The following is a 72089-nucleotide window of genomic DNA, read 5'->3' on the forward strand; positions in this document are numbered from 1 at the left end:
TGAGTGAGTGGTCCTGTTTTGGCACTCACAACCAGAACATGAGAACTAAAGGGGATGATTGATATTGGGAGTGGGCAAACTGTGGTCCTCCAATTGTTGCTGGCCTCCTAGTGTCATCAGCCCCAGCCAGCATGGCCTAAAGGTGAGGGATGATGGGAGCTGGAGTCCAGCAACATCTCGCGTTCCACAGGTTCTCGCCTCACCTGAACTAAAGGAAGAAATGGAAAGGTTCTGGTTCAGATCTAGTTGTGCACATTTAGTCATGAACCACACAACTCACGACTAACACAATGGGGGTGTGCATTCACCCACCCCTCTCCATCAAAAAGCCAGTCAGTGTAGTGGGCCTCGAATGAACATGATGGCACTGCCATGTGTCTGCATATCAAGATGTTCCCAACAGCTGCCTGCGCAGAAAAGCCCAGTTTTGCACATGGATCTTCCTGGCTGGATTGGGACCAGAGCTTCTGATGCAAAGATGATTTCAAAGACTGTTTCGTGTTGTCGTCCCCTCCCCCTTCTTCCAGGCTTGCTCTCCAAAGCCAGGCTCCTCGGCTGAGGGACCGCGAATGGGTTTATTTCTCCTTTCCAATCGCCTGGAGTCCCTTCCAACCATATCCCTTATTATCTCGCAAAGCTGGGCTGGATCAAGGAAGCAAAGCCAGCTTGTGTAAAGCAATTCCAATGAATTAAGAAATCATCAGAGAAGCAATCCCTCCAGCCCGCTTCCTTAGAAGAGAAGGAGGGGGGAAATATGAAACCTGGATTTTTTAAAATATAATTTTTTAAAAAAAAAAATGCAATGTGCACCAGAAATCATTTACTACCCAAAACATACAATATGATTCCAGGAGGTGAAATGAGTGGCGGAATGGAGGGATTTCAAAAGCCCAACTCCCCTCTCCCCACCCCTTCTAACACGAAGAGGAAATCAGGTGGTAGTAACACATGTGTATTGTATTTCTCTCTCTTTTTGCAATTTCTGTTTGCAATTAATTTAATTGAATTCACTCGAGTTTAAACTGGTCCTGTTGAATGGGCAGTTCTCTCCCTCTTCTCTCTCGCTCCCCCCCCCCCTTTCCAACTTACAGGAGTTCCCTCCCTCTCTCCCTCCTTCCTCCTCCTCCCCCCCCCCCCACCCTTTCCACCCTATTAAAACAACCTCCAAGCCTTCACTGGTTTAAAAAAAAAAAGGAGAAAGCGAGAGAGACCCCTTAACTTGGAGCAGGCAGAATCTCAGCAGCCAAGGGGAGGCAGGAAAAAGAAGACGGGAGAGAGAGAGAGAAAGAGGCAAGAGACGTCTGGAAAATATTATCCACCCGCTACTTCCAACTGCTGAGGCTGCTTGCTGCTGCTGCTACGCCGCCGCCGAGCCTGAGATAGAAGTTCCATTCAGCCCGGACCAAAGAGAGAGTGTGTGAGACTTTTTTTTCCCCTTCCCTCTTTTGCCTGTTGATGCTGCGCCGCCTTCAACTTTTCTTAGCAACTTCTGCGGCGGGCGCCTGGACTCTCCACCGCCAGGAACAAGTCCACCGTCTCCATCTCTCTGGAAGCCAGCTTTGAGAAAAAATTAAGGAAGGGGCAAGGAAATTTGGAGAAAAAGGCCAGAAACTTGAATTTTTTTAGGGAACTGGGATCCAGGTGGGGGAGAAAAGATCCCCCTTCTGCTCCCTGTGTTCTTCCCCATGGTTTGCAGGCCGTTGGGATCCAGCCCCTCCAAACACCCTCCCGAGAGCGTGAGTTGATCTATTACCTCAATCTGGGGGGAGAGGGCTTCCAGGTCTCCGCACCGCGCCGACGGCCTCTTTGTAGATCTTGGATGAGCAGAGAAGAACTGCAAGGTGAGTGAGGGGTTTTTTTTTTTTTTTATGTATATAAAAATGGCAATTTTATTTCTGTTTAGGTTTCTTGCAAGAAATCGGGGGGGGGGTAGGGGTGATGTATTTATTTTTAAATAAGAGGCGGACATTGCTTCCGAGGAGGGGGACAGAGAAATGTTAGTGTTTGTGGAGCGCCATCGAGGCAACTCTTTGCGCGCGTGTGCCTTTTAAACCGATGGGAACGCAGGTCTCTGCCCCGAGGAACAGCCTAATTTAATTGCCGTTGATCACCTGAAGCTTCTTTCAGATAATGCTGTGCATCTCTTTACTGCATCCTGTTTTGAGGAAGCTAAATTTAACACCTAGGCTACCTTGGGCGGGTCTTCAGGGCTCAGGACACGATCCTGCCAAGGTCAACCGCGTTTTAAGGCTGCAATCCTGCGCGTACTTACTTGGGAGTAAAGCCCGTGTGGGCCTAAGCATGGTTAGGGTTTTTTGGGGGGCGCGCGCTTCTCTTCTACTGGGGGAAAATGGTACTGGGAGGTGTTCACCTTTGGCCGGATCTTGCCCGTTTTCTTTATCCTGGTCTATAAATCGTTTACCAACCCCGACTCCTCCGAGTTCTGCAAATGCATTAAAGATCGAGGATCGAGCGCCAGGGTTTTGTGGCAGAAGAGAACTTACTCGCGAGTAAACCCCATTGGAAGGGGCTTGTGCAGGAGTAAATGCATCTAGGTCCTCCTAGGGTTTGGTCTCTTCTCTCATTTCCGTGATAATTGTGGGAACATCCATAAAATCGATGGAGGGAAATCAGTAAGCCTACTCGCAAGTAACTGGTGGGGGGCGTGTCTTGTACGCCTAAGTAAAGGAATAGTATTTTCCTCTCGGCTTGCAAGAAATATATATAATCACACGTATGAACACACCTATGTAAGCTATAAAAGGTTCTTGGGAGATTTGGAGACATTGATCTGGTTCCAAAATATCAAAGGAGCGAGTCTATTCCGGAAGGCGGGTCTGCTTTCCCCTTCTCTCTCTTTTTGGACTGCACACACTGTAGCTATTTAGACACTTGTAAAAACATGAAACGTGACTTTGCCACGCCCTCCCCTCCCTTCCCGGTTTCAAACGGGTGGAAGAGAGTGGAGAAGGAACATGGGAAGGAGCAGAAGGCGAGAGGGGGAGGGGTGTGGGTGTCAGATTCCCAGTGATTTATTTATTATTTTTTAAGGAAGGGGGGCGGGATGTCTCAACAACCTACAAACCGAGCCAGAATCGGCCAATAAATTTGACTGGCGCGAGAAAGGAGCTGCTCCGCCACGCTTCCACCTATGGAACGCGCTGCCACAAGATGGGAGGGTGGGCTGGGGTGCGCTCGTGGCATCTTTCGTTTTTCTTTTTCTGAAAGACGCATTGATGGGAGCTACAGATCTGTCAAGGCAAGGGCTGTGAAACGAAGGAGCCGTGTTCATATGCAATCTGAATAGCCAGATGCTGCGGAGGTAGTGAGGAACATCTGGCTATTGACACCCCCCCAGCCAGCGACCATGGCCAGAGCTGCTGGGAGTTGGGAGTCCAGCAACATCTGGAGAGCCGGTCTCCCCCTCCCCTCTCTGGAAGAAACATCTGTCTGCTCGGTGTTTGGAGAGGGGTGTGTCTGGTTTGGTGAACCCTTTTTGGAAGACGCTTCGAAATGCTTCGGGGGGAGGGAAGGGAAGCAGAGATAGGTACCCCCCCTATATTAACACGTGGGCACCCTGACTCCTCCACCCCACCCTCAAGATCTGAGAGCGCCTCTTTACTCAGGCCTTAAGCCTCGCTGGCTTAAAAGTCCCTTACTCCCAGGTTGTCTATGCGTAGGATCGCTGCCGCAGCTGGGCTCCGTTTTACAGGAGAGGAGCAATGCAACTCCTCGCCTCCAGGCCTTACAGGGCTCAATGCTTTGCTACCTAAGTGCGGTGTGTGGCCGTGGATCGGGGCGAGGGTTTTGCTTTGGTTTTTTCCGGGTGGGCAGGGTTGAGATCCTCTGCCTTGGAGGATGGAGCGCGCCGGCAGGCGAGGGAAATGGAAGGACGTGGCATCGGCTCCGGAGCCGCGCGCGTGCAGGCAGGGGCCGATCCGCTCTCCCCCCATCCGTGGGGCAGGACAAAGGGAGCCAGGCTTGAGAGGAGGCTGCGCTGGCCCCGCTTGGCAACCGCCTGCCGGGCTCCAAGATGCCTATCTCTCTCTCCCTCCATGCCCTGGAAGGAAGCCACCTCATTGTTTCGTTCCCACTGCTTTTTCCCCTTTTTATTGCTCCGGATTCAGCAGCCTTTCTTCCCTCGTGGGAAGGCGCAGCGAGTTTAAAAGCAGGGTCCTTTTGCAAAAGACCCAATGCAAAAGTGTCTGGTTGCAAAAGGCTTCGACAGGGCGCAGCTGGAGCGGTTCAATTATGGGGAGGCGGGGAGAAGAGACCGTGGTTGTGGGCCAGAGTCCAGAGAGGCGACCCACACGTGTGCAGCATTCGCCCCCCAGCGCATGAAAACAAGCCCCGGCCTGCCTGCAGCCCCGCGCCCCCTTGCAAGGCCGGGGAGAGGCGTCTGGGGCCCCGGCCGCTTCCTAATCCCCGCCTTCCCTTCTTGCAGAGCGCGCAAAAAAAAAGAAGAGCGAGGTCGCTCAGCAAAAAAGCCAGGCAGACTTTTATTGCAGGCTGGGAACCCACGTGGCAGCAGGCAAGACCCGAGATGCAGGGAATGCCGACGATGAGGTCACTGTGTGGGAGGGTCCGCCTCCTCCTTTATGACGCGGCGCCGCACCCTCTCCTGATTGGCTCCGGCGATCTGGAAGGGGTTCCCCCGGCCGATCCGTGAGACAAGCACGAGGGAAGTGGGGACTTTTTCTACAGCTGGCGCCTCGGAGAGGGAAGAGAAAAAGGAGACGTTTCAAGGGGGTTCTTGGCATAAGAAGCTCCTTTCGACTTCCCAGCCCTGCCTAGAGAGGCGGGGGATGGAACCTGGGGTCTTCTGTTCTCCCACGGAGCTCAAACTCCTTCCCCCCGTTATTATTATTTCAGAATAAAAATTTGAGCCACAGCAGATGTGGAAATGGATTGGAAAACAAAAAAGAAATATGGGGGGGGGGACGGGGACTTCTAGAAGTACTTAATTTACAAAATAGAACATCCACAAAGTATAAAAGTATTAAATCAGCATCTGCGTAAGGATACGTTCCCAAATTATAACTATAAATGAGTCTCTTACATATGTACGTTAAGTATTATAGGATGATTAGGGCTGCCATACGTCTGGGATTTCATAGGCGGAATTGAAACTGTTTTTTTGTGTGTGTTTTTTGATGGGGGAATTTACAAAAGAGCGCAGGTTTTTGTGTGTTGTGTTTCCTTCCTAAAGAAGGAAGGGGCGTCCTGGTTTTTACTTTTTGAAACATAGCAACCATAAGGATGTTCTTGTTCTTATTTTGAAATGATAAATAGCCATATTCTGCAATTTTAAAACTTATTTTGATATTATACTGCACTGAAATGTTTAACTGTTTCTTTGATTCACCTTGAATCTTCCCGTCACGCTTGTCCTCCTCTCCTGCCACACCCTCTGAGATCTGATGGGTTATTATACTATATAACTGCTCCAGAAACATGGGGCTTGAAGGTTAAGCATTTTTTTTTATCCCATTAATTTTGGGCGTTGGGAGGGAGATTTAAAGCAGGTGATTGTGTGCTTCAGATGGTGACTTCATACTAGGGAGCGAGTCCCACGGAGCTCTGCAAACATGCTTAGGCTTGCCTTTCTCTAGCCCCTGCCTTACAAACTGCATTTATTTCCTTAGACTTCAATATGAGTCCATGTGCTCACTTTTCCTAGTACAGTGGTATCTTGGTTTACAACCATAATCCGTTCCAGAGGTCCGGTTGTAAACCAAAACAGGTTGTAACCCAAGGCGCACTTTTGCCAATGGGGCCTCAAAAAAAAAGGGGGGGTTGTAATTTTCAAAAAATGGGTTGTAATAAAAAAAAGGGACACACACTTCTGGGTTTGACATGGTTGTAATCCAAAACGGTTGCGAACCAAGGTACCACTATACAATACACAAGGTTGTGTACAATAAAATCAAAGGAAACATTGCGATGAAAATGAGTCACCCAGGTACAAAACCTATTTCCATAGATGCAGGCTGGAGCTAATAACGTTTTACCTGGGTTGGAAGGCAGTTATGTTCGTCTATGGGAGTATAAGAATTGTATTAACCATTTTAGTAAACGTGTAAAATGTACAAAAGGAAAATAACCGGGGGCGGGGAAGAGTGACCTCACTCCCAAATAAAAGGATTATTTTAGATTTTAACCATTTAAAACAGGTGTGGGGAATCGGTGGCCCTTCATATGCTGTTGTATTCTAGCTCTCAGTATCCAGATGATTGAGGGGCCTGACGCAGTGGCGTAGCGTGGGGGGTGCAGGGGGGGCCGGCCGCACCGGGCGCAACATCTGGGGTTAGGGCAAATCCACGGGTTAGGGGGCGCAAATCCACGGGTTAGGGGGCGCAAATTACTTGTCTTGCCCCGGGTGCTGACAACCCACGCTACGCCACTGGCCTGACGTAAGTCTCAAGGAGCCAGGGGGTGGAGCCAAACGCCTTCTGGAAATTGAAGAGGCCTGGCCCTGCCCCCCTCAAAAAATACATTGGGGTTGGGGCCAAAACTGCCTTGGCCCCCAGGGGTCTGCCCCCAATGATGGGTGTTCAACATCTGGAAGGTCACAGGTGCCCCATCCTAGATTTGTGGGCTTTGTTTGTATAAACAGAACTCAGGGTTTGAGGTGATGGGAAGGGACCCTCTGTGACGTTAACATATGAGAGTGCTGGAGGTGAAATAGTTAAACAGGTTGCCCAGTCAGGACCCAGAGGGGTGGAGTCAGTGGGAGTATAAAACCAGTTCTGGGAGGGGCAAAGGGAGAAGTTCTTTGGGAGTTGGGTGGTTGGTTGGAGTGGGAGTGAATTGGGATAGAGTTTGTGGGTAGGTTGAATTAGTGTAGCGAAATAGGCTGAGTCAGGAACAGTTAGGGGCTAGGAAGACAAGTAAATATCTGAGAGGTGGTTTAGCGAGTGAGAGCAGGGAGCGGAAGTTATAGGACTGGATAGGCACCCCATGAATGTAACTGACCGATACGGTTTATGAAACCACACGCTTGTTAAACTGCAATAAATAACAAAAGTTTGTTTCAATTTAACCCTGACTGGACTCAGTACAGTGGTGCCTCGCAAGACGAAATTAATTCGTTCCGCGAGTTTTGTCGTCTTGCGATTTATTTTGTCTTGTGAAGCACGGTGTCGGGAAAGTTTTGGAAAAGCTTCAAAAACCTCAAAAAGCTTTAAAAACCTCAAAAAAAGGCTACCACACCGCGTTCTATGAGTTGCTCCTCAAAGTCAAGTCGCAACTGTATTAACGGTGTTAAGAGAAAGGAAAATCGTCTTGCGAAGCAGCTCAAAAAACCCTTTTGTCTAGCGAGTTTTTTGTCTTGCGAGGCATTCGTCTTGCGAGGTACCACTGTATTGTCCCAGGTAGGGCCTGGGTAGTGGCAGCGAGAAATAAAGTGGTGGCACAAGGATCAATAGACGGTGAAACGTCCGGGGACCCTGTGTGATCGCCACACCCTCCTTCCATGCACACAATACAGTGGTACCTCTGTTTGCGAACGGGATCCGTTCCGGAGGCCTGTTCGCAACATGAGCAGAATGCAACCCACGTCTGCACAGGTCGTGATTCGCCGCTTCTGCGCGTGACGTCATTTTGCACGTCTGCGCATGCACAAGCAGCAAAACCTGGAAGTAACCCTTTCCGGTACTTTGGGTCACCGTGGGACGCAACCTAAAAACGCTCAACCTGAAGCAAACATAACATGAGGTATGACTGTAATTGCACTCCTTCCTCTTGCCCCAGATTGACCAACAAAGCAAAGGCATTGCGGTTGGTAGCACAGAACAATGGAAACAAATAATTGGCTGTATCAAAACTCCTTGGTGGTTACATCCAGCACGTGTGCTCGGATCCTTTGAAGAAACCAGGGACCTGAGCACACATACTGGAAGTAAGCTTCATTCAAATCAATGGGACAATGCTGAGCAAAGATGCTTAGGATCAGGGTATTAGAGAGAAATAACTTTCTCAAGGCCATAACAAATCCATAAGTAGATTAGTCTCCAGCCTTGAAGGCCGACTGGACCTCATTGGCTCGCCACCGAATGCTCTTTGAAATAGTGTGTAACTGACAAGCCACATATATTATCCCCAGTGGTTTCTAGTTTCCACACATCTTTAAGTAATAGCTATCAGCAGGAGCAGAAAATAAAACCTACCACCACCCAGCAGTCTGCACAGGGCACAGGACAATCAGACAGCTTTGAAACTTGAGACTTGGCCTTTTCAGTTCTCTTCCAACCCACTGAAATGAGATGCATCAATTTGCAAGCCAGCGGAGGCTGCAGTCCCAACACAGGCATGCAAAGGAGTGAGCCTCCTTGAATTCAGTGGGACTTGCTTCTGAGGAAATCTGCATAGGCACAAGGTATCCCTGGAAAGCCTGTTCCACTGAAATAGATGAGGCTCGCTCTGCTGCAAAATCCAGTTAAGTGATTAGAGAACTGAAACTTGAGGCTAGTTTAGCTTCTGATGGTTCAAAATATAATTGCTGCTGATTCATCCAAGGATAACAGTGCTCCTTTTGCTTTGCGCTGTATCAAGACCTGTGTGCTGGGATGGTAAATAAACCCATACATAAGAAGAACAAGGGACGCGGGTGGCGCTGTGGGTTAAACCACAGAGCCTAGGACTTGCCGATCAGAAGGTCAGTGGTTCGAATCCCTGTGACGGGGTGAGCTCCTGTTGCTCGGTCCCTGCTCCTGCCAACGTAGCCGTTCGAAAGCATGTCAAAGTGCAAGTAGATAAATAGGTACCACTCTGGCGGGAAGGTAAACGGCGTTTCCGTGAGCTGCTCTGGTTCGGCAGAAGCGGCTTAGTCATGCTGGCCACATTACCCAGAAGCTGTACGCCGGCTCCCTCTGCCAATAAAGCGAGATGAACGCTGCAACCCCAGAGTCTGTCACGACTGGACCTAATGGTCAGGGATCCCTTTACCTAAGAAGAACATATCAGCAAGCTTGAGGAAACCCCAAGGTTTGCAGAAGTATCACAAATCTATAGAAAGGGGAAACTCCCAAAACAGCTCAATGATGAGGACTAAGAGTATATGCACGCTATACCTTCTACAGCATATTTGAAACAAGTTCTTTCCCTCCAAGAATTCTGGGCACTGTCATTTGCCCCTCACAGTTACACTCCTCACAAACCTGAACAAACTACAGTGCCCAGAATTCTTTGAGGGAAAGAATGTGCCTTGAAGGTGCTTTGAAGGTACAGTGGTACCTCGGGTTAAGAACTTAATTCGTTCACTGTTCTTAACCTGAGGTGCCACTTTAGCTAATGGGGCCTCCCGCTGCTGCTGCGCTGCCACCACAAGATTTCTGTTCTCATCCTGAAGCAAAGTTCTTAACCCAAGGTATTATTTCTGGGTTAGCGGAGTCTCTAGCCTGAAGCGTCTGTAACCTGAAGCATCTGTACCCCGAGGTACCACTGTGAAATATACTCTGAGTCGAGAGTGGATTTCATGCTCTTTATTCAGCTCATAGTGGTGAGGAGGAATGGAAGTTCCCCCAGAATGTCTGCTTTATATACATTATTTACACAATGGGCCCCACGTGATTGGCTAATTCTGGGATTCTCCTGTAGGCCAATCAGGTCACAGATTCACTTCCACCTGGAGCTGGATTGGGTGGCTTCTGTGGACCAATCAGACTACTGCATTTTGGATCCTATTCAACTCAGTACATAACACACTGTATACTGTCTGTACACAAATGTGCTCAGTGGGTACAGAATGCTGGCTAACTTGAGAAGCATTGAACAGAAAACTTGTAGGGGGGAGGAATGTAAATGGAGTAGCTAGAATCCTGAGCAGGCGCATAATGCAATGTGTTGTAGGTCTCTCCTGTAGACCACTGTTCAGGGGGCAGAGTTGTATTGATATTTGTTAACGTTCCAGCCATTCACACAGTTTGCGATTCTGCAACGTGTACATTTAGCCACCTCTACATAACTAGTTGCCAGAGGTGGGTTTTTCTTTTGCTAATTATATAGTGAGTTGGGTTTACCTTTAGCCGGTCCAGTATTGCAGAGACTATTTCCTAGCATGTCTTTTCATAGAGGGACTCGTGTACCTGCACACATCACTCCGTGACAGGAATGTGCAAAATAGCTACTGCATGATCTAGCATGGAGAATGGTTTGAAAGATTGCCAGATAAAACCTCGCTTTGGTCACAGGACAGGCTATCTAGGTGGCCTTAAGGCAAATCCTCACCTCTTGCCTGGTTTTATTAAGGATTAGTCAATGGCTACTAGTGGCGCTGTGGGTTAAACCACAGAACCTAGGACTTGCCGATCAGAAGGTCGGCGGTTCGAATCCCCGCCACGGGGTGAGCTCCCGTTGCTTGGTCCCTGCTCCTGCCAACCTAGCAGTTCAAAAGCATGTCAAAGTGCAAGTAGATAAATAGGTACCACTCCAGCGGGAAGGTAAACGGCGTTTCTGTGCACTGCTCTGGTTCACCAGAAACGGCTTAGTCATGCTGGCCACATGACCCGGAAGCTGTACGCCGGCTCCCTCGGCCAATAAAGCGAGATGAGTGCCGCAACCCCAGAGTCGGTCACGACTGGACCTAATGGTCAGGGGTCCCTTTACCTTTACCTTTACTAGTCTGATGGCTATGCATTAGTTTTAAGTGCAGGAGGCAGTAAACCGCTGAATGTGAATTGCCGGAAATCACAAGTTGGGTGAGTGGACACTTTTGTGTCCTGCTTGTGTGTGTGTGTGTGCATACTTGGCTATTGTAAGAGCAGGATGCTGGACAAGACGGGGTTTGGGTCTGATCCACCAGGGCTCATTCTTTGCTCTTTTTGGCCACCACTCACCCCAGCAATATGGCAACAATAGTACTTGCCCTCCCTTAATGAGCCTGCTAGCAATTGCAGGGATAATAAATAGGATGCGCTTTGAACACAAGCACATGCAATCCTATGCACACTTACATGGGAGTAAACAGCATTGGATAAAGTGCAGTTTATGTGCATGCATAGGATTGTACAATATGAATGCAAAGTATTATTCTCACTTACCAAACACCCAACACTTTCACTTCCAGCACAATATTGTTCAATGGAGGATATTCACATGCTTAGTTATGTGAGTCACTGGGTACTTCCAGTCTCACAAAAGCCTTCCTTTTTCTCAGTATAGTATCCATCCCTCCCCCTCATTTATTACTGAGAAGTCAACATTCCTTCCCAAAATGTTGGCATCCCCATTCTTTCCTCATTGGCATCCTTCAAATGATATTTGCACTTCCTTCCTTCCTTCCTTCCTTCCTTCCTTCCTTCCTTCCTTCCTTCCTTCCTTCCTTCCTTCTCCAGAAATCAAAATACAATGCAGCCAGAAACAGGATGACATTACAGTGGATGCTCGGGTTGTGAATGTGATCCGTGCGGGGTGCACGCTGGCAATCCACAGCGGCGCGTCTGCACACACGCTGGTTGCAATTCGGTGTTTCTGTGCATGCGCAACCGCCGAAACCCAGAAGTAACCCGTTCCCATACTTCCGGGTTTCGGCGGGTTTGTAACCTGAAAAAACGCAACCTGAAGCGTCTGTAACCCGAGGTATGACTGTATTGTCCCACCAGGTGCAGAGGTGTGCAGCCAGTCCTGGTTGGCGACCCTGCTTTCTAGTGCCAACTCACCTTGGCATTTATTCATTTCTCCTGCTTACATCTCTTTTCCTCCCATGAGCTCGAAACGTGCTTCTGCTACACCTCCCACTTTATCCTTGCAACAAGGTAGATCAGGCGGAGAGACTGTGACTGGCTCAATGTCACCCAGTGGGCTTCATGCCTGAGTGGGGATTGATGACAAAGACACACACACACCCCAGCCACACTGATGTGGTCCAAAGGAAAGGAAAGCAATACGTTTGGCACCAGCTGGGCTGCTGGATTTGCCAGAAGGAAGCGTACAAGACTCCATCCAACCACCTTAGGGACTCCACTCTGTATTTGTGTGGGCTTTGCTCCTTGACCTTTTCATTCCCCCCCAAAGATGTCCCTTGTGTGGTAGTATTCCCACCCCGCCCAACTAGCAAGGTGGGAAGGGGGGCTTGTCCGTTTCACAATTAAAACACCCGCTTTATAAAGTGGTGTGGGAACCAACACTGCAGAAAAAGCACCCCTCCTCTTCTCTTCTGCCACAAGCATACAGTGGTACCTCGGGTTAAGAACTTAATTCGTTCCAGAGGTCTGTTCTTAACCTGAAACTGTTCTTAACCTGAGGTACCACTTTAGCTAATGGGGCCTCCTGCTGCTGCCGCGCTCCTGCTGTAATATTTCTGTTCTCATCCTGAAGCAAAGTTCTTAACCTGAAGCACTATTTCTGGGTTAGAGGAGTCTGTAACCTGAAGCATCTTGTAACCCGAGGTACCACTGTGTTGCTCTCTATTTTCCTTAAGTCACCTGGAGTCATTACCACTGGGATGCCAACCTAGGAGCCAACTCTTAGGGGCCAAGGTCCCTTTGGCACCCTCAATAAAATATTGGAGGGGGGGGGGCACGCACACCTAAGGTTGATCAGAATTGCCATTCAAATGGTGTGTTTGTGCCATGTCTACTGACTTGATTATGGGGCCAGAACTTACCTGGGCCCCTCCAATATTTTATTCAAGTTGGCATCCTTGGGTGCCAGTTTTATACTCCCTATCACTAATCCAAATTGGTTAGAACCCTTATTTTGACTATCTGCACTCTTTGGAAGTGGGGAGAGACCTTCATTTTAAAGAAGCATAGGTAAAGGGACTCCTGACCGTTAGGTCCAGTCGTGGCTGACTCTGGGGTTGCGGCACTCATCTCGCTTTATTGGCCGAGGGAGCCAGTGTACAGCTCCTGGGTCATGTGGCCAGCATGACTAAGCCGCTTCTGGTGAACCAGAGCAGTGCACGGAAACGCTGTTTACCTTCCCACCGGATGGTACCTATTTATCTACTTGCACTTTGACGTGCTTTCTGCTAGGTTGGCAGTAGCTGGGACCGAGCAACGGGAGCTCACCCCATTGCGGGGATTTGAACCGCCAACCTTCTGATCGGCAATCCCTAGGCTCTGTGGTTTAGACCACAGCGCCACCCGCATCCCTTCACGAAGCATGCCTTCAGCTAAAAGGTGTAAGACTTGAGAGCAATGGCGTAGGCAAACTGACAGTTCAGAATAGGGCCCCACGCCTTTTAATTCAATGCTACTCGGAGACCCCATATTGGGGTCTCTGAGAATGTACAGCTGGTTTCATGTTTATAATGGCCTGATTTTTTTATTATTATTTCTTTTTTCATTATTGAAAGCTGGGCTCTCTCCTGTTCTTTAATTTGCACTTAAAACAGAGACCTGACGTCGGCTCTGTCTGATCCCTGCAGCGAAGATCAATGACATGTAAAAAATCTGGAAATGATAAATGAGCGGGAGACTAAGGCAACTGGGCTTCAGAGCAGTAAAGCCGTACAGATGTAACATAACTGTTCAGTTTCCCCTTCCATTGGCTCTTAAAACTGGAAGGGGAAAGAATGCTGACAGCTATTTTATGTTCATAATGAATGAACGCTGGGAATCATTTGTACTTCAAAGATGGATTTGCTTCTGCTGCTGCCAAAATTAAGTCTCAGCCAGCTTCCCAGAAATGGGGGGTGCCAATCGGCTAATGTAGCAATCGGCTAATGTTATAATTTACAGGTGCCTGCGTACGGTTCGAATGTAAATACAGTAAGTGTGAATGTAGAGATGACCACCCTCTGAAACTCCTCCTACAGCTTTTCGGAAGCTGAAGGATGCAGCAGATCTCTGGTTCATCTGACTGGTTCCTGGTACAACAGAGAATCATGTCTTGAATCTGAGGAGGCTGTTCCTGGAAAAGAGGCGGTCTAAGAGGAGAATGGGTCAAGGCATGTGAGGGAGAATTTTAGGCAGAGGTGAAGAATCATATAATTGGGTAGAAGAATAAAGATAATCGGTAAAGGACCCCTGGATGGTTAAATCCAGTCAAAGGAGACTACGGGGTTGCGGCGTTCATCTCGCTTTCAGGCTGAGGGAGCCGGTGTTTGTCCGCAGACAGCTTTCAGAGTCATGTGGCCAGCATGACTAAACCACTTCTGGCGCAATGGAACACCGTGGCGGAAACCAGAGTGCACAGAAACGCCGTTTACCTTCCTACTGCAGCGGTACCTATTTATCTACTTGCACTGGTGTGCTTTCGGACTGCTAGGTTGGCAGCAGTTGGGACATAGCAACAGGAGCTCAGCCCGTCACGTGGATTCGAATTGCCGACCTTCCAATCAGCAAGCCCAAGAGACTCAGTGGTTTAAGTCATGTGACATATTTAGGCTGCTCCTGGTCTTGAAACTTTACTCATTTACATAGAATCATTTAGTCCTTCGTGTATTCATTTAGTCAAAGCCCGGGCAATGCAGGGAATCCAGTACTATAGGAGAGGCATTTGTGGACTGTGGTCCATTCCAGTTCATTGTCTAAGTGGGTTGAGAGTAACAGGTGTCAACCTGATATTCCTTTTCTAGCAAGTGCCAATCTCCCGCATCTGCTCCAGGGCTTTGCCACTTGTTCCCCAACCCCTGGCCAGCTTGCAGTCATTTTGAGATCACTTCTGAAAGCTCCTCAATATGAAATTAGAACCGAAAAAAGCAAAAAACCCAAGCCTTTAGTAATTATTATTTTTATTATTTCCCCCTTGAACTGGAACGGAGCAGAACCTGAGCCATTGTTTGACAGTCATTATTTGAACCTGAACCAGAACAAGAGTCCTTAGGTTTCCAGTTTGTTTGGGGGGTTACAGCCTGTATTGGCTAGACGAGTGAGCGAGGAATTCTCCAGTTGTGGCTGTCTTTGACCTCAAGTGGGATTTCCTGGCTATTTGGAATTGTTCCAGCCACCAAGTCTTTCCTTTTGCAGGCTTATCAAATTTGTAACGAGTAGATTGGTGACTGGAATGGTGCCAAGCAGCAGCCGCAGCAGCAACAGCATAGGCTGCCACAATCGGGTCCCGATTTTTAACTATCAGATCCTGGGCATCAGATAGCAAAGGCCCCGGTTTCAAAGTCCTGTATCAAATGTCCGTGGTTCGCTATGACTGCAGTCCTGCCCAAGGCTACATTGCTGGAAACCCGTTGGCTTCAGCTGTGTTCAGGATTCTGGGCAAAGCAACTCGAGATTTCAGTCTTAATAGTGGGACAGATCCGGAAAGTGCTTGGGGATATCAATTTAGCTTGTGTGCTGATGGAGTGCATTGCGGCAAGCGACAGAGCTTTTGCATGTGGAAGGTCCCCAGCCCCTCCAGGTATAGGGGAGAGAGTGGTCACCTCAGCCCATGAAGGTAGCTAGTAGTAGTAGAAGAAGAGGAGTTTGGATTTGATATCCTGCTTTATCACTACCCTAAGGAGTCTCAAAGCAGCTAACAATCTCCTTTCCCTTCCTCCCCCACAACAAACACTCTGTGAGGTGAGTGGGGCTGAGAGACTTCAGAGAAGTGTGACTAGCCCAAGGTCACCCAGCAGCTGCATGTGGAGGAGCGGGGAATCGAACCCGGTTCACCAGATTACGAAACTACTGCTCTTAACCACTACACCACAAGACCCGGGTTCAAACCTCAGCATCTCCAAAGTAATGGTCTGAAATCTTGGAGAGCCACAGCCAGTCAATGTAGATAATTACAGAGGGGGAAAAGGCTGGGGGTTTGTCTCCAGTGAAGGCCTACCACACAACCCCAGCACCTGCTGCCTGAGGTAGGCACCTCACCTTGCCTACTCCCCACAAGCCAGTTCCTATGTCCTTGTGAACACCTTACATTTGGTTGGAATGAAATTAAATGCAGAAAAATGAATCGTATAATTTTTTTAGAGTTGGAAGGGGATTGAACCTGCAGCCTTGGTATTATCAGCGCCACACTCTTACCAGCTGAGCTATCCAGGCATCATGCTTTCAACATGTATTTTGTACAGTGGTACCTTGGGTTAAGTACTTAATTCGTACCTGAGGTCCATTCTTAACCTGAAACTGTTCTTAACCTGAAGCACCACTTTAGCTAATGGGGCCTCCTGCTGCTGCCGCACTGCTGCTGCACGATTTCTGTTCTTATCCTGAAGCAAAGTTCTTAACCTGAAGTACTATTTCTGGGTTAGCAGAGTCTGTAACCTGAAGCATATGTAACCCGAGGTACCACTGTATAAATGAATTCTATGTGCCAGGTTGGCGGGGGGGGGGGGGGTGGAGGGAGGGAGAACGAGAGAGAAAGAATGAGTGAGATACAGAGATTACTGTAAGTCCTACAGGATGCTTAACTGTAAAGCAACCGCAAGCAGCAGGGATCTCTTAATTGTCACATTGCTGCAAAGTCTACAGTCTTTGGCTAAACTCACATATCAAGCTACCGAAGTCAAAGAATTTCCCACAGATTTTTGCTGTGCTTTTAAGTATGTGGCAAATCTCCCACTGAGTTCAAGGCAGTCCAAATTACATCTGTCAGGTTGTTTTGATTCATTTGTAACTATGGGCTTAATCAGCTACACCCAGGGCCTTTTTTCACATGACCATTTGGCTCAAGCTAATAACCCTTTTAACTTACACAGATTTTGGATGCCCCCTGCTTCTCCACCAGTAGTGCTTATCCATATGTATCACAGCGAGGAGAAGCCCCAGTGGCAGCTTCCAGGGAGATCTCGCGAGAGTGCTGTGATATCTTGCTTATCTCTCCAGAAGCCATTGCCACACAACCCTGGTAAGGAAGGCCAGAGGGGGCAGTGGTGGGGGGATGGCACCTTTCCATTTTGCCTCGGGCGGCAAAACAGGATGGGCCACCCCTGGCATACATGTCACCAAGTTGAGCATAGCTGCTATGCTAGATTTCCGGCAGAGAGTCACTGTTGTTAACCGGGAGGGGAAGGCTGTGGGGATGTTGGCATGGTGCAAATGCACTGGCAGAACGAATCTGGTGCTCCTGCCAATGTGTTTGCACCATGCCTAGCTCTCCCAATGTTGGCCTTGCCCAGGGTGCCACTGAAATTTGAAAGGCCAAAGTCTCTCCCTGTTCCAGGGGCCCACCCTCTGGGAAGCTAGTGCAGCAGCTCTGCCCAACTTCACCAGCCATTTCTGAGCAAACCCCATTGTGCAGGGACCTGTGGACAGATGTTGTTAGACTGCAGTTCCCAACATCCCTGCCCTTTGGCTGTGGTGGTTGTCACTGATGGAGGTTGGAGGGCCACAAGTTTCCCAGCTATATTCTACCAAGTTCAACTGGGTTTATTTTCAGGTAGGACTTCAGGCTTCACCTTCCTCTCCCTGTGGCTTCTCTGTTGATCTGAAACCTCCTTATGATGCTTTCTGGTAGCTCTTATTTTTGTCTGCTGCTATACAGAATCTGCTAAGGATTGTCATGTGTTTGGTTAGGAGCCTTTGGAGGCTATTGTTCTGTGATGTTGTATTTTGTCTGATTATGCTGCAAACTGCTCTAGGATCTTACAGGATGACTTGGATGATGATGATGATGCACAGGACTGGTTGGCTTGGGTTCTGAAAGCTATGATTCCTGCATTGCAGGGTGTTTGGCTAAATTACCCATTGGGTCCCTTCCAACTACACAGTTCTATGATCCTAACATAGTCACAGTCTTCTTAGTCAAGTAGTTGCTTCAATACGCCCAAATTCTTAATGGGCTGAGTTGGGTTGGGGGTGGTTGGTGATTCTGTTTTTTGTAGATGGTTGCAGCATCAAGCAGTGTGTCAATGAACCACCACAGATACAGAACATCACAAGACAGATTGTCCATCACCCCTTTATCCAATGCATAATAGCAGGGGTGGGGGCGGTCTGCCCCGGGTGTCAACTCTGAGGGAGTGACATTTGACGCACCGTCTGCCCGCGACTCCCACCTACCCCTATTCTGGAAGCCTTCCCCCCTCGTTTTGACAGCCTCACGCTCCCTGGCTGCTGGCGGAGGCATGCAGGTAGAGAATGGGAAGGAGGCAGGGGACCAAAGAAGTGGAGGGAAGGAGAGAAGCAATATTATTATTATTATTATTATTATTATTTATACCCCGCCCATCTGGCTGGGCTGCCCCAGCCACTCTGGGCGGCTTCCAACAGAATATTAAAATACAGTAATACATCAAACATTAAGAGCTTCCCTAAACAGGGCTGCCTTCAGATGTCTTCTAAAACTTCAGCAGTTGTTGTTCTCTTTGACATCTAGTGGGAGGGCGTTCCACAGGGTGGGTGCCACTACCGAGAAGACCCTCCTGCCTGGTTCCCTGTAACCTGGCTTCTCACAATGAGGGAACCGCCAGAAGGCCCTCTGCCCTGGACTTCAGCGTCCAGGCTGAACGATGGGGATGGAGACGCTCCTTCAGGTATACAGGACCGAGGCCGTTTAGGGCTTTAAAGGTCAGCACCAACACTTTGAATTGTGCTCGGAAACGTACTGGGAGCCAATGTAGGTCTTTCAAGACCAGTGTTATATGGTCTCGGGGGCCACTCCCAGTCACCAGTCTAGCTGCCGCATTCTGGATTAGTTGTAGTTTCTGGGTCACCTTCAAAGGTAGCCCCACATAGAGTGCATTGCAGTAGTCCAAGCGGGAGATAACTAGAGCATGCACCACTCTGGCAAGACAGTCTGCGGGCAGGTAGGGTCTCAGCCTGCGTACCAGATGGAGCAGGTAAACCGCTGCCCTGGACACAGAATTGACCTGCGCCTCCGTGGACAGCTATGAGTCCAAAATGACTCCCGGGCTGCGCACCTGGTCCTTCAGGGGCACAGTTACCCCATTCAGGACCAGGGAATCCCTCACACCCGCCCGCCTCCTGTCCCCCAAAAACAGTACTTCGGTCTTGTCAGGATTCAACCTCCTGACAAGAAGCAAAAGGTCCCTCAACTCAGGACCCAAACCCTGGAACCACAAAAAGCTCAACAACTTTGGCCAACCCTCCCCTAAAGAAAGCTCAACAACTCCTTGCAATGATAATGGGTAGATCACAGCCAGTCTTTTTATACTGTGAGTAGATGGCAGTCTCTTGGGAGTCCAACCAGATTTCAACTAGAGTCCAAAGAAATTTTCCACACCGGGTACCACCTGACCTTGCTATGCCACTGCATAATGGTTTTCAATGGAGCCAGTTCACACGTCCAGCTGCTCCGTCATCTGGCACTGAGAAACCAAGTGATGGACACAGACGTGTAAGAAACAGCCTTGAAACTTCAAACTGCTGGCGACACATTTTAGGGTGTGACTCTGTAGATCCTGCCAGACCAAGGGTTTAGATCTTTTAAGAATGCGTCTCCATTACAGAATCTGGAATAAGCTTTCTCTCTCTGAAGCTGTACATGAAAGCAAGCTTACTGCCTTTTTTTAAACCTCCCCCACTCTTAACTTTAAAATCTCTAAAAAGGGTTCCTTTCTCTTTGACTCCTGTCCTTGTGATCTGCTGGAAGTGATTGAATACGTCCTTTTCTAAGTTATAAAAGGGTGTAGCCCCCATCCTCCCCTCCCCCATGCCGTAAAGCCCTGTAAGACAGAAATGTAAACAGTTGATGAGTGTTGTATGGCTATAGTTAAGTAGAAAATCTTTTTTCCCAGCCTTTCAAAGGGATGGTCCTCAAGCATATAGTGATGTCAGAGGGTGTAGTTCCAAATCAGATGTGGCCAACAGATGGTGTGCTGAATATTATCAGCATGCACACAGAAAATGGTGAATGTAAGGAAAATGTGAATAATGGGGAAAGGGGCAGAAGTTTGGGGATGGGTCTGGCTACACTGCCAGAGTCTTCGGTTTAGGAATACATTTCAGTAGAAAAAGTCTAACCATGTGACACATCAATATGTTTTCTTAGCTAAGGCAGCAACCCTAAACTCTGCATTAGAGAGGTAAAGATAAAAAGGTAAAGGACCTTTGGACAGTTAAGTCCAGTCTAAGGCGACTATGGGGTTGTGGCACTCATGGCTGAGGGAGCCGGCGTTTGTCCACAGACAGCTTTCCAGATCATGCAGCCAGCATGACTAAACCGCTTCTGGTGCAATGGGACACCGTGACAGAAACCAGAGCGCACGGAAACGCCGTTTACCTTCCCGCCGCAGCGGTACCTATTTATCTACTTGCACTGGTGTGCTTTCGAACTGTTAGGTAGGCAGAAGCTGGGATAGAGCAACAGACAGAGCTCAGCCCGTCACATGGATTCGAACTGCCGACCTTCTGATCGGCAAGCCCAAGAGGCTCAGTGGTTTAGACCACAGCACCACCCACATCCCTCTGAAGAGAGGAAGTCCCACTGAACTTGGTGGAACTCTTGTTCTGACAAAACACGTAAGATTATGCTGCAGAGACTGTATAGAAGGGCACATTACATGTGCACTTCAGAATTCATTGAAATTCTCCATTAGGGCTCCTCCATTATCCACCAGTCCTGGCCATCTTGCTTGCCTTCTTACCTGTAACCAGTCCAGTGGGTGGCACTGACTGTCAGCCTCCTCCTTAGTCTCAAGTTTTGGAAGATTTGGGACAGACAAAATAATAATAATAATAATAATAATGATAATAATAATTAATAATAATAATAATAATAATAATAATAATAATAATAATAATAATAATAATAATTTTATTTATATCCCACCCTCCCCAGCTGCTCAGAGCAGCTAACAACAGTAAAAATAACACAGTTTACATAAAATCACAACAATTAATCGAAATACATTCTAAAAACAATTCATTCTAGAATCAATTCAGCGTCAAATTAATGACAAAGCTCTATGAGGATTACAGAAGGAGGGGGTCAGGCTGTGCCTTGGCCAAAGGCCTGGTGGAACAGCTCCGTCTTGCAGGCCCTGCGGAATGATGTCAAGTCCCGCAGGGCCCCAGTCTCTTGTAACAGAGCGTTCCACCAGATCGGGGCCACTGCCAAAACAGCCCTGGCTCTGGTTGAGGCCAGCCTAACCTCCCTGTGACCCGGGATCTCCAAGATGTTGTTATTTGAAGACCGTAAGGTCCTCCGTGGGACATACCAGGAGAGGCGGTCCTGTAGGTACGAGGGTCCTAGGCAGTCATAGTTAAACTGTGGAACTCATTCCCACATGAGACAGTGACTGCTTTCAAAACAGATTAGACAAATTCCTCGAGGAGAGGCCTATTCATGGCCACTAGCCATGATGGCTATGTGCCCACATCCCATTTGATTGTTTCCCACAAGCAACTATTCAGCCACTGTGGAAACAGAATGAAGGACTAGATAGGCCATTGGCCTGATCCAGCAAGCTCATATTATGTTTTTAGTGTTGTTGCCCTTGTAGTATGCAGCTCTGAGAAGCAATGGGGCAATCAAGAATTAGTTGGCTCTGATTCCACCTACTGATGGTCTCCTTGCTGTTTGCTCCCTCAGTCTAGTGAGCACCAACCACCATTGATCAAACACATGGCCAGCCAAGCTGTGCACGAAGCTGAAGTCATTTCTTTACTTGCAGTAGACCCATTGAAAGTAATGGTCCTAGCTTAGTCATGTTCATTAATTTCAGCAGGTGGGACTCTTGAGTAAAACTTAAGTTGAATACCATCCATGGAGTTGAAGACCTGAACAGTCGTACCTTGGTTTTCAAACAGCTTAGTTCTCGAACATTTTGGCTCCCAAACGCCACAAACCCAGAAGTGACTATTCTGGTTTGCGAACTATTTTTGGAAGCTGAACATCCGACGGGGCTTCAGATTGGCAGCCCATCAGAAGCCGCACTTTGGTTTCTGAATGTTTTGGAAGTCGAACGGACTTCCAGAACGGATTACGTTCAGCTTCCAAGGTACGACTGTATTTATTTGTATACTGCCCTATATCTGCATGTCTCAGGGTGATTCACAACATAAAGTCATAATATAAAAACGCAAAATACATAATAAAAAAGCGCCAATAAACCCCCCTTCCAAAACACATTTTTAAAGGGCTTTGGCTGTCAATCAGCCAAAGGCCTGGTTAAAGAGAAACGTTTTTGCCTGGCACATAAAGGTGTATAATAAAGGCGCCAGCCGAACCTCCCTGGGGAGAGCATTCTACAGTATCCCCTTTGAAACTGCAGGGGATTCTGGGCTGCTCCTTTCAGATTGCATGCAGCTTGCAATATTGCTGTTCCAAGCAATGACTTCAGTTGCTTGCACATCTTGGCTGGCATGATGGTACCACTGCATGCATCACATCATAATTGGAAGTTATTGTAGCCAGAGAAGTTGCTGGAAAATCTTAATCTGAATGAAGGAATGATGGTGACTTGGCTAGGCTCCTAGTTCTTCCCCTTATTTGATGTTTGCTGAAAGCTAAGAAAAATTATACACAACACTGGGTGCCACTGAACTGGTACGCATGGTACCTTTTCCCTCCCTGTATTGTTTGAAGTCTGGTGTTTGATTGCTATATATGAGATCTGAGGATACATGCCAAACAAAAATGTTTGAAATTTAGGAGGGGGTCTATCCCACCTAGGGATGGGGGAGAAAGTTGATTTTGTTAACATTTAAAGGCAACTACCCTGATGTTGGGAAAGATGGAGGGCACAAGGAGAAGGGGATGACAGAGGATGAGATGGTTGGATGGTGTTCTTGAAGCTACCAGCATGAGTTAGATCAATCTGCGGGAGGCAGTGGAGGACAGGAGTGCCTGGCGTGCTCTGGTCTATGGGGTCATGAAGAGTCGGACACGACTAAACGACTAAACAACAACAACAAAAGGCAACCTGCCTAATTAACACTCTGAAGGAATACGAACTGAAACATAGCAACCCTTTGGAATTCACACTTCTCTGAATTTTTCAACTTAGCTGTCCAGTCTTCACGTAATGCATACAAAATTCATATTCTATGGCAAAGATTGCATAAGAGGCATACAGTGGCACCTCGGGTTACATACGCTTCAGGTTACATACGCTTCAGGTGACACACTCCGCTAACCCAGAAATAGTGCTTCAGGTTAAGAATTTTGCTTCAGGATGAGAACAGAAATCGTGCTCCTGCAGCGCAGCGGCAGCAGGAGGCCCCATTAGCTAAAGTGGTGCTTCAGGTTAAGAACAGTTTCAGGTTAAGAACGGACCTCTGGAATGAATTAAGTACTTAACCCGAGGTACCACTGTATATTACTTTAAATTGCATACAGAAATGCATTGCATTGGGCAAATTGCACACAAACATTTGTATAGTAGGAGAAATTTGCATGAGGTTTTTTTAAATACAAGATTCTCAAATTGTTGTGGAAATGTGGAAAACTGAATTTATGATTGGAAAAATGAGAAGATGAGAGAACCTGAAATTGACAGATTACCCACCCCTAACTACCACCTTCCTTTTCCTCCTCCCCACTGTTTTTATCTTTGGATCTTGACTGTTTTCACACACAAATACTGCATCCTGTAGAACTCTGTTACATTTTATCTGCACAATCAGAATGAATTTCAGGAACCAAAAGTCATTCTGAAAAATATGGTCTTTTAGCAGTCTGCCCCCAAAATGACAACTAGGCATTCCATTTTGGTGACTGTAACCCTGGTTCAAGGAGCCATTTGGTACCAAGCTTATATATCTGAGTTTCTAACTCTGGGGTCTGAGGAGTATGTCGCTTGCTGCTGACCCCTCTGCTGTGACGCACTCACAGTTCCAGGCCCATATAAGCCTATAGCCAGTTTTCTGGGAGACAGTTCAATTGAACTCTCTTGAATAGACTTGTCTAGGCTGAGTGGACTTGAAGGGTTGTGCTAAGTCTTGCCCTATTGCAATGCAACCCAGGTTTAAAGCAGAACTTTCTGAGATACTGTCTCCCCCCATGCAATGCAAATCTATGCATCTTTACTCAGAGGTAAGTCCTGTTGAAATTACTTCCACCTTTGCACGATGCTATGCATACTGACCTGGGAGTAAGCCCCACTGAGCACAGTGCAATGAATTTCTGAGTAAAGATGCACAGTGCTAAGCGGCAAGTCTCTCAGTTCCTGGAAAGGTTTCAATATATACACTTTGCTTATTACTGTGGTGCCTTCGCATCTTGTTCACTTGTTAAGTCTTGCATTCTTGTTAGATCATGCATAACTTGCGGAGTTTAGCATTACGGAGATTCCAGAGACAGACAAGCTAAGGATGCCAGAAGTTGCCAGATTCTATTTCAAGTTCTGAAAGGGCTCAGCCTATATATAGTCTGACACCTCCTTTCTCTCTCTCTCTCTCTCTCTCTCTCTCTCTCTCTCTCTCTCTCTCTTTCTCTCTCTTTAAAAAAAGACCTTCTAATATTAGTATAAGCAACACGGAAGAACAGCACAGCTGATGAAGTCACTTTGTGCTTCAAGATTTCTCTAGCAAGTTAAGACTTGAAGCGGGAGGATATTGTACAACTTTTCCGAGACACTTGTAACAGTCAACTGACAAGTGTACGGATTTTTGGAACTCTTGCTCATGGTTTTGTCACCTTGGAAAAATGATTGCTCTAGGGTTTTGTTTTTAAAGGGGGCTTATAAACTGTGTGTGTGTGTGTTTAGGCTGGAAAAAATATGGGGTCACTCTTGGTAGTTTATATTTAAAATTCATGAAAGCATAACAATAAGAATTCCATGCCTAAGAAAGGCTGGGTTTCATCTCAAATATTGTTTTGCTGGTGTGTAACTTAATACAGGTATGGTGCATTTCAAATGTATGAAGCATTTTACATACATTTTCTCAGTTCTCCCTCTTATAGTCGTGTAAAGCAGGCAAATTTTATCCCCATGTTGTGGAGGGAACGTTGAGACCAAGAAGACAGATGATCATACAAAACACCTTGTGAATTGATTGCTGTGATGAACTTTGAACTAGGGAATTACACACATTAATTAGCTGCTACACTGTATATTCCTTGTATATGCAATTTATAGGTACTTTGAAGGCTATGAAAAGGACCACTCTTTATTACACATGCATTGGGACTTAGCAGTTCTAGGTAAGGAATCTAACAAGAAGCCTTAATGGGAGCATAGTGTCTAGATCACAAGAAGTATCGAATACCTCTCTGTGCTACTTTTGTCGGACTACACTTTGAGTACTACATCCAGTTCTATCAGTTTAAGACTGATATCAGTAAACTGGAATGTGTCCTGAGGAGAGTGGCAATGATGCAGAAAAGGGAGTGGAAATCTAGTCTTCCGGAGAGAGGTTGAAGGAGTTGCAAGATATGATTATAAAACTATATGAAAGCCTTTTTAAAAAAACTGTCATATAAAATGATCAGATATGTTTTCCTTCAACTCAGAGGGTGGTACCCAAGTCAAAGGGATTTATTAGACTAAACATTAGGAAGAGCTTCCTGATGGTACAATCTGTTCAACAGTGGACCTGATTGTACCATCAAATAGTGCTGGTCTAACTCTCTATGAACTACAAGAGGTAGTTAGAAGCAGCTGGTTATGTTACATATTGGTACTGCAGGACCAGGGAGAGCTCCCAGAGACTACAGGAGTTACATCCCAAATGGGAAAGATAATTTAAAGGGACAGCACCTTGGAATTGAGCCATGCAGTGTGGCACCACTGAATGGGTTTAGACTGCGGCCACTGCCAATTTCTATTCCTTGGACAAAATGTTTGATTTGCCAGTCTCTGGTTCAATCTCCTAACTTGATTCCTGAGGGGCTCAAGGATCTCCTAGGTAGACAATCCCGGTTCGAATCCATAAATGAGAGGTGTAGTCATATGGGGAGAGGGATAAGATACACCATAGTTTGTAGGAATTGGCAATTTCCTGCTTAAGTGAGCATTATCCACTAGTTTGTTTTTCTTGTTTTGCATTTTAGTCTGTGCAACATAAAATACAGCCGTAAAAAGGACCCTTAATGCACATCTGTCTCAGGAGATAAGCAGAATTGCATCCAGAAATATAGTTTGCTTGCGTCTTCTCTGCAGCTGCTTTCAATTGTCCTCTGGTTGTACCCTACATGAACCAGGTCACGCTGACCTAAGAAAACAATGCGATGTGAGGCACCGTGGTGCTGATCCAGATAAACCCAGGTCATTTAGAGCCCTTGCATTTGTAGGGGAGCAGAATATCAAATGGGGGGAATCAAGGGTGAATGACAGTGACTTGCATTTTTTTTCTGCTTTTGCTCTTATTTGCAAGGCATTTTAAGTAGACATGCAGGGACCTGAGACCTGCTATGTTCCCCTGGCACACACAGTTGCAAATACCCAGTTGCCACTGTCCAACATATGAAAGACCATCATATCCCACCATGGAGCCCATAACAAAGCAATGGTTTATCTGTTGATTATTGCCTGGGCTTGTAGCACAAGATCCAATCAACAGGTATCAGACAGGACTAAGTAGCAAGTACAAAAGTTTATTGACAAAACCTAACATTTTCCAAGATGTTCTATAGAAACGCTTTGGGAATTTTGAACTACATTTCTCCTGGTGAAGAAGTAGCTTTTTATAAGCTCAAAACATGATTCATTTGGCTCTGTTGTTAATGCAGCATCCAAGATAGATAAATACGCGCCAGCATTTTATGTAGTTTGAGTAGAACTATAACCAGATTGCACATGATTGTTTGCAATGATTCTACCATTATTGCTCCCTGTTTTTTCAATATTACATATGTCTCCCCTCAATCAGAATCTGGAAGCTATTAACTTGCAGCTTATAGCTGTGTCTTTGGTGTCATAAACCTGTTTCCCTCTATCTAGCTGTGGGGAACTTGTGGCCCTTCAGTTGTTGTTGGTGAGGCTACCTGACCTCCCTGTGGTTGAGTCGATGCCGCATACCAGGATGGAGAAGGGAAGGGGGAGAGGTTGTGGTGAGTTCAGTGCAAATGCACAGGTGGAGCCTACCTAGTGCTCCTGTCGGCCTGTTTGCACCGCACCAGCCTCACTGCCCCCGTGTCCCAGAATACAACAGCAACTCAGGCAGAGGAAGATCAGGTAAACGGCGTAGCCTTGCCATGCAGTCCACTGCTACTCCATCTCCCATCATTCCTGAATATTGAATACATCAGCTAGGGAGTTGGAGTGCAACAAGTGTCACAGGTTTTCTTAAAGTTGAAGGGACCCCTGACCATTAGGTCCAGTCGTGGCAGACTCTGGGGTTTTGGCGCTCATCTCACTTTATTGGCTGAGGGAGCCAGCGTACAGCTTCCGGGTCATGTGGCCAGCATGACTAAGCCGCTTCTGGAGCAGCACATGGAAATGCAGTTTACCTTCCTGCCAGAGTGGTACCTATTTATCTACTTGCACTTTGACGTGCCTTTGAACTGCTAGGTTGGCAGGAGCAGGGACCGAGCAATGGGAGCTCACCCCGTCACAGGGTTTCGAACCACCAACCTTCTGATCGGCAAGCCCTAGGCTCTGTGGTTTAACCCACAGCGCCACCTGAGTCCCAACAGGTTTCCTTACCCCTGCCTTAAACTAACCCCATCATCTCTTTTATCCAGAAGTATGCTTAAGTAACCATGACCTGTCTTGATCCATTGCAGATGCATTGCGAGAGGTTTCTATGTATCTTGAGAATACTTGGAACCACACTCTTTGGGGTGTCCCTCCTGCTTGGGATCTCCGCTGCTTACATTGTTGGCTACCAGTTTATCCAAACGGACAACTATTACTTCTCCTTTGGACTCTACGGCGCCATTCTGGCATCGCACCTCATCATCCAAAGCCTGTTTGCCTTCCTCGAACACAGGAAAATGAAACGGTCTCTTGAGACGCCCATCAAGCTGAACAAAACTGTCGCCCTTTGCATTGCTGCCTACCAGGAGGACCCCAACTACTTAAGGAAGTGTTTACTTTCCGTGAAAAGGCTCACCTACCCTGGAATTAAGGTGATTATGGTCATCGATGGGAATTCTGAAGATGACGTTTACATGATGGACATTTTTAGCGAAATCATGGGCAGGGATAAGTCTGCTACTTACGTCTGGAGGAATAACTTCCACCAGAGAGGCCCCGAGGAGACGGAAGAGTCGCATAAGGAGAGCATGCAGCACGTCACTCAGCTCGTCCTGTCCAACAAAAGTGTTTGCATCATGCAAAAATGGGGCGGGAAAAGAGAAGTGATGTACACAGCGTTCAAAGCACTGGGGAGAAGCGTGGATTATGTGCAGGTAGGTATGAAAAAGCCCTTCTTCACTGCCAAGTAAAACAAGCCTCCAAAGAAAGCAGGTCTTGTACATCTTGTGCTGGACGTTGCAGTGCGTAGCCTATCCTAGTCCCTCGGTGAACAGAGCGCCCCTTTCACTCTCCATTTGGAAAACAGCAGGGCTGTTGAAAAGCTTTAGCTTCTGAAATAGTTAAGGCTGGTCAGATAGTACACAGTGACACATCATGCTGGTGCAGGGCCAGTTTTAAGGGGATGGGCAGAACCTGACACTGAGCTGTGCAGTTACTTAACTTAGAAGCGTTCACAAACCATAACAAATTCAGACACCAGTACACCGGGTGTGTGTGTGTGGCACTTACGTGCCAAGGCCCCGTGACCCGCAGTTCCCTAATGGACAATAAACACATGGACATGAGTGTTTTGGTTTATGGGTTCAAATAGGCCACAATTTTATTGGTTACAGATGTGAGCGGTTTGGCTTAGGCATTGGGTGAAGCCAGGCTAGATCTCTACTCCAACCTGCCTGCAGGAAGTCCATCTAAGAGTAAACCACCAATAGGGGGAGCCCTATGACGTACATCAAATAGGGGCACCCCAAGGGGTTCCCACTGGGGTTGTGACATGGCCCTAGCCCACGTCTGACAGAATCAGACAGAATCCACACCCCCGGATCCCTTTAACAGGATACCCTTACTGAGAGGGGCAGGCAAAGGCTACAACCTCCCCTCCATCCAAACAAAGGCTTACCCAATGCCTAACCTCACAAAGAGATTACCTTACCATATTCTTTGCATACTGGACCTTAACTCATGGTCCAGTATGCAATGAATATGGTAAGGGGAGCACCCCAAAACCTGCAAATGATATCTATGATTATCTGGACCCCGAAGCATCACCAGTTTGAAATTGGGACAAACATTGTGGCAGCCATTTCTTCTCTGAATGATATTCTTTTCCCAACCATATTTTTTAAAAGCAGGGATAGATTCTTTGCCTCTGTTTACACATGCTTCTGTTTACCTTATCTGTTTATTGGCAGTTGTTTCTAAATCCATAGATTAATCACTTGCTGAATTACATATCCTGCAACAGCAGCTGGTGGGGTGGTAGCACTTACCTGCCCTATCAACCTGTATTACTGGGAAGGAGAAGGGAGAGGTGGTAGTTTGGCCAGCGCAGTGCAAATGCGCTGGCAGAGCCAACCTGTGCTGCTGCCAAGTGCGCTTGCATTCTGCCAACTCACTCACGGCCATCTCACCCTTCCCAGTACACTGCAGTGATGCAGGTGACAGGAGGTCAGGTAAGCACTGCTGTCCTACCTTGTTGACCACTGCTGATAACCTGTATGATGGCTATGAATCAGGGTTATAAGACTGCAAAGACAGCAGTTACAGCCTCTCAGTGGGCTGTTGGTCTGAAGAAGAGAATTGCAGAGTGTGGGTTGCTATTTACTTGTCTCATGTAACTGGGATCTCCCACTATCTATTAGCTTACATCATTAGGGGAAATGCTCTGTTTCTGGGAACTTACTTGAATTCAAGCCAATTCCTTCAAAAGGCGAAAGCGATGGAACTACACTAGGGAGTTCCCAACGAGGAACTCTGAACTGCAGCTGATCCTAGCTGAGCTCCCAGTCAGAAACAAAAAGTCCAACTTACAAAGGGACACTCTGGGTTTCAATTTTAAGTGCCCAGCTGTTCCTTTGTAGCTGCATCCAGAGGTACCCCATACCTATGATGGGGTATAGGGCACAGTTTGTCAGAAGAAGCTCAGCAAGCAAACTTGGGACTCACACCAGGCCCAATTACACCCACAGGACAGAGGTTTCACTACTGCTGAGCTACAGGAAGTAGTGCGACTCATGCAACACGTTGGCGGTTAATATACACAGAACAATAAATTATACATTCTTTATCAACCTTCTGAGAAAAATAGAAAACATTAAACAAAGCCACAGAGACTTGCGAACTACCCAACCTAAAATGAACCTATAATGTCTGGTTTCAATAGGTTTTTCAAATGCTTAACTCAGTCTTTTAGATAAGTTCGTGCAGATACCAACAAAAGGTAAGTTCGGTGTTATTCACAATACCGAGAGATGCTAGTGGAGTTGTAGATAGAGGTTAATGAAGTTGTGGATGACAGGGTGCAGGTGTTTTGCACCTGTTTTGCCCTGGCAGTCCAAGTAATCACGAGGCCGCTGTTCACCCCCAATGGGGCCCTTTTACTGGGGCTTGCAGGTAGCACATTCCCAAGATAGTTTATCGGGCTTCTTCAGTGGTCTAATCTCAAAGTCTCGATGCGTATATTGATATTCAATCTTATAGAGAATACTCTTTCTTGGCTTAAGCTTAAGAGACTGATTTGCTGAGCTACAGGAAGTAGCAAGTTAACATGGAGAAATGGAAGGGACGAGAGGCTGGAACTGAGTGGGAAAGGTTATGCTTTCTGTGCAGAAAAGTCCTAGTTTCAACCCCAGCATCTCCAGGGAGGAGATTCCTGTGTGAAACACAGGTGGTGATGGGGGGGGGGGAATCTTGCCCTCAGGATTGTGGGTGTGACATCACACACACATGCCTCCCCACAGCCAGCGAGGCACCCCTTTCCATAGGGAGGAGCTCAGCGAGACACTGCCTCCACATCTGAGCCCCACTCCCGGAAAAGGATGCTTCACTCGATGGTTGCAGAGGGCGGAGCTCCCCCCCCCAATTATATATAATTGTGGGTGCCAGGGAACCCTTGTCCCACTGGAATTGGCTGCTATGGAGGTGTTTCAGTGGCAGCAAGTTTAGATGATAGTAGATGAGATAGTCCCATAACCTGACTGTACAAGAGTGTCCTATGTTGTTATGAAGGGGTTGACCAACCCCCTATCTCTGGCAATCTTTTTCTGCCTCAGTTGCTTTTAAGCAAAAAATATATAATGGGTACCCAATCCAATGGGATTGAAGTTGCCTCGCTGTGTTACTTAACTAGTCCAGTTTCCTAACTGGTGTAAAAAAAACCCTGCCTTTGTTTATATCTACAAATTGTTGAAAGCATCATTCGCGTTGCTGCTGCTTGCAAATAAGGTCTCTCTTAGAAAGGTCATAGAATCTTAGAGCTCAAAGGGACCCAAGGGTTATCTAGTCCAACCCCCTGCCCTGCAGGACTCTCAGCTAAAGCATCCATGACAGATGGCCATCCAACCTCTGCTTAAAAGCCTCCAAGGAAGAATACGATAATCTTTATTGTCATTGTCCCATACAGAACAATGAAATTGAACAAATCTACAAAAGACATGCAAAACAAACCTGCTATCACAACCTGGTTAGCCCCCTAAAAACTCTGATACCCCATTTTTAAATACAATATACTCCCATAGATACTCCTTAAAAAGGTAAAGGTACCCCTGCCCGTACGGGCCAGTCTTGCCAGACTCTAGGGTTGTGCGCTCATCTCACTCTATAGGCCGGGAGCCAGCGCTGTCCGCAGACACTTCCGGGTCACGTGGCCAGTGTGACAAGCTGCATCTGGTGAGCCAGCGCAGCACACGGAATGCCGTTTAACTTCCCGCTGGTAAGCGGTCCCTACTTATCTACTTGCACCTGGGGGTGCTTTCGAACTGCTAGGTTGGCAGGCGCTGGGACCGAACGACGGGAGCGCACCCCACTGTGGGGATTCGAACCGCCAACCATACGATCGGCAAGTCCTAGGCGCTGAGGTTTTACCCACAGCGCCACCCGTGTCCCCCTAGACACTCCTTACACTGCGTTTAAAACCCAAATCGTATTTGGATAGAAACTGTTTCTCAGGCGGCTAGTCCTAGTCTTTATAACCCTGTACCTTCTTCCAGAAGGCAGAAGCTGAAAGAGATCATTATCCTGCGCACTATCCTGCGCTATCTCTGCAGCTTTCTTATAGCACCTGGAAGCATAGATTTGATCCAAGGTGGGAAGAGTACACCCAATTATTCTCTCCGCAGTCTTTATAACCCTGGACAGCATTGTTTTTCCCCCTGATTGTGCAGCTCCCAAACCACACACACAAATCATAAGTTAATACACTCTCAAGAGTACAATGGTAAAATGCCATCAACAGGTCCTTTGAGAGATTGTTTTTCCGGAGGATTCTCAGAGTCCACGGCTTCTCGTGGGAATCTGTTCCACTGTCTTTAACAGCTCTTACTGTCAGAAACCTTCTTTGAATGTTTAGCCGGAATCTCCTTTCTTGTAACGTGTAACTTGAAGTTCTGTCTTCCATGTCTTCCATGAAGCTCTGCCTCCCACAGCCCTTGAGATATTTGAAGATGGCTATCATATCTCCTCTCAGTCTCCTCTTTTCCAGGCTAAACATACCCAGCTCCTTCAAGTGTTTCTCTATACCCTACACCCCTCTATTCCAGGAGAGGAAGACTAGCATCTGTACCATAGCCTGGGTCCTGGGTGCCCCTACCAGTGGTGACTGGTGCCCAGTGGGGCTGGTGAGGCAGAAGGCAAGGGGACTACAATATGGGAAACCAGAGCCAATGACCGGCAGCCCCCACCTCATGGCTGGTTGTAAATAAGGAGGCAGACAGGTGGAGTAGGTTAAGGTTTTTGGGCACTGGCCCATTGGGGTTATGGAGCAGCCTCCAGTGGCCCTACCACAGTCATTAGGGTGTGGGAGTCACCTGCCACACAGAATTCACCCCAGTCCCTTGAACACCCAACACAGTGTCAATCTGTGGCAGTATCTTTGTGCCGCAAATGCCTCACACCAGGGCCTGCCTATCTGCATTCCTCCAGAGTGAAGAGCCTTGAACTTTGGTAGCAGAGATCAGCTTTTGAATCCTCACTCAGCCCTGAACCTCACTGGGGGCCAACATTTACACCATATATGTAAAACTTCGATAAAAAGGTAAAGGACCCCTGACAGTTAAGTCCAGTCGCAGACAACTCTGGGGTTGTGGTGCTCATCTCGCTTTACAGCCCCTGAGAACCGGCGTTTGCCCGCAGACAGTTTTTCCGGTCCATGTAGCCAGCATGATCAAGCCGCTTCTGGCGCAACAGAACACCAAAACCAGAGCAGCGCACGGAAACACTGTTTACCTTCCCGCCGGAGCGGTACCTGTTTATCTACTTGCACTTTGATGTGCTTTCGAACTGCTAGGTTGGCAGGAGCAGGGACCGAGCAACGGGAGCTCACCCCATTGCAGGGATTTGAACCGCTGACCTTCTGATCGGCAAGCCCAAGGGGCTCAGTGGTTTAGACCACAGCGCCACTAGTAAACGCTCATGGCTTCCCTCAAAGAATACTAGGAGCTGTAGTTTGTTGCGGGTGCTGAGAGATGTTGGGAGACGCTCATTCCCCTCGCAGAACTACAGATCTCAGAATGGTTTAACAATCAGGGGAAACTGTGGCTCGGTTGTGAGGGGAGTAGAGGCCTCTTAAACAGCAACACCCACAACAAGGAGCTCCCATAATTATTTGGGGGAAGCCATGATGGTTTAAAGTGGTATCGTGGTACTTTAAACATATGTTGTGAATGTGGCCTGTTGGGACATTCTTCTCCCTCCCTCCCTCTTTCTGTCTCTTGGCCCCAGTCTACCTCTCTGAAAGGATAAAATGGGGGCAACCCACGCCCATGTATTCCTCCCCAAAGCTCAACGGCAATTATAAATACAAGTAGCCTGCATGAGTTAGTTCTTTCTTTGTAAGCTTTTTGCCCCTTCCATTTTACCAGGCCTAGTAAGGAAAGGGGGGGGTATGTCTATGTCAGATGCAGCCCAGCTGGCAAATAATCCTTGCCTGCAGCTTGTACTTTGCAAAGGGGGTGGGTGGGTGCTGCCTAATTCATTTTTAAGTGAACGGTGTCACTGAGGCTTTAAAGGCCAAGCTTTTGCCTTGAGTGAGGTAATGCAGCTGTAAAGGATGAAGCCAACACTCTTTGGCTGAGGGATCTCTCCTGTTTGTATTTCTAAGCTCCCCTCCTCCTCCCCACCCAGCCACCGCCGCCTTCCCCCTGCTTCTTAACAAGTTTTTATAGGGCTTTAAAATCTCTCCATTTTCGCAGACTCTGCCAATCCTTTGAGATGCTCTTTCTGAGCAGCAAGAGCATCTGTTTGCATATGAGTGCCTCAGAGTTTCTCACAGAATGAATCATAGCCTCGGATCCCAGCAATACATCTGGCAAAGGGGGGGGAGGGTTTTTAAGAAGTGTTGTTGGGTTTTTTTAAGCAACAATCGAAGAGGGCTTTTTAACATTTTGATTCACTGTAAATAATTTCATTTCTAGCCTCAGGTGGCAGATATGGTTCTTCCACTCTCCATAGCATCCTCACAGCAACCCTGTGAGTAGCTTGGGCTGAGAGTATGTCACTTGCCCAAGGTAGGGATGGGGGAATATTGAATTCAGTTCTCATTTAAAGGTGAATTTACCTAAATTACACTTTGCGAAACGGTACACAAACCGAAACACAGCTGTCCTCTGTAATTCACACCACTCTGAATTTTGCAACACAGTTCTCCCACCAAGTAATTTGTACAAAAATGCATATTCTAGAGTAAAGTGTGGATATAAATGTCTATATGAGTGAAAATAGCATGGAAACATACATTCTACTGAGGAAAACAGCTTTGTGAAAACATGCATAGGAGGAGAAGGGCGTACAAAAGCTCTGCTTATCTGGAGAAATTTGCACTAAAATGCTTACAGTTTTTCATGAGGGTTTTTAAAAAAATGTAAACGGATTCTGAAAGGCAGAGAACCAAACTTAAGACTGGAAAAAATGGGGCGCAGTAGACACGCCTGGAGAAACCAAAATGGCCAGATTTTTCTTGTTCCTAGCTCCATGGCAAAATAGGGATTTGAACCCTGGTCTCCCAGGTCCTATGACACCACATTAGCTCTTTCAAATAAGAGAGATTTATCATAAATATCAGGGAATATGGCTACCCAATGCTTCACAGAGCTTGCTTGTTAATGTACCTGCCACATGACACACCTGACGTACAAGGCAAAGCAGAATTGCCACATTGTGGTGCACTAACAACCCTAACAGATGCTGGTTCTTCCCCTAACAGCATTCTGAAGGCTGTTTTTGTTGCCAAATGGACAAAAAGGCACCTCTAATGGTCTCTAAGTCCATATGCAAATGACTATAATTCCCCCCCCCCCCCCGCTTCTAAATGAAGAGAGTACACATTTGTAGATCTCGTGAATGGGAAAGGTGTATTTACATTCATATTTCAGTATTCATGCCTTTCATGCCAGCTATGAATAGAACTGCTTTCCACCCAGTAATCTATTGGTCTAACTGGGAAACTAATGAATGGGAGTCAGAAATATTAATAAACACTCTCTTTATAGCAGGCTCCCCTATAACCTGTTAGCACCACCCTTGGCTCTGTCCCTTGACCTATCAGATTCACCTAGGGTCACTGTCAGGTCTATGACCTGCTCCTGGTGAAGTTGGTGATAAAAGGCCTGGGTTTGAATTCCTGCTTGACCTGCGAAGTTTCACTATGTGATCTGGTCATGACTGGTCAGCTCAACAGGGTTGTTTTGAGGATAACTGGGGAGGCCCAAGTGAATGTTACCCAGAGCTCATTAGAGGAAGGCTTAGAATAGAAACATTTGCAACAATTAGTGGGTGGAAGGAACTTTGAATTTCAATTCTCTCCGTTGCTCGTTTTTCCAATATTAAATTTGCTTCTCCAGATTTCTGCAGCGATTTGCATTTTTCAAAGCAATCCTCATGAAAATTCATTCAGTGTCACATGGAAGGAGGGAACAAGCTTGTTTTCTCCTTCTCCAGAGGGTAGGACTCGAACCACTGGTTTCAAGTTACAATAAAGGAGATTTCTGACTAAAACTTTCTGACCGTAAGAGCTGTTATAACAATGGAACAGTCTCCTCTGGGAGGTTGTGGACTCTCCTTCCTTTTTAAGCAGAGGTTGAGTGTCCATCTGCCATGGATGCTCTATCTGAGATTTCTGCGTTGCTACAATTCTATGAGTCTGTGTCCCTTGAGGTTGGGGAGACCAGCAGCAAAACTGGGCATCGGAATGGGGATGATGCTCCTTGTGGAGTGCCACCTGAGGCAGCCACCTCACACAGCCTCATGGTTGAGCCGGTTGTGCTCTGTCTTCTGCCCTTAAGTGAGCATCTGCTGCCATGATCATTTTACTCAACAACTCTTTTCAAAGGAGAAGAAAGCCATACCTGCAGAACATTTCAAACATACTAGAAATGAGATCAGAATATCCTTTGAAACAATAGGTAAAGGTAAAGGGACCCCTGACCAGGTCCAGTCGTGACCGACTCTGGGGTTGTGGCACTCATCTCGCTTTATTGGCCGAGGGAGCCGGCATACAGCTCGTCCGGGTCATGTGGCCAACATGACCAAGCCGCTTCTGGCGAACCAGAGTAGTGCACGGAAACGCTGTTTACCTTCCCGCCGGAGCAGTACCTATTTATCTACTTGCACTTTGACGTGCTTTTGAACTGCTAGGTTGGCAGGAGCAGGGACCGAACAACGGGAGTTCACCCCGTCGTGGGGATTCGAACCGCCAACCTTCTGAACGGCAAGTCCTAGGCTCTGTGGTTTAACCCACAGCGCCACCTGCGTCCCTTTTGAAACAATACAAGAGCATAATAACAACAAGCAGAGCAACATTAAATGCTACAAAATGCGAGCAAGCGATTATGAGAAACAGTTCTATAGGTGTATTGTGAATGAGAGAGCTCCATGAAACACAGGTTCAAAGAGATCTGGTTGGCAGAATCAGCTTCTGGAATCATATATACATGAATGGCTAAACCTTCTGTGAGTGAAAAAAAAAGGGGGGCTATCGTATTTCTTCCCAGATCCTCTGCCAATTTTTATAAGCATCTGTAGGTTCACTCATCATTCATTCCCCCTTAGGACAGCGGGAAACTTTTGAACTGGGGGCACCAAATGCATCCGGTTTCCTTCTGTCAAATGGGATCAGGAAAAGTGCAGAACACCCGCAAAGTCCCCCCCCCCCAACACACACACACACACACACACACACACACACACACACACACACACACTTCTCCATGCCCCATCTCATGAACACGGTCCTTGTTCAAAGAAGTTGATCCAATGTGCGAATAAAATAAATACCTCTGATTCTGAGAACAGACATTTCTTTATAGCCACAGTACTCACACAACTGCTGTTACATTTAAAGGGTATGCCTGCTAGCTTGACACAAATAGGGTTTAAAAGGAGAAACATTGCAGATTCCGGTGGGAAGTGTTTTAGAGCGAGCGGAGTCAGATGTGAGGAAACAAAGAGAATCTTTAAGCCTTACAATGTGAAAAAGTGCATAGTTGAAATTTGCAGTTAAAAATTGAAATCTGCCAAAGGCATCATCCCCTTATGTGAACGGGGTAACCTTTTTTCAAGTTTTGTAAGTGTTGCTAAGCTTTGAAGAAGAAGAAGAGTTTGGATTTGATATCCCGCTTTATCACTACCCGAAGGAGTCTCAAGGCCGCTAACATTCTCCTTTCCCTTCCTCCCCCACAACAAACACTCTGTGAGGTGAGTGGGGCTGAGAGACTTCAAAGAAGTGTGACTGGCCCAAGGTCACCCAGCAGCTGCATGTGGAGGAGCGGAGACGCGAACCCCGTTCCCCAGATTACGAGACTACTGCTCTTAACCACTACACCACACTGGCTTTGCCAACGTGGGTCCCACAACCTGTGATTCGCTTGATAGGATTTGTTTCGAAACGCAACATTTGTGAAACACAAAGTTTTCGGCAGTGCTGACTCTGGTTCCTTTATTAATTCCACATTTACTTATTTTTCTCGTGGACAGGTTTGCGACTCGGATACAATGCTTGATCCAGCTTCATCAGTGGAAATGGTCAAGGTTTTAGAAGAAGATCCAATGGTTGGAGGCGTTGGGGGAGATGTGCAGGTGAATATAGCAATTTTCAAACTCTGCATCAAAGACTGTAAATTTAGGGCCACCTCTATGTGCTCCCTTGCAACTTTGCAAGTGAAGATTGATAGTCATGCAGGAAGTAACATGCATATTTTATGTGCATTGTGAACATTTCTCCTATAGTGGATGCATAGATCCAGAAGTCACTGGATATCTAGGCTGGATTTGGGAATATTGATCCATGAACTTTCCACCGAAGACATTCCTGTGTTATGCCACAGTTCATGCATTTACAATATGTTTGCTATTTCATTCCGAGTAGGAAATGGTAATTCAGGCAACCACGATTTGCACGAGGGTTGTGTTCTGGGTCATTGTGCATGACATAAGCCCACTTACACCCCCTTTTCTGCCTCCATTCCCAGCCACTTCCATACACTGTCACATGTCCTTATTGGCCATTGTCTGCACATGAGCCATGTACCCTCCAACATTTCTCCAATGAAAATAGGGACGTCCTATTCCATAATAATGGGACACGAGTGGCGCTGTGGGTAAAACCTCAGTGCCTAGGACTTGCCAATCGTATGGTCGCGGTTCGAATCCCCACAGCGGCGTGAGCTCCCATCGTTTGGTCCCAGCTCCTGCCCACCTAGCAGTTCGAAAGCACGTCAAAGTGCAAGTAGATAAATAGGGACCGCTTACAAGCGGGAAGGTAAACGGCGTTTCCGTGTGCTGCGCTGGCTCACCAGATGCAGCTTCGTCACGCTGGCCACGTGACCCGGAAGTGTCATTGGACGGCGCCGGCTCACGGCCTCTAGAGTGAGATGAGCACACAACCCCAGAGTCGGACACGACTGGCCCGTACGGGCAGGGGTACCTTTACTGTTATTCCATAATAATATTTATTATTACTGGTTTAGCATTTATACCCCACCCATCTGAATGGGTTGCCCCAGTCACTCCGGGTGGCTTCCAACATATCTAAAAACATGATAAAACATTAAACATTAAAAAGCACACATCCCTATCTTTCCCCGCCTTCAAACGGTTTGGGGGTTGGATAACTGAGCTTTTCTGCTAATCGGAAAAGCCTATGTGGGGCCTGTATAGATAAAATGGACCCCAATGTAAAGGATCTGGGGCACAAAAGACCGACTGAGACAAGATAATAGAGTGTGCCGATTACAGTGCTGCCAGGCCTAATTCTTACACAATATAGTCCACATGAAGCTTTGACTCTTGGAATCAGTCATTGCATTTCAGGAGACTTATTTGCTCGTAGGGCAAGGTTCAGATTCTAATTATATAGGGGTAAAATGACATGATTAGGAAAGAGCATAAGACAGAGAAGGGTGATCGGGATGGAGTGAACTGCTGATCTGGCTGTGCTTAGTGTCAGTGAGCAGGGACATAATAATAATAATTTATTATTTATACCCTGCCAATCTGGCTGGGTCTCACCAGCCACCCTGGGCGGCTTCCAACAAAGTATTAAAATACAGTGGTCTGTTAAACATTAAAAGTTTCCCTAAACAGTGTCTCTAAAAGTCTGGTAGTTGTTCTTCTCTTTGACATCTGGTGGGAGGGCGTTCCACAGGGCGGGTGCCACCACCGAGAAGGCCCTCTGCCTGGTTCCCTGTAACTTGGCTTCTCGCAGTGAGGGAACCGCCAGAAGGCCCTCAGCACTGGACCTCAGTGTCCGGGCAGAACGATGGGGGTGAAGAAGTAGGAAGGGGGGTGCAGGGGGTGCGGTGTAATCCCTGAGGGGGTGACAAAATGGCACACCGCGGGGGGGGGCGGCACTTACTACGAGGCCTGGCCTGCAGTACGCCCGAGCCACGCGTCTCTCCTGGGTGTGACACGGTGGCTCGGGGCCGCTTGGCCCGCCCCTTGTGCAGATCACAGTGAAGTTGTGCAGTCAAAGTGGATTTTCAGGTAGCCAAAAAGAAAATAGACAAGACCTTGGAAAAAGCCGGAGTCTAGAAATATACAGAAACCAGAGTACTTTGGTCTGGGGAACTTAGTTGGCTTTGCAGACTCTGAACTTGGAAATGATATGTATGCCTGTGTTCTTTCTGCCATTTGGGGTCTCTTGCAAATGTTCCATTCTGTGTCCAGTGAAGTATTTGTTCAAAAATGGGGTCTAGATGAGAGGGGAGGATGCTGGAAGTAGGAGAAACCCCAAGATAAGGCACTGAGCAATTCCAGGTCTTCTCCTCTCACACAAGGCGGAGCCACACTATTCACTTGAAGCACACCCAACACACATTGAAAGAGCACCGGTTCCCCTAAGGAATCTTGGGAGCTGTAGTCTGTTAAGGATGCTGGGAATTTGTAGCTCTGTGAGGGGGAAAGTGCAGCTCCCAGGATTCTTTGGGGGCAGTTATGTGCTTTAAATGTGTGTCAGGTGTACTTTAAATGCATGGTGCCGATCTGCACGCAGTTTGAAAACCACTGCCACAAAATATCGATAAAATTGGTATTGTGTGAGAGAGAGCCAACACAAAGTGCAGGATTCTTGCATTACAGGATTCTATGATTCTATGAAAACATGGGTGGGAGGGAGTAGCAGAATATTAAAAATAATGTAAGAATAAAAGAAAATTATTATAAATCAATTTGGAGATGGTATTTAACACCAGTCAGATTAAACCAAATAAACAAGGAATACCCGGTGTTATGTTGGAGGGGATGCCAGGAAACAGGGAAGTATGTTCACGTGGTGGGGGTATAAATATATATATAAAAAACAAAATGGCAAAGGGTGTTTAAGGAGATAACAGAAATAACTGGGTTAAAGCTGACCAAAAGTCCAGAGGTAGCATTATTATCAATTTACGATGGGGTGGAAGGTTCACAGGCTATGAAGGACTTGCTCACAAATTTATTGACAGCTGCATGAGTTATTATGGCTAGGAAGTGGAAGGGGGTAAGCAGAATATAAAATGGAAGAATGGTATAAAGAGGTGTGGGATATAGCCATTAATGATAAATTAACATGTGCCATTAAGGTAAGACAGGGAATATGCAGGAAAAATTACTTTGAGAAGATATGGAGGGTGTTTGTAGAATTTGTACTGTTAAAACGGAAAGGGGTCAAACCATCGCAAGAGGTGTTGAAACTTTGGGAGGTTGGATAGTTACAATGGAATGAATGGTCTCACTGGTGGGGAGCACATTTTTATTCTTATTTCTTTATGATTATTACTACAGTGGTACCTCGGAGTACATACGCTTCAGGTTACATACACTTCAGGTTACAGACTCCGCTAACCCAGAAATAGAGCTTCAGGTTAAGAACTTTGCTTCAGTATGAGAACAGAAATCGTGCTCCAGCGGTGCGGTGGCAGCGGGAGGCCCTATTAGCTAAAGTGGTGCTTCAGGTTAAGAACAGTTTCAGGTTAAGTACAGACCTCCGGAACGAATTAAGTACTTAACCCGAGGTACCACTGTATGTCAAAAAAAAGAAATTAAAAATGTGAATGGCAGTATTTTATGACATATACTTTATGTGTTGTGGTTTTTAAAAAACACAGTTGCATATTCTTTTTCTTGTTCTAAAACTTCCTTTTCAATGCTGCTGCTTGCAGATTTTGAACAAGTACGACTCGTGGATCTCCTTTCTCAGCAGCGTTCGATACTGGATGGCTTTTAACATCGAGAGGGCCTGCCAGTCCTACTTTGGCTGTGTGCAGTGCATCAGCGGGCCCTTGGGGATGTACAGGAACGCCTTACTCCACGAATTCGTGGAAGACTGGTACAATCAAGAATTCATGGGATCTCAGTGCAGTTTCGGAGACGACCGTCATCTCACCAACCGAGTCCTGAGCCTTGGCTATGCAACGAAATACACGGCTCGGTCCAAGTGCCTTACCGAAACGCCCATCGAATATCTCAGGTGGTTGAACCAACAGACCCGCTGGAGCAAGTCCTACTTCCGAGAGTGGCTATACAATGCAATGTGGTTCCACAAGCATCACTTGTGGATGACCTACGAGGCTGTCATCACTGGCTTCTTCCCGTTCTTCCTCATTGCCACTGTCATCCAGCTTTTCTACCGGGGGAAGCTGTGGAACATCCTCCTTTTCTTGTTGACAGTCCAGCTGGTGGGCCTTATCAAGTCTTCCTTTGCCAGCTGCCTTAGAGGGAACATTGTCATGGTGTTCATGTCCCTCTACTCAGTGTTGTACATGTCCAGTTTACTGCCGGCAAAGATGTTTGCCATCGCCACCATAAACAAAGCAGGCTGGGGCACGTCGGGCCGGAAAACCATCGTGGTCAACTTCATAGGACTCATCCCGGTCTCCATTTGGTTTACAATCCTCTTGGGCGGTGTCATTTTCACGATATACAAGGAATCCAAAAAGCCATTCACTGAATCGAAACAGACCGTGCTAATCATTGGTACGATACTTTACGCCTGCTATTGGGTGATGCTCTTGACTTTATACTTGGTCCTCATCACCAAATGCGGAAGGAGGAAGAAGGAACAACAGTACGACATGGTGCTTGATGTATGATTCAACCACTGTGCCTCCCTTAACCCCATTGTTTTTATTTTCTTCTTTTGCTGCCCATGGAATCTTTCTTGTCACACGACGAACCTTCTAGCATTTGTGGTACTTGAGATCATCAAGGGAAAAGGATCACTGCTGCTGGGACTTGAACATGAACGAATTCATGACCATGCCAAAGCAATAATAATAATAATAATAATTAAATGTGATTGTGCCTTTTTGTCGGGAAAGGGTGGGGGTGGGGGGAGAAGAAAATCACACGGATTCAACCCATTCCTGTGGGTCGTCTCCCAACTATGCACTTTCTTCTGTTGTGCGTACGCCCAAAAGTGTTAACGTCCTATATACCTCATTGGCCACGCTCCTGTGGGCGGACATGGAAGAAAGGGAGATTTGGAGACACAAGCAAAGGATCTGGTAACCCATTTTAGGATCTGCAACCTAATTTATGAACCTTCTTGTTGTTCTGTGACTTTTTTTTCTAGGAAGGGGTGCGAGTGAGCATGTGGTGTGTGTGTGTGTGTGTGTTAGGCTGCAAACTGTAATTCCAAAGTCAAGTTTTTATAAGGGTTTTGATGACCAAGGCTTTGTATTTTTTATATAATTGTAATTATTTGTCTCTGTTTACTTTTTACACCAGTCTTTTTTTAAAAAAAAAACAAATAAATAAAAACCTCGTATTTTATATTTCTGCCAAAAAGTACACTATTTTCACCCCTCCCCGCCACTCTTACAGTCTGTCTCGCTTTCCCCCCTCTAAGTAGGCTTTGAAAAACTCCTCCTTAAGAAAGAAAAGAAAAAGACTTGCCCACAATGTGAAAATGGTTTGCTGATTTGAGTTTTCCCCCTTCCCACTATTGAAAGAATTTTTTAAAAGTCTCTGTATTTTTCAACTGATGAATGTTTATTTCTGTGAAAGTATTTAAATGTGTGCTTTTGACTTTATTTGAGGGGTGGAAGGGAAAATTAACAACATTGTCAATTTTTGGAGGCAAAATCTTTGTGCGCGCAAGGAATAGCACAATCCCCAGGAGATTCTCCTGCTTGGATCCCCATTGAAATCTATGGGAGCTGCATTAAGTGATCACAAACAGCTTCAGTGGCACCATTTGGGCAGATGTCCAGTGCCCCACATAGTAGAATGATTAGAGTGAGAGGACAAAAACACCAGGTCTGACTTAACCAAATATTGATGTCGCAACGAGACCGTTAAATCCAGAGCCCAAAATTCCACCTCCGGTTCTGCACAGCTCCCACCAATTTCAGTGCGAATTGCGGAGGAGAACTTTCTGTGGGATTGGGCCCACAAAGGCCAATGGGATAGATACGTGCAATCTTTTTCTCCTCCCCATGAAAGTTTTGTAAGAGGAAACTTATAACCCTCTGCCAGATGATACACAGGCATTAAAAGCAGTCTTCCATCCCACCAACTGGGTGCCTAATGCTATATATATGAAAACATAGTGTTGCCGGAGTGAAACTCTTGGTTTCCAGTTTAGAAAATATGTAAAGATGGGTGAAATCCTAGTTGCATATCTTGGTTTGTTCAAATTGAGTTATGCCAACCCAGTGAGAAAATCCTTTCCAGTCTAGAATGGAAGCTGTTGGCAGTCAGTCCATTAGCTTCCAGAGAAAACTATTGGGATAGGTCCTGTCTAAAGTAAAGCTTTAGTTCCGTTGAAATCAATGGGATTTATGTGAACCATGACTTAACTTGTCCAAATTGATTTCAATGAGCTAAAGCATGAGTAACATATAGCAGAATCCCATACATATCAACTCAGAATTACCGTATTTTTCTGGGTACAGTGGTGCCTCGCAAGACGAAATTAATCTGTTCCACGAGTCTCTTCGTCTTGCGGTTTTTTCGTCTTGCGAAGCACGGCTATTAGCGGCTTAGCGGCTATTAACGGCTTAGTGGCTATTAACGGCTTAGTGGCTTTAAGAAAAAGGAAACAAACTCGCAAGAACTCGCAAGACGTTTTGTCAAGCGAAGCAAGCCCATAGGGAAATTCATCTTGCGGAACGACTCAAAAAACGGAAAACCCTTTCGTCTAGCGAGTTTTTTGTCTTGCGAGGCATTCGTCTTGTGGGGCACCACTGTATAAGACTAGCTTTTCCCCCTAAAAAATAATATAAAAAATTAGGGGGGTGTCTTATACACTGATAGTACCAAGGGTGGACTTTTCTTAAATCTGAGTCCCCCAAAATAGGGGGCATCTTATACATGGGGACGTCTTATAGATGGAAAAATAAGGTAAGTCCCACTGAATTCAGTGGGGTTTATTCCCAGGTGAATGTGTATTAGATTACACCTTTAGTCTGGATCCAACCCAATGGAAGAATAACATGAATCTCTACACCTCTGTGCTGTAGGAATTCCTTCCATCCCCAATCATGTACCCATCAAAGTTTTTTTTTATTATTATTATAAGAATGCCTAAAAATACATTTTTTAAAAAGAGGAAAATATGGGCCCCAATTGCTGCATAGGCAAATTAATGTAATATTAATCCCTAAGAATATTTTTTTAAAAGCGGAAGAGTATCAACAACATACTGTTCTATATTTTATTCTTATTCCTTTTGACATGGACCATCACTCTCTTTGACATGGACCATCACTCTGGTAGAATGGAAGCTCATCTGGTTGTTTTGGGGGATATATGGTTGTCTTCCTTAAAATGCAGATATGACTTTGATTTTTCTGCTGTGGAATGTGTAACACCTATACTACCTTGTCTGACGATACAGAGATCGCGTTGCTCGCAAAATTTGCCTTCATTTGCTTGCAACTGGGGGAGAAAATCGATCCTTTTTGGTGACCAAATGGATCAGTATTAAATTTTCTTTTTTAAAAAAAAAAAAAAACCATGCAAATGACACAAATGGGAAAAAAAGAAAAGAAACTTGACTTTTGCCTTTTAACTATTTATATTGTATAAGTTAAAGCTTTGGGGTAACAACGTTCAAGTGTCAAATAAAAATCCTCTCATTCTTTAAAGGATTGAAATAATTGCCTGTATTTATTCTAGCAATTATTCAATGCATTTCAAGTATAGGTTGTTTAGTACAATTGTTACTTTAATAAATAAAATATTTTTGATACGATTGTGAGCGGTTTGTGTTCTTTCCTGAGCTCCGTACATGTATTTTTAAAAGGAGCCCAAATCTACCATGTAGGACCTGCATAGCAGCTGGTTTTATATATGCAACCAACACAAATGTGATGGCATTTGTATCACAATGCTCACCTGGTCCTATTGTTGGCTAGATGAGGAATGCGGGTGGTGCTGTGGTCTAAACCACTGAGCCTCTTGGCAGGGGTCAGCAACCTAAGGCCCAGGGACCACAAGCGGCCCATGGGGGTCGTTTTACCGGCCCATGAGCCACCACCGAACAGAGCCATCCACTTGGCAAGTCCCCGGCAAAGCACGGCGCAGGGACTCGCTTTCGCAGTGCTGGAAATTGCGTCTTTGCAGATGCAAACACCGGAAATTGGTCACACATGCGCTAACGCACGCCTGTGATCTGGTCCATGGAGGGGGCTCCGCGGCAGTAACTGTAACCTCACTTCTCGCAATGAGGGAACCGCCAGAAGGCCCTCAGTGCTGGATCTCCGCTGAACGATGGGGGTGGAGACGCTCCTTCAGGTATACAGGACCAAGGCCATTTAGGGCTTTAAAGGTCCGCACCAACACTTTGAATTATGCTCGGAAACATACTGGGAGCCAATGCAGGTCTCTCAAGCCGGTCCCGGCCGCCACTCCCAGTCACCAGTCTAGCTGCCGCATTCTGGATTAGTTGTAGTTTCCAGGTCACCATCTGCAAGATGTTTAGGGTGTGACAAGATGTGTTGAAAACTGAGTTGCCTCAAGATACAAAGTCAGGCCACGGGTCCATTCAGCTCTACTGTCTACACTGATCGGCAGTGGGTCTCCGATGTTTCAGACAGGGAACATATTTTCAGCCCTACCTGGAGAAACTCTGGTTTGGCCCAAGTATCTTCTGCATGGAAAGCAATGAATAATAATACTAATAATAAATTTATTTATACCCCACCCATCTGGCTGGGTTTCCCCAACCACTCTGGTGGCTCCCAACAGAATATTATAAACATGATAAAACATCAAACATTTTAAAACTTCCCTAAACCGGGCTGCCTTCAGATGTCCATTTCATAGCTTGAGCCTTAGGCTTGTCAGATGGTCTCAGCCCTGGATCGAAGGAACACTTCCTTGCAAACCGCAACACACTGCGGGGCGTATTCTGAAGACCCAACCTTAAATGTAATAAAGCAGAGTGTTGGGGGCACCCTTCAGGGTGGCGTGCCTTAAGCAGGTGTCAAAACAAACTATACATGGCCCTGTTTTTGAGCTGGGAGGACCACAGATGTAAGACTGGGGGAGAGCAGTTCTTTCAGACCTGACTACAGAGTGCCTTCATTTAGCTGCAGATCAGGACGTTGCAAAGGCGGCCCCTGAAAAAAAGAGAAGGTCTCTTTTAGCAAGCGTTTTTAATAGGAGGGCAAAGAAGCCCATCATTCATTGGCTGCCAAAACTGTTCCAGTGTGCGATCGCTTATGAGCCTGTGTGTTTGTGTGTTTGTTTGTGATCACTGCCCTTTTCAACAGCAGGAAGAAACTTCGGCAAGAGCATGCAAATCGGGATTATGTAAAAGGATCCTTAAAAAGAGAGAGGCGACTTTCTATTTTAAGGCTGGTCTACCCTGCCCCCCCCCCACCTAAATATGAAATAGGCATATTTTGGTAGCCAAAATTCTTCCAGGGTACATCTAATTAGAGGGTTAAAAAAAACAAAAACGCTGTTAATTGTGGGGAATTTAGACATGGCATCTGATTAAAGTTGCTATGTTCTGATTATAGCTTAAGAAATACACTTAGCTTGAAAACCTTTGTTGAAGGGGATTATTATTATTATTATTTGTTTTCCATTTCTCTGGGGTATTTTTTTTTAAAGTTCTGTGTACTCCAAGCCTAAAATGGAACTCTCTTCAAAGATATTTAGTTACCGTATTTTTTGCTCTATAAGACTCACTTTTCCCCTCCTAAAAAGTAAGGGGAAATGTGTGTGCGTCTTATGGAGCGAATGCAGGCTGTGCAGCTATCCCAGAAGCCAGAACAGCAAGAGGGATTGCTGCTTTCACTGCGCAGCGATCCCTCTTGCTGTTCTGACTTCTGAGATTCAGAATATTTTTTTTTCTTGTTTTCCTCCTCCAAAAACTAGGTGCGTCTTGTGGTCTGGTGCATCTTATAGAGCGAAAAATACGCGATTTTAGCAAAGGATATCGGGCAGCTGTACATGATGTGAATTTTGCATGTGTGAAGCTGCCTTATAACTAGCCAGTTCTTTGCTTCATCTAGCTCAGTACAGTGGTACCTCGGGTTACATACGCTTCAGGTTACAGACGCTTCAGGTTACAGACTCTACTAACCCAGAAATAGTACCTCGGGCTAAGAACTTTGCTTCAGGATGAGAACAGAAGTTGTGCTCCGGCGGCACGGCAGCAGCAGGAGGCCCCATTAGTTAAAGTGGTACTTCAGGTTAAGAACAGTTTCAGGTTAAGAACAGACCTCCGGAATGAATTAAGTACATAAACAGAGGTACCCCTGTATTAGCACCCATGAGGGTCTGTAGGAAAGGAGGCAGTCTTCTGGTGGAACACTCTGTCACAAGAGACCAGGGCCCTGCGGGACTTGACATCTTCCCGCAGGGCCTGCAAGACAGAGCTGTTCCACCAGGCCTTTGGCCAGGGCACAGCCTGACTCCCTCCCTCGGCAATCTTTGCGGAGCTCTGGCCCAATGGTTGCCAGTGGCTTGAATTAATTAATTTTACAATGAATGGTTTTAGAGTGTTGTTTATGCTGTACTTTTGTACTGTTTTATTGTTGTTAGCCACCCTGAGCCCGGCTTCGGCTGGGGAGGGCGGGATATAAATAAAATTTATTATTATTATTATTATTATTATTATTATTATTATTATTATTATTCAGATGGTGGCCCGAGTCATAAACACCAGCGTGATCACCTTGAATTTTGTGGTTATATGAGATCCAAATAGAACCTGCATTTTTGGACCCTTGCTTCATCTAGCTCAATATTGGATACACAGAGCGGCAGCAGATCTCCAGGATTTCAGACAGGGTTCTCTCCCAGTCCTACCTGGAGAAGCAGGGAATTGACTTTGGAACTTCCTGCATGCAAAACAGGTCCTCTAAAGCCGAGCTTTGGCCCTTACACACAGAGGAACCATTTCCCTAACAATATCGTTAACTCAAAATCACAGCGATGAAGATGAATTATAAGCAGTAAGTTTGGAGTAAAGGTCCACGGCAGCAACAGTCTTCTTCTTCCATTGAGGATCCAAAATGAGCCAGCTCAAAAAGAACTTCTCTCTGCAAAGCAAGAAGAATTCAAATCCAGCTTTCTAGGCCTTCATGTACATTAAAGAACAGAACATGCCAACGCATATAAGAAGTTTCTTTGAACCCCTTTGTTTTGTTTAACAGCTTGAGGCAAGCTGCCCAGGGCCTAATTATCCCTTCAAATGGAAGACTCCTTTGAACAGAGGACAGTCCTCTGTAAAGTAGAACACATGGCTACCTGAATCATCTAGCAAAACCTGAAGTTTCAATTGCAGGTGGAGCCTCCTCAGTATTGGTTTAGTGGTGCAGACCCTCCAATTATCCCTATTTTTCAGAGACGGTCCCGGATTTACAGAAGCCATCCCAATTTCTGATTTGATTCTGGAATGTCCCGCTTTTCCTTAGGACGTCCCTAAGGAAGAGGGCCTTCTCGGTAGTGGCGCCCGCCCTGTGGAACACCCTCCCATCAGATGTCAAGGAAATAAACAACTATCTGACTATCCCCAGTCACTCTGGGCGGCTTCCAACAAAACATTAAAAATACAATAAAACATCAAACATTAAAAACTTCCCTGAACAGGGCTGCCTTCAGATGCATTCCAAGTGGCTGGGAAAACCCAACCAGATGGGCGGGGTATAAATAATAATTTGTTGTTGTTGTTGTTTTCATCTGAGAAATGTTGGGGTAGCATGGAGTTATGTGACCGCTGAGCCAAGGAGATAAGCAACTACACAACCTTTAGCAGACATCTGAAAGCAGCCCTATATAGGGAGTCTGATGGCCTGGGAATCCGATTCAGAGAGTGATCCGGAGGAATCCCAGCCTGCACAGGAGTCCCCACCTCCAGGGCCAGCTGAATTGGGGCAGGGCCTTGATTCTGAGGCGCCTGCACCTGTGCCGGATCCTCAGGAGCAGGCACCAGGTGAATCCATTCTGGCTCCAGAGGTGGTTGAGGACTCAGTGCCTACAGGTGAGTCTCCCCCGGGGCCCAGTAACCCTTCAGCCTCTCCTGAACTGCAGAGGCTTAGGGCAGAGAGGCGAAGGGAACTGGTTTCTCCCAGGAGGAGTGCTCGCCTTAAGGCCAGGAGAGGCGGGTCTCCTGGGGGCCGGGACCGCCCCTGGCCTCAGAGAAGATAAAGGCCAGTCAGCCCGGTCCCAGGTTGCGGGAGCAACGTCATCGCTGAGTACCTGCTCCTGTCCGGACCCAGACCTGACCCTCCAGTGTTCCTGTCCCCGCTCGGCTTCCTGCTTTGGACCTCGCCCCGCTCCTTGCGAACTGTTTCCAGGCTATTGACCCAGGACCGGACTTCGACTACGTCAACGGTAACCTTCCCCCCGGGACCAGCACAGGGAGGTTTTTAAATGTTTAATGTTTTATTATGTTTTAGTATATATGTTGGAAGACACCCAGAGTGGCTGGGGCCACTCAGTCAGATGGGTGGGGTATAAATAAATTAACAGCAGCAGCAACCACAACAACAACGGAATAGGATGTCCCTATTTTCACTGGAGAAATATTGGAGGATATGGTGGTTTCCCATGATTTGAACATATAGCAAAGCAGGCTGTATGATTAAATAAGGACATTTTGGAGCTTCTTAAAAAGAGGTGGAAATGGGCAAAAGAGCCGTAATCTCATGTTGAGGCTTTCCTCCCAACATTACACTGCTCATGCAGTCAGACCACCCTGGGTGAACAGGTTTGGAGAGCACGTCACTGCTGCAAAAGATCTCTTCAAGGAGGCCCTGGGCTTGTTCCTGCAAATTCAGCAAACCTCTAGGAATGGTATTTTGCATGCAGAGAAAGGAACAATCTTTTGACCCAAAGTAATTCATTACATTATACCAATCACGCTCCACTCACACTTAGATATTCTCTGATGAAATCAGCTTGGTTAAATAAACAGGGTTGAATAATCTCACCCTTGGTTAAGGAGGATTAAATGCAACATATTTAAACAGGGGTTTAATGGGCCAATGGATTGCAGCCTTATGCTGGTACAGTTCTGGATATGGGTTGAAATCCGATTCAGAGTGCATTTAAAGGTCTTCACTTTCTAGCACAACGTGTAAATTGAAACACAGCCATCCTTCGAAAATTCACATTTCTACAATATTTGCACAGACAAAAAGCCTCGTGTTCGGAGAAATTCCTTTGCAAAAGGGCATATATTTGGCAAAGATGCATTGAAACCATGCACCATGTTGGTTCTACCATGTTGTGGCTGCCTCTCTCTGCTAGCTGTTTGGTTGAACACAAAGGAATGGTGGGAGGAACCAGCTGGGGAACCTGCAAGGGAAGAAGGCTCAGAGCCCAGGGATTGGTGGTGGGACAATGATGGAGGGAGAAGCAGGAGAAGACTGTGAGAAGGAGGTGTCAGAAGCTGAAGAGGTAAGAGGGCTCCGTGAGCTGGGAGAGTCTGTGGAAGAGGTAAGTGCAGAATCAGAGGCAAAAGCTGAAGGAGAAGAGAAGGGATGCCGAGAGGCTGAGATGAGTGAAGCTGGTGAACAGTCCTGGGTGTCTCCCCTTACAACAAGCTCCCCTCCCCTCTGGTCTTCCAGAACGAGAAGAGAGCTGAAAGGTGCATCTGGGCAGCTTCCAACAGAATATTAAAATACAATAACCTATTAAACATTAAAAGCTTCCCTAAACAGGGCTGCCTTCAGATGTCTTCTAAAAGTTTGGTAGTTGTTTATCTCTTTGACATCTGATGGGAGGGCGTTCTACAGGGCGGGTGCCACCACCGAGAAGGCCCTCTGTCTGGTTCCCTGTAACTTGGCTTCTCGCAGCGAGGGAACTGCCAGAAGGCCCTCGGCGCTGGACCTCAGTGTCCAGGTAGAATGATGGGGGTGGAGACTCTCCTTCAGGTATACTGGACCGAGGCTGTTTAGGGCTTTAAAGGTCAGCACCAACACTTTGAATCGTGCTCGGAAACGTACTGGGAGCCAATGTAGGTCTTTCAAGACCGGTATTATATGGTCTCGGCGGCCGCTCCCAGTCACCAGTCCAGCTGCCGCATTCTGGATTAATTGCAGTTTCCGGGTCACCTTCAAAGGTAGCCCCACATAGAGCGCATTGCAGTAGTCCAAGCGGGAGATAACTAGAGCATGCACCACTCTGGTGAGACAGTCTGCGGGCAGGTAGGGTCTCAGCCTGCATACCAGATGGAGCTGATAAACAGCTGCCCTGGACACAAAATTGACCTGTGCCTCCATGGACAGCTGTGAGTCCAGAATGACTCCCAGGCTGTACACCTGGTCCTTCAGGGGCACAGTTACCCCATTCAGGACCAGGGAATCCCTCACACCCGCCCACCCCCTGTCCCCCCAAAACAGGACTTCTGCCTTGTCAGGATTCAACCTCAATCTGTTAGCCGCCAGCCATCCTCCAACTCGCCTCCCAAAAAAAAGCACACTTACCTTACAAACAAACTGCTCAGACATAGAGCATTCAAGTGCTAACCTGTGCCTGGAAAGAAGGGGATGAAAGGTAAGTGGGGATAAGCCCTTACTCCCAAGTGAGTATAGAATTGGAGTTTTACAGTGACAATCCTAAGTATCCTATCCATTTCCGGCGGCGGCAGAGGAGGTGGGTAGGTGGCCATGTTCGTCAGTTACAGCAACCAGAATGAAGCGTCTTGTGGCACCGTCAAGACTAACCAATTTATGCTGACATGAACTCTGTTCACAAGCAAGCCCCATTGACTTTGATGGGACTTCCTCTTAGGTAAGTTGCAGCCATATAGAAATTGATTGCAATTAAGATGGTAGCCAGCCGTGTCTGGAGATTGTTTCTGGTTTTTGAAGCAGCTTTTTTTCTTGCCTTTGGGCTAACTGTCTCAGGGTATTGCAAGGACTTCAGATTAGGAAGTCAAATAGCAGAACAATGACCTGTGGGCTCATTCATTATCTATTGGCTGGGATAATCATTCGGTTAGACAAACACAGTGCTTTTAAATCGATGGCAGAGAATGGGTTTGTGTGTGTGTGTTTTAGTGCAACGGTAGTCTTAGGGAGATTCTTATCATAAGCCACCTGGAACATTGTGAAAATGTGAGGGAAGCTTTCTAGTAATTTTTTGGTGTGACTTCAAGCTGTTTTGTTAAGCAAATGGTTCCACCAGATCCTTTTCTACCGCACTCGCAGACAAACCGATCTACAGGTGAAACTTGGAAAATTAGTGGAAAAGTTCATTTATTTCAGTAATTCAACTTAAAAGGTGAAACTACCAGTAATATATGAGATAGACTCATGACATGCAAAGCGAGATATGTCTAGCCTTTATTTGTTATAATTGTGATGATCATGGCGTACAGCTGATGAAAACCCCAAATTAACAATCTCAGAAAATTAGAATATTAAATGAAATCAGCAAAACAAGGATTGCAAATAGAGCAATATTGGACCTCTGAGAAGTAGAAGCATGCATATGTACTCAGTACTTGGTTTGGGCCCCTTTTGCATCAATTACTGCCTCAATGTAGTGTGGCATGGATGCTATCAGCCTGTGCCTCTGCTGAGGTGTTATGGAAGACCAAGAAGCTTCCATAGCAGCCTTCAGCTCTTCTGCATTGCTCGGTCTCATGTCTCTCATCTTTCTCTTGGCAATGCCTCATAGATTCTCTATGGGGTTCAGGTCAGGCAAGTTTGATGGCCAATCAAGCACAGTAATCCCATGGGCATTGAACCAGGTTTTGGTACTTTTGGCAGTGTGGGCAGGTACCAAAGTCCTGCTGGAAAATGAAGTCAGCATCCCCATAAAGTTTGTCTGTGGAAGGAAGCGTGAAGTGCTCCAAAATCTCCTGGTAGATGGCTGTGTTGACCCTGGACTTAATGAAGCACAGTGGACCAACACCAGCTGATGACATGGCTCCCCAAATCTCTTTTCTGATGAGAGCAGCTTTTGCATCTCATTTGGAAACCAAGGACCCAGAGTCTGGAGGAAAAATGGGGAGTCACATAATGCCAGATGCTTGAAGTCCAGTGTGAAGCTTCCACAGTCTGTGTTGATTTCAATAAGTCATTTGGCTTGACTAGGTTGCCTAAGTTTAAAACTCTCTTTTAAAAGAAGGCACGTCACTCTGCTCCTAAGCGATGCTAGTTGGACCAAGGAGCGAACCCAGAATTAGTTTTATAGCACCAGATAATAAGATGCTATTGCTTCCTTGTCTGCCCTGATTTCTGCTGGGCTGGAAGGATTGGAACAGAGCTGGCACGCATGCCAATTTCTCTTTCACTTTGCTTTTCATCTTTGGAGTAAATTTCCTACTCTGGATTGAAAGGGGAAGTTGGCAACTTCCAGAGCAGAGATGATCACCATTCCCACCCCCGAGACTGAACACATCTATTTCTCCCTTTGATGTGGCTGACCCCTGTTAAACCGGAGATGGCTACTACTTCTGAACTCAAGATTCCCCCAGCGGCAATGAATTATTTTGACAATAGACAACTTACAAAGTATCCTGGCCTGACTGTGGGGTGGAGAAGAGGAAGATAAGCACTTCAATAGAGGTCTTTAAAAAGAAAAGTGCCGCCTTGCAATTGATTGAAAATCAACTTCGAATTCGAGCCCAAAACAGAATTCAGTTCCCTCCCACGTTTTTAACAGGATGTCTTTGCAATGTTAAGTCAAATGGTTTTATCTGATATTTTGCTGCCACATTCAGGAGCAGAGCAACCTATAAATCTCTAATTCCCTGCCCCACTCTTAAGAGGAAAATAATCAAACAGTGCTGTAAATTACAAGCTTAAGTCTATAATATGGTCTACACATTTCAAGCTTTAAGCTCTTTTTCAAGAATATCTGCCATGCAAAAGTAAGCATGTGCGTTATAATTAAATTACCCTGACTACCATTTCACACAATAAATATGTTAATTATGTTAACCTCAAATGCTGACACAACTGCTTCAGTCTGCAGAACTTTTAGAGGTGTCATATAATCTTTGAAACCAAAAGGGATTGTGAAGAGAAGGATCTCTCCAAAATGATTGAAAGGACAGTCAAATGGCAAATGCAATTCAACGTGGACAAGTGTAAATTGATGAACGTCAGGACAAAAATATATATATCATAATTTCATATGGGGTCTGAACTGGTTGTGGCTTACCAGTATTGAGACCTCAGGGTCAATGTGGATGTATCATTGAGCATTCATTCCAATTTGTTTGCCAGGTTTATTTATTTATTTTTATTTTTTAAAAAATATATTGATATACAATTAGGTCAGTATAAATACAGCAAAGCTTTTTTACAGCAATAGAACATAAAAGCATACAATAGAAATGATTAAAAATGTAAAAAAATTCTCAACTTAAATTAACAATTGTGGGGAGATATAGTCTTAATTGTCCATGGAGTTTTGAATTATGGTGCTGGAGGAGACTCTTGAGAGTCTCATGGACTGCAAGAAGATCAAACCTCTCCATTCTGAAGGAAATCAGCCCTGAGTGCTCACTGGAAGGACAGATCCTGAAGCTGAGGCTCCAATACTTTGGCCACCTCATGAGAAGAGAAGACTCCCTGGGAAAGACCATGATGTTGGGAAAGATTGAGGGCACAAGGAGAAGGGGACGACAGAGGACGAGATGGTTGGGCAGTGTTCTTGAAGCTACCAGCATGAGTTTGACCAAACTGCGGGAGGCAGTGGAAGACAGGAGTGCCTGGTGTGCTCTGGTCCATGGGGTCACAAAGAGAGTCGGACACGACTAAACAACTAAACAACAACATAGTCTTAGTTGCCTGCGTAAGCTACTCTCCGGCAGAATAAGAAAGTTGGCACAGATGTCGCCTGCTTAATCCCTATTGACAGAGCATTCCACAAGTCTTGCCCAATGACACTTGAGGAATCAGCTACACAACTGCAAATAAAACATTTTCAGTGTGTTGTAAAGTGCAATATACAAACGTGACACTAGATGGCGACAGCGAGCTATGGCAAATTCAATGTATTCCCCCCCCAAAAAACGGTTTTTTTAAAGCATTTTCACAGTGTTTTCTAATATGTGTGTAGATTCCACCTCAATTTCTTGTTGCATTTCCCCTTCATTTCCCTTACCTTAATAAATCCAGTTTTTAACAGGAAGAGAATTTGCTGTGCATGAGTCCAAATTCACTATGTGCATGACCTGAAAATGTTAGTACAGTGGTACCTCTGGTTACGTACTTAATTCGTCCAGAGGTCCGTTCTTAACCTGAAACTGTTCTTAACCTGAAACACCACTTGAGCTAATGGGGCCTAATGCCGCTGCCGCGCCGCTGAAGCACGATTTCTGTTCTCATCCTGAAGCAAAGTTCTTAACCTGAGGTACTATTTCTGGGTTAGCGGAGTCTGTAACCTGAAGCGTCTGTAACCTGAAGCATCTGTAACCTGAGGTACCACTGTATGTGAATGAATCCCACTCACAAAATCCAGCCACAGTATGGAATCCCCCCCCCCCCATATCTAGTAGACAATGCAAACAGGGTGGTTTGCAAACATGTTGTTTTATAACAGCCTCATCCTTGGCAGAGTTGGGATTTAAACTGGTTTGCAATGCAAGCCTGTGCTTATTTGCTCAGGGCTAGTTCCCATTGTGTTCCACTGGGCTTATGGTAAACGTAGATGGGGTTGCAGTTCTAGTTATGCCTCATTGCATAAGACTGGGCTGCATAAGGATTTCTTCTGGTATGTGTAGCGCAAGACATATTGTGTAAAACGGCAGCTCTTAATCTCTCCAATCAAAAGCACAGCTGGCCTTCATTCATACTTTTTTTTTGTTCCATTTATCAGTTCAGTTCAAGCATCTATGCAAGATCTCTCCCAGAGGTGCTAAATTGTAGCTCCAAAATAAGCACAGCCATTAAACCAAATAGGTGTAAAGTCAGTGTTGTATCTATGTATACATACAGCTATTTCGATTTTGATTTCACAGTAAGATCCTGGGTTATGTCACGACCTGAATTTTGGATGAATTTGGAAACACAGAAGAAACACCTTTTTCACACAGTGCATAGGCAAACAATGGATATTTATCCCACAGGAAAAAGTAACAGTTATCAAATTGGATGGATTTGGAAGAGGATTAGACCAATGAATGGAGGATAATGGCGATCAATGACTGCTAGCCACAGTGGGTTGGCTCTACCTCCATTAATATAGCGCCCTGTTGTTGATGTTGTTGTTTAGTCATTTAGTCGTGTCCGACTCTTCGTGACCCCATGGACCAGAGCACACCAGGCACCTCTGTCCTCCACTACTTCCCGCAGTTTGGTCAAACTCATGCTGGTAACCTCGAAAACACTATCCAACCATCTCGTCCTCTGTCGCCCTCTTCTCCTTGTGCCCTCCATCTTTCCCAACATCAGGGTCTTCTCCAGGGAGTCTTCTCTTCTCATGAGATGGCCAAAGTACTGGAGCCTCAGCTTCACGATCTGTCCTTCCAGTGAGCACTCAGGGCTGATTTCCTTAAGAATGGATGCGTTTGATCTTCTTGCAGTCCATGGGACTCTCAAGAGTCTTCTCCAGCACCATAATTCAAAAGCATCAATTCTTCGGCGATCAGCGCCCTGAGGGAGGACAAAATTTGGCACCCCAAAAAAATATTTCTTATTTTCACAATATTTCCTTTGGGTACAGTTGCTATTCAAACATATCTTCTCAATAGGCTCACTGAGACCAGATTATTACAAAACCAGAAATAATAATAATAATAATAATAATAATAATAATAATAATAATAACCGAAGGCACAGCCCTAAATCGGGTGCGGGGTTGGCACTCACAAGTGAAGAGTGTATTGTCACATTCAGGTCCAGCTTGTGGGCCTCCCATAGGGATCTGGTTGGCTGCTGTGAGCCCGAGGGGAGCCCATTCAGGCAGTGCCCTCCAAACTCAGCCAACACCCTCCTCCTGCCTGTCTTTTTACTTACAACCAGTTGAAGGAGTGTCACTGCCTGTACCAGCTTCCTCCTCTGTCTCAGTGCCACCCGTTGCAGAACTTGGCAGTAAGAAGGATGGGGCCAAAAGTAGAATTACTTGGCACTACCTGTAACTTGGGATGCGGGTGGTGCTGTGGGTTAAACCACTGAGCCTAGGGCTTGCCGATCAGAAGGTCGGCGGTTCGAATCCCCACGACGGGGTGAGCTCCCATTGCTTGGTCCCTGCTCCTGCCCACCTAGCAGTTTGAAAGCACATCAAAGTGCAAGTAGATAAATAGGTACCGCTCCAGCGGGAAGGTAAATGGCGTTTCCGTGTGCTGCTTTGGTTCACCAGAAGCGGCTTAGTCATGCTGGCCACATGACCCGGAAGCTGTACGCCGGCTCCCTCGGCCAATAAAGCGAGATGAGCGCCACAACCCCAGAGTCATCCGTGACTGGACTTAACGGTCAGGGGTCCCTTTACCTTTACCTTTACCTGTTATTGGTTCTTGCTCTACTTAAGTGTAGCTCTCCCTGCCTTCTGCCCCTTATCAGCTCCAAGGGGCAACAGCCATCACCGGTGACAACATGAAGAAGAAGAAGAAGAAGAAGAAGAAGAAGAAGAAGAAGAAGAAGAAGAAGAAGAAGAAGAAGAAGAGTTTGGATTTGATATCCCGCCTTTCACTCCCCTTCAGGAGTCTCAAAGCAGCTAACATTCTCCTTTCCCTTCCTCCCCCACAACAAACACTCTGTGAGGTGAGTGGGGCTGAGAGACTTCAAAGAAGTGTGACTGGCCCAAGGTCACCCAGCAGCTGCATGTGGAGGAGCGGAGACACGAACCCGGTTCCCCAGATTACGAGACTACCGCTCTTAACCACTACACCACACAGGCTCTCACCACACTGAATCACATGAGCTTTCGGACAGACCCAGATGGAGTGTGTGTGTGTGCGTGTGTGCGTGCATGCACATGCATACTAACTTATCCAAGGGGTCTATCAACAAGAACGAAGTGAAGAATATATAGTGAGTGGGCAAAACGCAGGCACAAGACAGAACACAGAAGCAGAAAATAGTATAACCCCCCACCAGATATCTACTAGTCTTCAATAGCCTTCAGAAAGAATACAGACCATTAATCTGTCTATCTCTGTGTTGTTTACATTGACTGGCTCTCCTAGCCCTAAGTGGAGGGATTGAAAAGCTAAAAGGTAAAGGACCCCTGGACCGTGAAGTCCAGTCAAAGGCAACTATGCGGTGTGGCACTCATCTCACTTTCAGGCCGAGGGAGCCGGTGTTTGTCCACAGACAGCTTTCCAGATCATGAGGCCAGCATGACTAAACCGCTTCTAGTGCAACAGAACACTGTGGCGGAAACCAGAGCACATGGAAACGCCGTTTACCTTCCCGCCACATCGGTACCTATTTATGTGCTTGCACTGGTGTACTATCGAACTGCTAGGTTGGCAGGAGCTGAAACAGAGCAATGGGAGCTCACACTGTTGCGGGGATTTGAGCCGCCAACCTTCTGATCAGCAAGCGCAAGAGGCTCAGTGGTTTAGACCACAGAGCCACCCCCATTCCTTGGAGGCATTGAACCTGGGACTTTCTGCATGCAAAGAAGTTGCTCTACTGCTGAGCTACAGCCCTTCCCATATGGGGAACTGACTTCGTACCTATTTAGTTTAGCTTTACTTCTCTGGCTTCCTTGAGCTTGACTGATGTGGCTCTCTCTGGCATTTGGTTAACACCAGGAAAAGCAACCCATGCAGGAATGTTTGGTAATGCAAATCCGGTGTCAGAGAGTTTTTTATGAAAGAGGAGATGCTTGGCTCATTGTTTGTGGATCAGTCCTTACAGAAGCTATTATAAAAGTTGATTAACACTTTAAGGATCTGCTGGGAAGATAATCAACACCTATTCTTTGAATTTGTCAGCTCATTCCCCTCCACCCCCCTTAAAGCATTCTGCCTGCTTTCAATCAACACCGAATTCAGAAATTGTCTCTGTCTGTCCCTCTCTGTTTCCTTACAGAGAGCGGGTTGGTGTGGGGGATTCCCTGGTCTTGAATGGGGTAACTGTGCCCCTGAAGGACCAGGTGCGCAGCCTGGGAGTCATTTTGGACTCACAGCTGTCCATGGAGGCGCAGGTTAACTCTGTGTCCAGGGCAGCTGTCTACCAGCTCCACCTGGTACGCAGGCTAAGACCCTACCTGCCCGCGAACTGTCTCGCCAGAGTGGTGCATGCTCTAGTTATCTCACGCTTGGACTACTGCAACGCGCTCTACATGGGGCTACCTTTGAAGGTGACCCAGAAACTGCAATTAATCCAGAATGCGGCAGCTAGACTGGTGACTGGGAGTGGCCGCCGGGACCACATAACACCGGTTCTGATAGATCTGCATTGGCTCCCAGTACGTTTCCAAGCATGATTCAAAGTGTTGGTGCTGACCTTTAAAGCCCTAAACGGCCTCAGTCCTGTACACCTGAAGGAGCGTCTCCACCCCCTTCGTTCAGCCCGGACACTGAGATCCAGCGCCGAGGGCCTTCTGGCAATTCCATCACTGTGAGAAGTGAGGTTACAGGGAACCAGACAGAGGGCCTTCTCGGTAGTGGTGCCCGCCCTTCCTTCAGATGTCAAAGAGATAAATAATTACCTGACATTCAGAAGACATCTGAAGGCAGCCCTGTTCAGGGAAGTTTTTAATATGTAACGCTGTACTGTTTTTAACACTGATTGGGAGCCGCCCAGAGTGGCTGGGGAAACTCAGCCAGATGGGCGGGGTATAATTAATTAATTATTATTATTATTATTACTTACAACAATGGGGTGCAATCATTTGCTTGAAATAACCTGGTTGAGGGGTGTAGGATATAGAGGGAGTCTCACTGGGCTGGCAAAAGAAAAAACACTGGTTCAAAAATTATGCCAGTGCAGCTCTGATGACAGGACTTTTCATCCACCACAGGCTGGTGGAAGGAAAATATTTACCACTGAACTCAACTGAGAGGAACAAACCACTGAAAATTTCTCAACGGCTACCAACATCCCTTTTTTGACAAAGTATAGTCAGCATTTCTGCAGCCACTGGGCACAGTCGGTTCTCAGTAAGCTGTTTTTGCTGTTTCCCTCTCCCACAAAAATAAAGAGTTGCCACCTACATATTTTTTTTTTTTTGGGGGGGGAGATTTCTGAAAACCACAGGGCTCCCCTGAGATGGCCAATACCTCCCTCTTGTGTATGGATGGTGCTGTTTTGGCTAAAAACGGAATTGCACTGTGCAGTGTGATAGGAATTTTGAGGTCTTAGATATATGTTAAATGTTTATAAGTGTACCAACCAAGTACGTACATAGATCAGCACAGGAAGACCAACCTGAAACCATTTTGATTCCCAAACTGACCAAATGTTTTCTCTGCAAGGTCAAAGGAAAATGGAAAAGCCCCCCCATTGTCTTTTCCTTCACAAATCCTGTCTTAAGGGCACATTTAAGATATGAATAGGGTGTGCGCCTGTGACCTGGCTCTGGAACTAAGTATTTATCACTACAAAAGACTGGCCAGGCTCCACCGGCAATCCAATCAAGTGACCATTAAACAGGTAACCTGGCAGACAGGAGGTAAACAAAGCACTCAGATTTCTGCTGTAGACCGCCCTTTCTGTGATGTAGGTATGATGTATCTGGGGTGTGTGTGTCTTGAGCTACACCCCTTCTGTGATGTATGTATGATGTTTCTGGGGATTCTGTGATGTATGTATGGGGTTTCTTGGACTCCAGGGAGGGAATTCAAAAGTCTATATAAGGGCTTGCACACCATTGTTCTGGGTTCATCCTCCCTACTGTGTGTGGTGAGTGAGTACTCTGTTGCAACAGATCAATAAAGATCAGGCTTACTAGCTGTTTTGCTTCTCAATATTCTCTGGTTGGCCTCTGTTATTTTCTTCTACCAATAGGGAACCCACATAAGGACTCTATATGGGCTCTTGGATACCCCTTAACGGACAAGGGCAGTTTTTTGTTTACAACAGCAGCAATAAAGCTGCTAACACATTTGCAAAGCTAAGCAGGGTCCGGTATGGTTTCAGATTGGATGGGGGACTGCATGTTGAAATTCTCGCATTGCAGGGGGTTTGGACTAGATGACCCTCGGGGTTCCTTCCAACTTTACAATTTCATGATTCTACGGATAACTCTGAGCACTGGAAACAGAGGGACTGGTTAAGCATTACCTTCTGCAATTGCAAATTGTTTCCATTCGGGAGGCTCGGAGTCAGCTTTCCCAAAATATACCTGTGGGTGAGCAATGCGAACATTCAAAGAACATCGTGGAGCAAGCCATCAGAACAATTACGTCCTTGTATGTGTCCAGAACTTCATACTGTGGGTTTTGTGTGTGTGTGTGTGTGTGTGTGTGTGTGTGTGGCTTCAGACTCAGGAAAAGTATGGCCCCTATTCTAACTACCATCTGTCAGTGTTTCAGAAACATCTATCCGAGAATAACATGCCAATGTTTGCCCATACAGAGGTACAGGAAGGCTGGAGGAAATCTTATTGGAAAGACAAACAAATACATCTTTTCGTGCATTTTGTGATGTCATGAGAACATTTTCCCTCTATTATACAGGGAGGAGGTGTGTGTTTATGTTTAAAAATGTAGTGATTTGTACCATCAACTGTAAAACATAATAATTATTTTTATTGTTTAGGATAACCAAATAATCATCCATCTGCAAGAGGCACAACCTCTGTAGAAGCTGGCTGCATCAGGCGAAGCGCGTCCCATAGCCAAACTTGCAGCAGTGTTTTTATAGTCCTTTTCCTACTGACTCGTCCCTGAATGAACCGTAAAGCAAACATTTTACAAACCAGGACGGTGTCAGTTTTTTTGCCTTAATGACACTCTGATTTCAGCCTGCAGAGGCCAGCCATGTGGACAGCATCATGCAGCTCCTCAAGTTGTTCTAGAATTACCTGATGAATGCTGCAATCCCATACAAACGTACCTGGAAGTAAGTCTCATTGACGGTGGTGGGAGGGGGAAGGCTCTAATCACTGATTATGTATTTATTTATATCATGGGTGGGGAATGTCAGGCCCAGTGGCCAAATAAAGCCCTCCAAGACTGCCCCCAGGCCACACCTCTAAGTGTTCCTAATACTTTCCAGTCTACTTGAGGTTTTTTTGCTTGACTGGTGTAATAAACAAAAATATGCCCTTATTCCTTTAGGGGAACACAAGAGCCCTTATAGAGTCCTTTGTAGGTTCTCCATCGGTCGGAGAAAATAATAGAGGCCAACCAGAGAATATTGAGAAGCAAAGCAGCTAGTAAGCCTGATCTTTATTGAACTGTTGCAACAGGGTGCTCCCCTCACACACAGGAGGAGGAGACCCAGAACCTAGATGTGCCCGCCCTTATATAGACATTTTAAATTGCCTGCCCTGCAGTCCAAGACCACCCCCAGAAACATCATACATACCGGTACATCCCAGAAGAGGCAGTCTACAACAGAAATCTGAGTGCATTGTTTATCTCCTGTCTGGCAGGTTACCTCTTTAATGGTCACTTGATTGGATACCCTGGGGAGCCTGGCCAGTCTTTTGTAATAACAAATACTTAGTTCCTGAGCCAGGTCACAGGCGCACACCCTATTCATACACAGACATACCCTTAAGACAGGAGTTGTGGAGGAGGAGACAATGGGGAGGCTTTGCAGAGAAATGTTTGAGGTCAGTTTGGGAGGGATAAAATGGTTTCAGGACTTTCTGTGGGGTTTCAGACATGTGGTTTATATATCAATGTATGTGCTTGGGTGGTGCATTTATGAACATTTATTATATATATGACCTTAAAATGTTGATTTCACTGGAATGTATCATAGAATCATGGAATTGTATCCTGTAGCGCTTCTAGTAGGTTGTAACCTATATTGTTTTATTCAGAGGTGTTGTTATTGTTGTTGTTTGTATCTGTCTGTCTCGAGACAATGGATTGCCCCTCTGGAGGGGAAGTCAAACCGCTGTGTTAGTGGTTCCTGCCCTGGGGAGGAAGCCAGGGCAGTGTGTATGGAGGCCAGGGCCGGATTTAGCTTTGATGAGGCCCTAAGCTACTGAAAGTAATGGGGCCCTTTATATGTCCAGCTGTCCTTTGTCAACAACAAATTGTAGCTGTTTTGTGTATTGAATATATGCTATATGGTAATTTATGGACCTAGTAAAAGTAAAGGGACCCCTGACCATTAGGTCCAGTCATGACCGACTCTGGTGTTGCAGTGCTCATCTCACTTTATTGGCCGAAGGAGCCGGCGTACAGCTTCCGGGTCATGTGGCCAGCATGACTAAGCCGCTTCTGGCGAACCAGAGCAGCTCACAGAAACGCAGTTTACCTTCCTGCTGGAGCGGTACCTATTTATCTATTTTCACTTTGACGTGCTTTTGAACTGCTAGGTTGGCAGGAGCAGGGACCGATCAACGAGAGCTCATCCTGCCGCGGGGATTCAAACCGCCGGCCTTCTGATCGGCAAGTCCTACGCTCTGTGGTTTAACCCACAGCACCACCCGTGTCCCGTAATTTATGGACCTAATAGTTATCTAAAGCCATTTGCACATGCCGAATGTAGGGACCTTATATATAGAAATGAGCAAACCATTGATATTTTAGGGAGCAGGTGGAGCCCGTTATTTACATCATAGGAGCCTACACAACACAAAACACTGTTGCTGTATTTATTTTATTTGTTTTTAATCTTATATTTTGGGAATGTACATTCAGGTTTTTTCCCCTTTAATTTTTTGGGGAGCCCCCAAGAGAGTGGGGCTCTAAGCTATAGCTTGTTTAGCTTATACGTAACTCCAGCACTCATGGAGGCCCCCTCTCAGGCTCACTGATGTGGTCCAAAGGAAAGCAGAGCAACACATTTGGCACCAGCTGGGCTTCAGGAGTTGCTGGAAGGAGGTGTGCAAGATGCCATCCAACCACATTCAACTCTGGATTTGTGTAGGATCTACTTCTTAGCTTTTTCTTCTCCTGAAGATATCCCACAAGGCAGAGGAATCATAGATTTCCTTCTCCTAGATGGGCTACCTTCCCAGGTTGACAAGTCCCTTCTGTCCCTCATTTCCCTCTGTGGCACCAGTAGAAACTGCCTTCTTGACCATTGGACCCACTATTGGTCTTGTCCTCTCTATCTGCTGGAGCCTGTCTTCACACACAGGATTTGCAATGGTTTGAGATCCATCGGATATACACACCTGGTCTACTTAGAGTAGACCCATTTGAATGAAATTTAAATTAGACATGGTCATTAATTCAGTGGAGAATGCAGCCCTGAGACTGAAAAAGACTCTCCACTCCCAATTCATTTCATTCCTATAGCTCTCTCTGTCTATCTCCCTATCTTCATGCCCTCTAAGCAGATTGCAGAACAACAAATACAACATTTACAAAATACCAGAAGCAAATATTACAAATGCAAATCAAATACAAAAATGCAATAAAAGCCCACATTTAAAGCAGTGAAACACAATATCCTCTTCAACATTAAAAAAATAATACAAGGAACAATCAAACACAACATACAATAAAAATAGACCTGTGTCTAGACATGTATAAGTTTGTACTGTAAGCAGTACAAAACATAGGAGTATAAGACAACCCTACATCAAATAACTAGGAAACAAAGAGCCATTAACAGGACCTGCTCTACTCAGTGGTGTAGCTAGCTGCTTGGGCACCTGGAGTGGCACACATGCTGTGCATCCGGGGGCAGGCTGCCCACGGGGCAAGGTGGGCCACCAGGGGGGAGATTGGCACGGTGATCCCTGCCCAGGGGGGACATTGGCACGATGATCTCTGCCCACAGGGGCGATCGGCAAGGCGATCAGCAGCGATTCCTGCCCAGGGGGGCGATCGGTGCGGCTATCCCTGCCCAGGAGGGATTTTGTCACTCGCTTCAGAGATGGCACCTGGGGCAGCCCGCACCCACCGCACCTCACTTCCTACGTCTCTGGCTCTACCACTGGGCAGCAGGAGTGACTGGGCTGCCTCAGGTGGCAGATATTGGAGGGCAGGGAGCAGCAATAAAGTGTTGGAGGCCAGAGTTGCGTGTCAAGCATGGTTGACCCCACACTCCTGAAGCTAGCCTTGCTGCCCTCAGGAGCAGTGGAGGGCACTGCCCTCTTACCAGTGAGGTAATATTCAGTGCCAGTGCCAGTCCAGCAGGCCTCTGCTCATGGGATGGAGGGGAAGGTGAATCTCGTCCTTCACCTCAGGCAGCAACATGTCTCCAGCCAGTTCTGCAAATAAAGCATCAGCAGAAGCAAGCCTTTAATCAGACGTGATTAGAGCTGCACCACATTTAAGGGGTGAATGTTAGGTTGTCTGTTGACATTTGCAGTAATCATCATGCATCAGTGGAGGCTGGTGAATTAGGGCAAATGGGGCATTGCCCCACCAACCACAGTCTGCCCTCAGTCAGACCTGTCTGCCTTCTTGCTTAAATCCAGTCTTGCTTAAACCCAGTCAGCTTCCACCTCCTTAGTCTCAGTGTTGCCCTTGCAGAACTCAGCAGGGTGGAGGAGGATGGGGACAAATCGCTGGTGCCACCTACTGTTGGTCTCCCTGCCTTCTGCCCTACCAATGGGCAGCAGCCAACGCTGCCATCCATCATGACCAATGGAACTAAGTGAGGCTCTCAGGTTGCAGAGAGGGAAGCAGCCGAGCAAGCCACAAGGCAGCTTCCCACTTGAAGTCCCTCTGTCAGGCTTGAGGAACTCTCTCCCTTCCTTGTTGGCAGCAAGAAGAAGGGAGCAAACCAGAAAGTCCTTGATTAAGAGTTTATTCGGTCATCATGGTGAGAGACAAAGAAATCCAGTCATTCCTCAATGATGGCAGTTGCTCACTCTGAGCTCCTCCCCACTCGCTTTCTAGCAACAGTATCTGCCTCTATGATGTCCACTCTGTTGACATTTTCATTCCACCTTAAGGAACATACATGGGATTGTCACATGTCTGTTTACATTCCAGCACAGTATGCTGGGAACTTCCGTTGTGTGTATCGCTTTTGCTTTTAGCTGTTCTCTCTGAGACGACGTGAGAGAGGGATGACATGTTTCTTTGTCTTGATTTATGATTAATAAATCTGTAGTTGTAGTATGCTTCCACAAGCCTCACGCCTATTCTGTGGGCGCAGTTCTCTCTGCTGATAGTGTGCCCTGGCTTTGAAGCCCGGGTCACTGATTTACATCGGAACACGGGCCGATAGGAGGAGTCAGCCAAGCTGCGGCTTGCCAGCTGGCCTCCCGGCCCTCTGCATGTCGACATACCCATGGTCAACTGTCACTGCATCCTTTGTTTTTGCACTCTTAACGAACACCAAGTTCTAAGGGATGGGGGAATTAGCTATGCTGTCCATTGACAACATGTCAGCTGGCTCTGCCTCCCCCCCCCATTTCTCCTATCACCTCTCACGTCTTTTGTTCACCCATCTTTGTTCTTTGATCTCCCTCAAAGCTCTGCTGTCTGTAAAAGCTGAAGCTGGGTTCAGGCAGGAACTGGCAACCTACAAAGGTGCTCCCACAACTTGGGACTGGGGTTGACTGGCTTTTATCTGCCCCGTGGCATAGGGCGGCCCCGATCCTCAGGTGACTCGCCCCTCCTGGCCTGGAGGCGAGCACTCCTCCTGCGGGAACTTAGTTCCCTCTGCCTCTCTGCCCTCAGCCTCTGCAGCTCAGGAGAGGCTGCCGGACCCAGAGGCAACCTCAGCTTCCCCTGACGGGGCTGAGAGTGGAGCACCTGCAGGCAATGGGCCCTCCATCACCTCAGAGGCCAGAGCAGACTCAGCTGGTGCCTGCACCTGAGGATCCAGCACAGGTGAGGACCCTTCAGGCTCATGCCCCAGCCCTGGCTCAGCTGGTTCTGGAGGTCGGGAATCCTGTGCAGGCTGGGATTTCTCAGCTTCAGCATCCGAATCTGAATCCCAGGCCATCACACCTACATTCCTTCCCGTCTGGTCTTCAGGACTTTCCCAGGGCTGCCACCACCTCCACCCAAACCCTGCTTTGCACCCTCCTTGAGTTTTTTCTTTCTAGATTGAATCAATCAATCAGAAGCATGATCATAGTTCAGTGAAACACTGACACCCCTAATCAATTTCTGGTGCTTTATGCATTCAATTCCCCTACCCAGACCAAGATTTCTCGTTAGGGATGCATCCTTCTCTCTCGAAAGGAGAAGAACATGCTCGCTCCTTGATGTGATTTCTGCAGAAGTGGATTTAGGGCAGTGCGACCAGTTCTGCAGCACTGGGCACTGAGCCTAGGGGGCGCCGCAGGGCACCACAACTATGATGTCGTGAATTGAGCGGAATGGGAGGTGGGAGGATGCTGAATGTTGGCCTCACACAGGGCGCTGCTGGAATTTGAAAGACCCAAGTCCACCTCTGTTAATGGAACACACAGATGATCCCTGCCCAAGACTTGAATGATGAGCTGCAACACAAAGGGCTGCCCAGTTTTAATTTTGAAAAACACCACTTGAAACACCTGCTTGCAGTTGTTTCTTCCTCTGCTGTTTGGGGACCTGATGATTCTCTTACAGATGTAGCCTTGCAGCTGCTGGAACTACTCTTTAATCCCAGGACAACTCAGAGGTCTTAAAAAAAAGAAGAACAAACAAAACCAGGACTTGCTCCATCATACATTTATCTTTTGTGAATGTGTCATAAAACACTACAATTGCCTACTTTGCTTAATTTAAACCTTTGAACGTTCTCGGCGGGCTGAGTTTTCTTGTGCTACTACTGTTTATGTTCTAAAAACCCATTTATACATCTCCATTTGCTTCTGGTTTCCTCGCTTGCAAGGATCTCTCTCTCTAGCCCTTAATATTTATCTCTCCAGCGCTTAATATTCCACCTCAGTCCTGCCTGATCCACTCACGTTTTTGTCTAAACGGAACGCTGGTTGGTCTTCATGATTGCAGGGTCTGATTAGGTTTCACAATGGGACGTTTTAATAGATGCTCGGGGTTATTATCCGCATGAAGAACACTTGCTGAAATTGCTCTCAAGATAGTTTAAGGTTACAATGATTAATCAAGCATCCGGGAGAGATGTCGTTAATCATCTGCCTCAGCAAAACAGCTGGGATGTTCTGAAAATATCTGGCGCCCACTTCCTTTGCTCTGTCAGCGTCAAGAAAAATGGCCAAGTTGAAAACTATAATGACATCATTATGCCTGCGGGGGGGGCATCGTTCCAACGGGACCCCCGCCACGCCAAGAAGAAGCCGTGCTTCAAATAGGAATCAATCAAGTTGCCATTGGATTCCTAGTCAAAAGGGTTGTCAGTTTCATAAATGCGCTGGCAAATTCTGCTCCAAAGTACACATGCTTAGCTGTTCCATCCTGCCCATCACATCAGCCCCAGACAGCATGGCCAGTGGTCTGGAATGATGGGAGTTTGAGTCCAGCAACATCTGAAGCGCCCAATGTTGGCTATCTCTGCTATAGCTTCAAGTCCCACCAGCATCAATGTTACCTAAAAAGGTAAAGGTAAAGGACCCTTGACAGTTAAGTTCAATCATGAACGACTCTGGAGTTGCAGCGCTCATCTCACTTTACAGTGGTGCCTACAGATGCTTCATGTTACAGACACTTCAAGTTACAGACTCCGCTAACCCAGAAATAGTACCTCGGGTTAAGAACTTTGCTTCAGGATGAGAACAGAAATGGCGCAGCAGTGGCGCAGCAGCAGCGGGAGGCCCATTAGCTAAAGTGCTGCTTCAGGTTAAGAACAGTTTCAAGTTAAGAACGGACCTCCGGAACGAATTAAGTTCTTAACCCGAGGTACCACTGTACTGGCTGAGGGAGCTGATGTTTGTCCACCGACAGTTTTTCCGTGTCATGTGGCCAGCATGACTAAGCCGCTTCTGGTGAACCAGAGCAGCGCACGGAAACGCCATTTACCTTCCCGCCGGGGCGGTACCGATTTATCTACTTGCACTATGACATGCTTTTGAACTTCTAGGTTGGCAGGAACAGGGACCGAGTAACGGGAGATCACCCCGTCGCGGGGATTTGAACCGCTGACCTTGCAATCGGCAAGCCCTAGGCTCAATGGTTTACACCACAGTGCCACCCACGACCCAATGCTACCTAGTGACAGCAAATCTGTTGATCTTGGTTTACCCCCATCCCCCATTTTCCCAATCTTAAATTTGCCACAGCTCCACTCTCTTCCATGGCAAAACTGCACATGTAATTTACATAATTACTAACATAAGTTGCATTGTCATGCACCCTCCTATTCATTTCAGTACAAAGATAACACATGCAAAGGGGAGGGGAGAAATCATTTGCACAACGTAAGCCACAACAGCAGCAAATACTGATCATATTCACTGATTTGATTTCCATTCTGGACTTAGGAGAAATAAGTGAACACTGACAATTTCCGCTCCTCTTTCTCTTTGTGTCAGAATTTGCCAGGCAGCCATATGGCCAGTGGCGCAATGGATAACGTGTTTGATGACGGATCAGAAGACTGCAGGTTCAATTCCTGCCTGGCTCAAATTTTTCTTTTTGCAGCGAACCTCTGGGAATTATTGTCACATCGGACACCCAAAGGTGTGTGTCCCCTTGAACATTAGCAGTCAGGCTCTGTGATGCAATGGAGCATGTGTTGGTCTGGGCTCAGAATACCTGAAGGAGTGTCTCCACCCCCATTGTTCAACCTGGACACTGAGGTCCAGCTCCAAGGGCCTCCTGGTGGTTCCCTCACTGAGAGAAGTGAGGTTACAGGGAACCAGGCAGAGGGCCTTCTCAGTAGTGGCACCTGCCCTGTGGAACGCCCTCCCATCAAATGTCAAGGAAATAAACAACTATCTGACTTTTAGAAGGCAGCCCTGTTTAGGGAAGTTTTTAATGTTTGATGTTTTATCATGTTTTTAATATTCTATTGGGAGCTGCCCAGAGTGGCTGAGGAGGCCTGGCCAGATGGGTGGGGTATAAGTAATACAATTATTATTATTATTATTATTATTATTATTATTATTATTATTATTATTATTTTATTATCGTATTATTATTATCGTATTTTTCGCACCATAGGGCGCACCGGACCATAGGGCGCACCTAGTTTTTAGTTTTTAGGGGGGGAAAGCAAGAAAAAAAATCTTATTCCCCCCCAGCCCCAAAGAGCAGTGTACAGGCTGCGCGCAACCTCCCTTTTGGCTTCCTCTTTAGCCCCACGCAACCTCTCCCTGCCGGAGGGGCTGCGCGTGGCTATCCCTGAAGCCTGGAGAGCGAGAGGGGAGTGCTCCCTCTGCACTTCGGAGGCTTCGCATTGCTATCACTGAAGCCAAGGAGCCTGCATTCGCCCCATAGGACGCACACACATTTCCCCTCAATTTTTGGAGGGGGAAAAGTGCGTCCTATAGAGCGAAAAATACGGTGGTATTATTATTATTATTATTATTATTATTATTATTATTATTATGCAGACTGAGCACAGATCTTGCACTGGGTATTCAAAAACTGTAGGTCTCAGTTCCACCAGATCTACGGTGGTATTATTATTATTATTATTATTATTATTATTATTATTATTATTATTATGCAGACTGAGCACAGATCTTGCACTGGGTATTCAAAAACTGTAGGTCTCAGTTCCACCAGATCTACTTTTACCTTGCAGAGAGTGTTGAAAGTAAATTGATACGAACAGCAGTAAAAATTCAGAGAGGCCAGGGCTAGCAGCCTTAAACTGAAAGCTCAACTTCCCAGGAGAGAAAAATGCACAATAGTCCTCTAGAATAGGCAACATCAAAAGGTGCTTATCACAACTCTCTGCCCCTTCTTGCTCCTCATAGGCCATCTTTGTTCATTCTCAATCCTTCTTCCTCTCTTTGCTGGATGGTCAGGAATGGACCAGCGGTGCAATGGCTGATAAGAAGCAACGAGCTCTAGAAACCCCATTTTTTAGTGCTGCAAATCTCCACCTGTGCTCAACCATTATATGTGTGCAAGTAAATCGAAGATCATAAAACACCAGACAGTCTCTTGTAATCTCATTCCGAAGAAACCAAACCTGGTGGGTAAGCACAGGAAACTCCTGAAATCTCAGATCTCAGGGTCGTGAATTTCTGGGTGGAGCAAGTCAAGTTTTCTTGCTGCTCAGCTGAGCCAAGAAGCCTGACCTGAAACCCTGTAGTAAAGGTACACAGGTGTAGCGGATCCCACCGCTGCCACCATGTAGTAAAAGCGCCCCTCGCCCACGCTACCCTTCCATCACCCGACTCTGCTCTCCGGCCAGTCCAGGTTTCTAGA

General features: G+C 46.5%; 1 protein-coding gene across 1 annotated transcript; it reads left to right on the top strand.

The window, feature by feature from the left end:
• Positions 1-1176: 1176 nt before the first annotated feature.
• Positions 1177-45590, top strand: HAS2 (hyaluronan synthase 2). Its single transcript, XM_028736222.2, has 4 exons — positions 1177-1841; positions 27460-28086; positions 37895-37996; positions 41557-45590. The coding sequence occupies exons 2-4, from the start codon at positions 27460-27462 to the stop codon at positions 42484-42486; spliced, it is 1659 nt and encodes a 552-aa protein (XP_028592055.2). The 5' UTR covers positions 1177-1841; the 3' UTR covers positions 42487-45590.
• Positions 45591-72089: the final 26499 nt, after the last annotated feature.

This window comes from Podarcis muralis, chromosome 8 (assembly GCF_964188315.1).
Source record: "Podarcis muralis chromosome 8, rPodMur119.hap1.1, whole genome shotgun sequence".
NCBI classification, from domain to species: Eukaryota; Metazoa; Chordata; class Lepidosauria; order Squamata; family Lacertidae; genus Podarcis; species Podarcis muralis.

Bases quoted from the DNA above. Each gene is read 5' to 3' on its own strand.
- HAS2 (XM_028736222.2), top strand. From the start codon at position 27,460: ATGCATTGCGAGAGGTTTCTATGTATCTTGAGAATACTTGGAACCACA. The intron at 28,087-37,894 runs GTAGGTATGAAA...TCTCGTGGACAG, and splicing joins GAAGCGTGGATTATGTGCAG to GTTTGCGACTCGGATACAAT. The intron at 37,997-41,556 runs GTGAATATAGCA...TGCTGCTTGCAG, and splicing joins GCGTTGGGGGAGATGTGCAG to ATTTTGAACAAGTACGACTC.